Below are 71547 nucleotides of genomic sequence, written 5' to 3'. Positions count from 1 at the left end.
CCCCATCATCACCCTCATCCTGAAGACATGGAGCCACTGTGCCAGCAAGACCAGCCAGCCTACAGACATTCCCTACCCCATTGCCCCACTGATGGCCTCATGGTAATGGGCTCCCTGATGTCCCCGTGTCTCTTTGCCGTGAGAGGAGCAAGAGCCATGCCACCCACAGGCTCCCAGCTGGGGTCTGACCACTTAGTGTAGCTGCCCAAGGAACATGTTACCATTGTTCTGCTCTCTTTCATGTGGCCCCTGTTGTCCCCACAGATGAAGGGCAAGTGAATCTCCCACCCTTCAGGATGTATTTCACCTCCACAGATGCCCCTCCTGCTGACAGAGTTCAGAGTCTCCATTGCCAGTTCCAGTGCTGGAAGGTGATGTTTGGAGTGATGCCATTGGTCTGCTCAGGAACTGTTACACATGACTGAGCCCTGTTTTCCAGGGAGGCCTGAGCACATTCCTGCCCATGGGACGTGGTCACTGACTGAGTTCCTGGTTTGCTTTTCTTGTGATCATGGCTTTTGCTTTCCCTATTAAACTGTCTTTAACTCGTGGTGTGATTTTGTGTGGCAAGGTTCTGCTGGAGCGGGATGCTGCAGTTTTCCCCTCTGCAGGAAGCTGCTAGAGGCTTCCCCTTAGTCTGACAGAGTAAATACCATCTTGGGCTCAGGGATGGACCCACCTCTGACCAAGGCTGAGCCAATCAGCGATGGTGGTAGCACCTCTGTGGCAACATAATTAACAAGAAGAAAACCCCAAACACAAGTGGTGGCTTTTTGCAGCCAGAGGAGGGAGGGAGAAGACGTAAGAATATTTGCAGACAAATATGTCCATGAAAAAGAAGGGGTGAAGGTGCTCCAGGAGCCAGAGATTTTGTCTCTAAAGTGGAGTCAATTCCTGCTGTGCAATACACACACAGAGCAGAGGTGTTTGATGCTTCTGGTACAATCCTTCCCCAGCTTTTTCTAAAGCTGCCTTCCATTCCTCATAGGTTTGCAAATATTCCAAAAGGGCTCATATGTCTGTTCAGTTAGGATACTGATTCATCATAGAATCATAGAATCATAGAATGATCTGGGTTGGAAGAGACCCCAAGGATCATAGAGCTCCAACCCCCCTGACACAGGCAGGGACACCAACCTCCAGGCCTGGAGCTACACAAGGCTGTCCAGGGCCCCATCCAACGTGGCCTTGAACACCTCCAGGGATGGGGAATCCACCCCCTCTCTGGGCTGCCTGTTCCAGCACCTCACCAATCTTTCTGTAAAAAAATTAACCCTAATATCTAATCTAAACCTTCCTTCCTTTAGCTTCATTGCAGTCTTGATAGTGCTTTGCTATTAACATTATTAATCTGGATGATTCTGGTAAACCCTGTGGGCCTGTTTCCAGTGCAGTTAGTCAGAAGTTGTGAAGGGTACTTGAACATACACTGTTGAATCCCACAGCCTGTCTCAGGGGAGCCTGCAGCACAGCTCTCTGTCTCTGCCTCTTAGTTCTTCCAGAAACAGCACCAGGAAATTCCTTTTCCTCCTCAATGGTGGAATCTGACTCCACTTGTTTCAGGGATGCTACCAATAGCTGAACACCTTCCTCCGTGCCTTCTGACCCAGGTTTTCTCATCTTAATGTCAGCACAACAAACACACTTGTTTATCATCTCAGAATTGTTACAACACTCCTTTCTCGCCTTATGCTCAGTACTGCACCAACACTCTTGTTCCTTCTTTTCCTTATATTTCTTAGCATCAGGTAAAGAATATATTCCTTTCTGGCATTCTAAATCCATCAAACCACATCGCTTTCTGACATTCAAATCACTTCTTAATTAAAAAGAAGAAAACTGCACATGATCCCCCATCCCATTTCTTGACAAAACAACATGAGTTGAAATATCGTAGGATATTTCAAGATCCCATTTTCAGGCCATTTTCCACCATTATCCAACTGATATTGCAGCCACCATTCATTACAAAACCAATTTGATTGATCCCTAGTCAGAGGTGTCCCTTCAAATTTACTCCAATTCTGTAACATGCATCCTAAGGGAGAACAGAGAGGAACTTTCTTGAAATCAGTGGAACTCATTTCAGTGCCAAAAGGAACCTAATCCAACCTTTCATACACCAAATTCCAAATACAGAACAGGGCATCTCTTCCCTGTGTTACTAATACTAATGTGTAGAAAAAACCCCACCCTGCTCCTGTGTATCCCTCTGATACATCTTATGCAGAGCTTAAACAAAACCAGACTCACACAGCTTCTCCCCCTTTTCCTTTACAATGCTTCTTTCAAACAGCATTGCACCATTGTGTCACTTACTGCCCGATGCAGGAGAGGGGCCAACGAGTCCCCAGTCGACAGGTCAGTGCGCACTGGAGTCCAGTCGCTCTGCTTCTCCTCATGGGGTCTGGCAAGAAGATCCAGGCAAGGCTGTCAGCCCTGTCCCATCTGGGTTACCCAAGCTGTTGTCCCAAAAGGAGGGTCGTTGCCCAGTGTACAGTACACCAATATACACACAGAGCAGATTTCTTTCATGTCTGCGCAGGGATGGGTGCTAGGTGGTGATCCCACAAAGCCAGCACTCCTCACACAGAATTTACTCCACCTCCCTGGGCAACCTGTTCCAGTGGCTCACCACCCTCATAGTGAAGATTTTCTCCCTAATATCCAATCTAAATCTCCCCCCTTCCAATTTAAACCCATTTCCCCTCACCTTATCACTACATGCCCTTCTAACTAGTCCCTCCCCAGCTTTCTTCTAAGGCCCCCTTCAAGTACTGGAAGGCCTCTATAAGATCTCCCTAGAGCCCCCTCTACTCCAGGCTTAAAAACTCTTACTCTTGCAGCCTGTCTTCATAGGAGAGATGCTCCACCCCTCTAATCATCTTCATGGCCCTCCTCTGGACCTATTCCAACAATTCAACATCCTTCTCATGTTGGGGATTCCAGAACTGTTGGGATCTCACAAGGGCAGAGTAGAGGGGCAGAATCACCTCCCTCGACCTGTTGGCCACACTCCTTTTGATGTAGCCCAGGATACACTTGGCATTCTCTGCTGTGAGCATGAATTGTCAGCTCATGTCTAGCTTCTCATCCACCAGCACCCTTAAATCCTCCTCTGCAGGGCTCTTCTCTATCACATCGTCTTCCAGACTATATTGATGACAAGGATTGCCCTGACCCATGTGCAGGACTTTGTACTTGTCCTTGTTGAACGTCATGAGGTTCACATGGTCGCACTTCTCCGGGTTATCCGGGTCCCTCTGGATGACATCCCATCCTTCCAGCATGTCAACTGCACCACTCAGATTGGTGTCATCTGCAGACTTCCTGAGGGTGCAATCAAACTCATCGTCAATGTCACTGCTGAAGACACTAAATAATATCAGTCCCATTAGGGAACCCTGAGGGACACCACTGTAAACAGATCTCAATCTGGACGTTGAGCCACTGGTGACTACTCTCTCATTCTCTGCATGTGACCATCCAATCAATACCTTATCCACTGAACAGCCCCCTCCTCAAATCTGTATCTCTCCAGTTTAGAGAGGAGAATGTTGGTGGGGACTGTATAAAAGGCTCTACAGAAGTCCAAATAGATTGCATTCATGGCATGGCTTCTGGGAGGATCTGTTCCATGATCTCCCCAGGCACAGAGGTGAGGCTGACAGGACGGTACTTCCCCAAGTTATCCTATTTACCTCAATTCCCTGGCCTCTCAATATAGGTATTTTCTCCCCTGTCCTACTGAAAAGGGGAGTGAAAGAGCAACTTTGGTGGGCATCTGGTCTCCAGCCAAGGTTAAACCACCACACTAAAGGATTATATGAGTAGCCACTTAGCAGAGTCAACATTTGCCCATCAGAGCCCCCTAAAGGACTTTCACTGAGACTGTTCTGCAAAGTTCAACAAGTTAGCTAATTAAGGAAATAGCTATCAAAATCTAAGAACTGCCACTGATAAAAGCTCTCACAGCTAAAGCACAAATACATGGTGATAGAACCTGCAGAGTGCTATCCCAGGGATTCCTCACCAATAGGTGAATTCACAGTGCTTACCAACAAGGCTCCCCTGTCTCAGGTGCAGGACAAGGAGCATGGCCCACTGACTGCCACTGCAAGATTTCAATCTCTTATCTGCCTTCAGGGCTATTTTTCTCAATATTCTTTATACCCTAAACCTAGCTGATCCCCTCCTGGGGTGACAATAACATGAGTTGGTTGGAGAGTCAAGGACTCCTGTCATATGTGTATAGCATGGTGTCCTTTAAGCTCATTGTCATAGACAGGCATTTCAGCTGTGATATTCATGTCAAGGACAATGAAGAAAAAGGCCTCACTCTACCACATCTGGCCTGCAGGATTCTGGGTTGAAACCATTTCTCTGTTTCTTTCACATTCTTTAGGCAGAACAGGACCATCTCCTGGCTGGTTTGACTCTCTATTTCACATTCTTCTTATACTGAACTTGAAGATCTCCATCCACACATTGCACACAAGAGATGAGCAGACACCAGCATTTTTTACCTATTATGGTCAATTCTCAGAGGGGGAGATGAAAACACTCTTTGTGCTGCGGTGTCTGAGTGTCCGGAAATGAAAGCGGGGGCTCTGCAGGGGCAGCATCCGCAGTGGGGGCTGAAGAACTGCACCCGCTCATCACAGCCTCTGGCTGTGTGACAGGCACTGCCAGCCACAGCAAGGCAACAGGACCAGCCCCATGTGTGCTGAAAGCCACGGGCCAGGGAGCTCTTGATCTGCTGTCCCCAGCTCAGAGGAGAGCAGACACTTCGAGACAGAGGTTGTTCCTGCAGCACCCCCAAAGATGCTGGGGCGCATGGGATGTGCCTGGTGGTCTCCTCCTTTTTCTGCCTTCCTCCTGCTGCTGCTGTTCGGTGAGTTGGGGGATTTCTTTGCCTTGGGGCTCAGGTGTGGAGGGCTGTGAGTGGGACAGGACAGGGCAGTTCCTAAGCACAGAGAAGGATAGTAAAAGTGTATAGGGGAGCTGAGCAGCTTTCAGGGGCAGATCTGCTTTGATGAGGGGAGGGAGATAATTGCTTCCTCCAGCTATGATGAGTCTCTGAGCCAAAGGTGGTTTTTCCCAACACCTCTAAGAGCGTTCGTGTAGTAGCATGAAACTGGGCAACTGCTCGAGTGTTTTAGGGAGAAAGGGAAATCTTTCAGCTGTAATAAATGAACCAGAAACAAGCTTGGGTAGTTGTCACTTTTAGAGACCAAAGAAAGGCAGGATGGAGACACATGGGTGCTTGCCCACAAAGGACTCAGCAGCAGGGAGCTGGCCAGGGGCACTTGGGTGAGCCAGCTCTCTGCTCTCTAACATGCACCTTCTCTGTCCCATGACGCAGGTGCTGGTGTGACAGTCCAGGACATCTGCAGCTCCCCAGGTGATGGTGAGCACAGGATGGGCTGCACAAGGGAGGTGTATGCAGGCATGAAGATGGGGTGGGAAGAACAGTTTGAACCTCAAGTGTGGCACTGATATCTACCATCCTTGTGCCATCTCTCCAGGTCAGCTCCCTGCTCCTAAATTCTTCGTGAGTGTCTCCAGTGCTCAGGAGGGAGATTGGGTTCATTTTCGCTGTTCCATTGACCGTCAGGCTCCTGCTACTGAAATCATCTTCTGCAAGGATGGGGTGGAGAAGCAAAGACTGAAAGCACAAAAAGGGGAGCAAAATTATTTTATGTGGCTGAATGTCACTGCAGAGAGTGCAGGGAACTACACCTGTGGGTACCAGCACCAGGTGAAGAAAAACGAGGTGAGAAGCTCTGCCCTCAGTGCTCCCCGACACCTGACTGTCAGAGGTAAGACATGACACTGGGGCATGGGAAAGCACATGTATGGGTCCACACAGAACCCAACTGAGGGTGGGGATGCCATTTTGCCCATGACAGACTCCTGGGTGTTTCAGAGGCTCAAACCAGCCTTTCCCAGTCATGGGAGGGAGAGACTGCAAGACGCTGACAAATCTAGTGTCTTTCTACAGTGGAGTAGAAACTGTCCACAGTTTGTACAGCAGAATGCTTCTACAAATGCATCAACAGATTAGTAACAAGCTGGGGTGTCATCCATCTGAATATCTGCATGGCCTTTGACACAGTCCCCCGTAACGTCCTTCTCTCTAAGTTGGAGAGATCCAGATTTGATGGGTGCACAGTTCAGTGGATAAAGATGGTAACATCCGAATGGTGGTCTTCAATGGCTTGATGTAAACAAGCACTGCTCCTCAAGGGTCCATACTGGGAGCAGTACTGCTGAATATCTTTATTGATGATATTAACAGTGGGATTGAGTGCACCCTCAATAAATTTAATGATGACACCAAGTTGGGTGTTGCACTTGACATGCCAGAGGGATGGGATGCCATCCAAAGCGACATGGAAAAGTGGGAGAAGACGGCCCAGGAGAATCTCCTGAGGTTCAACAAAGCCAAGTGCAGGGTCCTGACCTGGACTGAGAAAATCATCTCTGTCTATATAGGTGAGGAGATGATGTGCTGGAAAGCAGCCCTGAGGAAAAGGATCACGAGTACTCATGGTTGAAAAGCTGAACATGAGCAAGCAATGCTCATCTGCAACCCAGAAGGCCAAGTGTATGTACAAGGGCATGTAGCAATAGGCCAAGGGGTGATTGTTTTGCATGAGACAAGGGTAGATTCAGGTTGACTATTAGGAAAGACTTCCTCAATATGAGCATGGTAGATCACTGGAACAGGTTCCCAAGATGTAGTGGAGGCCCAGTCCTTGGAGATATTCCAGGTTAGGCTTGATGGGGCTCTGAGCAACTTGATCTAGTAAAGATGTCCCTTCTTACTGCTGGGGGTTGTACTAGATGACCTTTAAAGGTCCTTTCCAACCCAATACACTCTATGATTTTGTGCTTCTACAGCCCATCTCCTGCTCCAGAAGAAGAGACAATGAGAGGGCTGGTGCCAGGTGTAACCCAGAGCCACTGCTGTGCGGTTCATTGATTTATTCATCACGACACTTGGTACAAGGTGGATCAGGGGCCCCTCAGCTGCTTAGCCTGTGCAGTACAAGCAAGAGCTGGTCACTGTCAACCTCTCCCTTTCTCCTCCCAGGCACAGAGTCCAGCTCCCAGGAAGGGCCATCAACCACCAGTGAGTGACTCCCTCCCTGTACTCCCAGTGCCCCCCACATCGCAATGGATGAGGTTAATTAACTGGAATCCAGGTTGTCTCTAAGGGCATCTCCTACTCTCTCCTTCTCTCCATCACAGCAACATCTTCTGTCCTGCAAACTCCTGGGCCCCAGCTCCTTGACACCCTCACCACAGGCATCGTGGTGGGAGTGTCAGCTGCCTCCCTCCTCCTACTCACTGTAGCCAGCTACTGTGCTGTGAAGAGAGGTGAGTGGTTTGGGGCAATGGAGGGTAAAGTGCACTCTGCTGTGGGGCTGCTGCTGTGTGACCCCAGATGGACTAGTGTTGCCAGCTCCTTCTCCCTGTGTCAGGGAAAGCTGAACCTCTCAGCCCTTTCTCACCAGAGAGGAGTCAGGGTGCTGACAGGGGGAAGGTTCTTCCTCCAGGGTATTGCACAAAGAGATTCCAATGCAAGGAGGGAGAGCCCAAATGCATCCCTGCCCCAGGCACAGCAGATCTTTGCTCCCAGTCCTCTGGGAACAAGAATGGAGTCTGTGTGTTGGCCTGAGCATAGCAAGCACAGCTAAAGCACACTTGCACTGCCTAAAGCTTCCAGTCTGGGAAACAGAACACGTGTTTGCCTAGGGTGGGCCCTACTACTGCTCCTGTGAGGGAGCTGTGGAGGTTCAGACCCTCATCTTCATTGTACAGCCCAGAGCATGGAAAGCCAGGACTGTGCAGTAACTCTGCCTTCCTATCTCTCCCTTTCCTTCCCTTGCAGGGGTCTGCAGAGAGAGATGCCAAAGGTGAGTAGCAATCCCTCCTGGCTGCTGGGCTGGCCAAGGCTCAGTGGTAGTCCATGGCCTGGGACAACATGGACAATATCCATGGATGGCTTCCCTGAAATGAAGGCCAGAAGCATCAGGGCTTCTCCTGGGCCCATCACACCGTGACACAGGCCCTCAGATCCCTTTCTCCCTTTGTCTCCAGGCAGCAGCACATTCCCAACCAGGAGACCTATGAACACAGTGAAATACAATGTGAGTACCACCTCCTGCCTAACCAATCGCCATTGGACCCTCTGTGTGGCTGGCTGACCTCCAGCACCACCAGCACCCCTGTAACCATCAATCAGCCATGACAAACTGTCAGTAGAAGAAGACTTGCAGGACAATGAACTTAAAAACACGTTCTATCCTCTTCATCTCCTTCCATCACTGTATGGCCATGCAGGACATTCCCCAATTCCACATGAAGTCCCAGATTTTAATTTTCCTGAACAAGCGCAGTTTTCTCCCAGCTGTGTTGCCCCCGTATTTCCTGGCATGCACAGCCCAGCTTCTGCCTGCAGAAGACAGGCTACAGCATCACAAACCTCATAGAGACCAACCCCTTTGGCTCTCAGGGTCTTTTCCTACACACTCTGAATCCAGGCTGCAATCCAGCCCCACTGGGATTGGCAGGGTTCCCCCTGTACATTTCCACTTCACCGTGATTTCTGCTTCAAAGAAGAGAGACATGGGTCCATTTAGTGATGCTGGATTGGAGAACAGCTCCTTTCTAACTGTGAAGCTACAGGCTGCAGCAATGGGGGTGGGTGGAGTGGGGATTTTGTCTGTGAATCTGGGTAAGGGGAAATCTCCCCACTGTCCATGTGCCTCAATCTTTTAGCTGGTGTAGTACACAGACACAGAGCAGCCAGTGAATGTCTGTTGGTAGGGTGAAGACAGAAAATGATGCTACAAGGTGGGAAAATGCAGCCAAACCCCAGCAACCCAACTCCACACCCACAGGTCCCATGGCAGCTCACCCTGCTGCCAAGAGTGGACTGTATTTATGGGTAGCTGCAGCAGAGCATTCAGTCTCAGCCCAGGGGATCTGCTCTCCAAAGGCAGCCTGGGGCTGTTCCTTACCACAGCAGGAAGCAAGTACTAACGTTTTGCCTTTTGCCCCTCAACAGATGCCACCATTGCCCACGCTGGACATAACAGGGTGAGTTGTGGATCAGCTACGGTGCCAAATCAGGCAGCAGGGCCAGCAGGGGTGGGATGTGTTGGATTTGGTGTGCAGTGGTGTCTTGGGCTGGGGAGGCCCAAGGGACTGTTGCCACCAGGAACACAATGGATGTTCTCAGAGAAGAAGACATTTCTTTCTGTGTCCACCTGTCTTTGGCTCTTCTCATCTCATCCCCAATTCTGATTTTCAAGGGTGACACTTTAACAACAAAAATAACCAGATACTTTTCCCCACCCATTCCTCTTTGTCTTTTTGGTTTTTTTTCTTTGTCATAAAGAATTGCAGCCCAACTGTCAACGTTGCCACGTTCACTATGACAAGTTATGAAAATGACTCACACCTCAATGCCTAGTGTAGCATTTGGGAATGAGATAAAGCCTTGGGGAAACAACAACAAAGAACAAATAAGGGGCTCAGAGACTGCAGATGATATAACGTGGTTTCATTCTCCCTCTGTAGCCTCACGTGCCAGAGATGAACACCACAACGTATGCAACGCTGAGCCACTCTCACAGCCAGCCCAGGTAACGCTCCAGCATGGCAAGTGCACAGGGAGACTTGCCCACCTTGGCCTTTGGTCTCAGGCAGACAGATCCCATGCTGGTCAAATGGGGCTGGTGTCTCCAGTATGAGCACACTTGGGATTGGCTGTTACAGGCAAGGGCCGTGTGCGGGGAGCCTTGGACATGTTTCCCCAGCTCCTCAGCCAACAACATTCTCCACCTGTCTCCACATTCTCCACTTTTCCCTTCCCAACCCCATTTCTACTCCCCAGGCAGATCAGGTTTTACAGGATTCCTTTCAGGCTCATCACCCTGATCCTGCCATGTGCCATCCCCATCACTTGTCTTCACCAATTCATGCCAGGGAATTGCCAGTGCTCAGCTTGCAAGGGAAACACCTACCCACAATCCTTGTCCATGACAGCATGTCCACGCCCAACCCATCCACCATGCCCAGATCTTTCCACACACATCATAAATGTATTCTGGATGACCTTCACCAGAAGTCTATCTGTGACTGGCAGGTGTGTTTACAATCTATGATGTAGAAATATATTCTGTGTATTGTAAATCTAGATGTGAGCACGTGAAGCAGAGACATCTCCATCCCACTGTGTAAAGCCCAGGATGTCTCATGTCACATGCTCACATGTCTCTACTAATAGCTCTCTGTAATAATATTGTGCTACTTCTGAAAACAACAGCTAAAACCATCAATAAATCTGTATCCCCAATGGCACCTCTGTCTTATACTCTCAGCTAAGGAATGGGATTGAGCCAGAGAAACACAACACGATGGCGGTTGAAGAGAGCATAGTGATATGCAGGGATAGAATGGGGAGCTGTCTCTTGTCTGAGCCCAGCTGAGATGTCTACTGGACCCTAAAAGATACACATGCACACTCTGCTGCTTCTTCTCCCTTCTCACCCTGGCCCTCCTTTTCTTACACTGTTAAAGCCCAATCCAACACTCCCTTGTTGCCCTCATTGTACCCAAAGTAGTTCATGCCACTACAGCATTAAAATGCCAGGAAGGGTGTGATGCAGATCATGGTCTTGTATCTAAATTTTCATTACTTGAGGGATACAGGTTTCCATTAATGCTGAGACTTGAGCTGGGAAGAGTTTTTCAGGTTCACAAGCTGGTTGGGTTTTGATGTCCCCATGTGAGCCCTGTGTACCCAGTGTAACAGCAACAGGGTTTCTGTTCCCAGCCTGGAGACAGACAACTGCTCACTGGGGGAATTTTACCCAACACTTCTCCTGGGATAAGGCCAAAGCAGCTCTTCTCCTTGGGATGTCACTTCTTGCTTTTATTTACAGCTCAAAGATCATTTCACTCTCTTCCTCTCTCAAAGAACTTGTGTGGATCTTCACAGACATCTGTATAAAGTGTTTTAGTGGAGATATGAAGGTTTTTTAGGTCTTTTGCAGTCTTTTGAAAGCCATATCATGGTCATGGGAAAATCCTTGCTCCATAGAGTTTTGGAACTCAGGATCCTTCCCCAAAATACAATCACCATGGATGGGAGGGAGAGCCATCAAGGTCCCTGTGAATTCCCTGTCTTAACTCAGAAGCTGAGTTAAGAAGCTGCTTCACGTCTTGCTTTCTCCTAAATAGGCATATGCTGAAGTTTTGGAGAATGTTCTGGATACCTTCAAAAACAAAATAACAGCATTACTCTCTTAGAGACCATCAGTCACAGACCTTTCAGCTGGGCTGGCACCATGGAAGGAGGACAAGGACAGCCCCAGACAAGGTAAAAGGAGGTATCATAACTGAGAAGAGCTTGAACTGCCTGAAAGCCTCTGTCAGAGCTGATCTCAACTCTGCCCAGTACATCAGTGTGTATATCTGGAGGGAGAACCTGAGTTAATGTCAAGCATCAGCAGGATGACATCCCAAACCAGGTTTGGAAGGGATGAGCCTCATGTTTCCAGAGTAGATTTCAGAATGGGATTAGGACTATTTATCCAGAGTAAAAATAATAAATAAATAAATTGGAAGAGAAATTCTGAAGTAGCCTTTCAGCTCTGTTCATCCAAAAGCCCAAGATGTGGATAAAGCAAGGCGAGACCCCTTCAACACATCACAGGGACCCTCAGTCTGGGTGGTGATATTGTGTGTATAGCTCCATAAAACACCCCAGATGCAGGTGAAAGGTAAAGAGGTCTGAATGCAGAACAAATCCTGCTGAGGCATCCCTCACCAGCAGAGAAACCCAAGGGCATGGTACAGGTGAGACATGCAGCCATTTTCACCCGCATCTCATCCACTCAGGGTGTCCACAGGAGCAGGTGACTGAGATGTGCTAATTTGGGTGCTCAACACCCAAAGCCTCCTATGCTTTGCTGGAAATGCTTTCCTAAATGGGGTGGAAAAGAGTAAGCCTGTCCCCTTCATCATCCAGTGGAGAACGCAGCCAGCTCTGGTCACAGCCATGCAAGGAGCTGCTCCGGTGTCACACCTTCCAGGCCCTCTGCCCTCCCACACCCGTTTCCAGCCCTGGCTTGGGGATTTGCAGCCAAGACGTCAGTTAGAACTTTGCCACTGCTGGTGCTGCTGTTTTCAACTCTGCTCCAAGCCCAGCTCACGCCCTGCAAAGCCTCATGGGGACACACATCCCTGTGAGAGCGGTTGGGTTGGTGCTGGTGACCAGCGAGGAAACCTCATTTCTAAACAGAAGAGCTACAACCGCCTGCACAAAGCAGTGGGCTGGACAGGTGTTGCATGGGCGACTTCTGTGCATGCAGAGCGAGCAGGAGGGGAACACATTGCTGCTGAGAGAGCAGGGGTGCAAAAGGAAGGGCTTTTTATAGAGCAAGGTCACAGGTCAGCAAGCAGCTGCAGCGAGGAGCAGTGACTGGGCTGTGCTCAGATGGTGCTCAGCCTGGCTGAGCGTTTCCTTCATGGTGAGATCCACTGTTCTCTAAGGGGAAGTCCCAAGAGCCCAGGACCTGAAGACCTCTTGAGATGCCAGGAGTGTCTCCCACACTCACCTCTCTGCCTATCATTTCTTCCCTGACCCCTCTCCTTTGCAGAGGAGCTCCCACATTTCCATCTGTCCTCTCCTGGGCAGTCACACGTGCCCAGGTGCAATGCAGTCAAGAGACGGGTACATCACAAGCCCACTGTGACTGAACATATTGCCCTCTGCACATCCAGCATTGCTCCTTCTCCTCTGCACAGACAGGTGTGACCCACGGACCAATTCCCTCTGGGTAACTCCATCCTTATTGGATGCAGAGAGGCTGCTCCCATAGTCATACTCCACCAACTGGACTTGGCCACCATGCCATACAAAAGCTCCCCGTCCAATAAACACTCCTGTGGTGACACACAATGCAGTTTCTCACTGAGCAGCACAACTCAGACCGTACAGCTCAGAGCTGTCCTGAGTCCAGACTGACCCCAAAACCCGTGAGTCCTGGAGCTGAGTGCTCCTCCTTCCCTCCATCAGCCCCCATTTATGCTGATCATGATGTCATTAGCATGGAATACCATCTTTGGCCAGTTTGGGTCACCTGTCCGGGATGGGTCCCCTCCCAGCTTCCTGGGTGCCCCCCACCTTCTCCTGAGCAGGACAGTATGAACAACTGGAAAGTCCTTGACTGCTTTGCAGCAGCTAAACCGTCCCTGTGTTATCAGCTCTGCTCTCATCCAAACTCCCAAACACAGCATTCCACATGCTGCTAGAAAGAAAATTAACTGTGTCCTGGCCAAAACCAGGACAGCATGGCACATCTGTGGACACTGATGGGGCTGCCCATCTTGGTGCATGAACATGGCAGCTTCATTTTGTGGAGAACTGGGTTAAATAACAAGAGATGTTTCAAATTCCATGTGTTGCATCCTGTTCCAGGAAGATCTGTGCACAGGCCTATCTAAATTTCATCTTTATGGACAGCAGCTGTGCATTAAATGACTTTTGGGGTTGATAACCAGCTTGATCAGACCACCAGTTCCTTATTCCCTTTGAACAGTCCCAAATCCCATAATCATACCCCCCACATGGCAAAAGAAGAAGGGGATGTGCAGGTGATTTGTTTCTGGTTTATTTTTACTGACTTATCCCTCACCAAGCCACCTGGAATCCTTTAGCATCAGACCTGGACAACCAAGAAGTCCCTGCTGACTGGAGATTAGGCACTGTGCTGCTCATCTCCACTGAGTGATGGAACGAGGATCTGTAGAGCTACAGGCCTGCCAGTCTGACATCTGTGCCCTGGGAGATTTTGAATCTTGAGTGCCACCATGCGGCAAGTGCAGAACAACCAGGTGATCAGGCCAGACAGCAGGGGGTTATGAGAGGCAGGTCCTACATGACTACCTTCATCCTCTCCTCTTGTGGCAAGATGACCTGTTTATCAGATGAGGGGAAGGTGCTCGCCCAGCAAGGACTCAGTGATGTTGAACTGGGCTGTTGCTGCTGTTTTCAATCCTGCTCTCTGCCCATGGTATCTGTCTGAGCTGCAGCTCCTAAGGTGTTGGAGGAGAGACTGTCCCCTCCCTGATCAAGGACTTTGCATCCCTGCCCTCGTGAACACTGTCCTTTATTATCCTGCATCACTACCTTCTCCAGGTGACCTCCTGACTCCTCATCTGAGCCTTGACTTACCATCTGATCAGACTGACAACATTTCTAGACAGTTGTGTCATCATGATGGGGTCAGCAGCTACCCAAGTCATCCTCTGCAGGGGTGGGGTCGAGCTACACAGCCTGAAAGCTCAGCAGAGGCAGCTGAGTGACTTGGTGCTGCTGTTCATCTCCCTGGGGAGTGCAAGAACATACACATGTAGGGACCAGGGCAGGGACAAGAGCAACTGGGTGAGGAGCCCTGCCCTCAGTGTTCCCAGCACTTGGCTGTCAGAGGTGAGACATGGCACAGCAGTGAGAGCAGAACACACAGGGCACTTGCCAACGTGTGGCCCTGTTGAGGACTCATTTGTGTGCAGGCAGGCATGACATTGTTCTGGTGTCCTTCCCCCAGTTGAGATTCCCTCAGAGACTCTGTGCACCCCAAATTCCCCATCTGTGGGGTAGAGGGACTGGGCTGAAAGCATCACCCAAGAGACAGGGGTGTCATTGCAGCTGTAGAACAAATGGGGATGTGGTCTCAGCCTCAGCAGCCCCCAACATGGACCCCAGCTTCTACAACAGCCTTGTGGAGACTCAGGCCTCCCACACAAAAGCTTCCTGTCATTCACCTGAGTTCCACAGTTTGTTTCTGGGTGGAGGGGTGTTGCTTGCTACCCCCTTGGGGAACTGGGGACGTGCATCTATGGGCGACAGCACATGCAATAAAAAGATGGGGTAGGTCTGGCCCCAAAGATGGTTTGTGGGTCCTTGTGGGACAAGGGGCAGGAGGGCTTTGCAGGAAGGATTCTGAACAGGAGGGACAAGCCAGCACAGCCTGTGCTGTGCTGTCTGAGCGTCCGGAAAGGAGAGTGGGGGCTCTGACGGAGCAGTGTCCGCAGTGGGGGCTGAGTCAGGCCCCCCACTCGTCACAGCCTCTCGCTGTGGAGAGGCTCTGCTAGCCACAGAAATACAACAGGAGCAGCCCAAGGGGCACTGTAAGCCCCGGGCTCTTGAACCATATCCCCTGCTCAGAACAAAGCTGATACTTCCAGAAGAGAGGTTGCTCCTGCAGCACCCCAAAAAATGCTGGGGCAGATGGGATGGGCCATGCTGCCTCCTCTTCCCCCTGCCTTCCTCCTGCTGCTGCTGCTGCTCAGTGAGTTGGGGGATTTCTTTGCCTTGGGGTTCAGGCCTGGAGGGCACAGGGGAGCATGGGGAAAGGTGTGTGGAGCAGCCCTGCAGCAATGAGGGGCAGATCTGCTTTGAGAAGTGGACAGAGATGGTTGCTTCCTCCAGCTAGCGTGTGGCTCTGCACATCAGGCATGCTTTTAGAATACCTATAAGGGGGTCAGCTCAGGAATGAAACTCTGTAGAGGTGGCAAATGGGCCTTTGGGGATTCAGGGACATCCATCAGGAGAAACAAACCCACCCATAACAGGCTTGTGGTGTCACACAAGGAGACTGAGGATATGCAGGATGGAGATGCATGGGTGGGAAGGTGCGAACCCAGATGGGCTTCAGCAGCGGGGACCCAGCAGAGGCTCCTGGGTGAGCTGGGTTGCTGCAACTCTAACCAAAACCCTGCCTGCCCCTTGACACAGGTGCCATTGTGACCACCCAGGACATCTGCAACTCCACGGGTGATGGTGAGCACAGGATGGGCTGGACAAGACAGATGTGCCGGGGTGGAGATGGGGTGGGGGAAGAAGTTTATTCTCATGTTTGAGTTTTGCATCCCAAATAAAAGCAATATTGTCCTGGGGAATACATCTGCCATCTCTGCAGGTGACCTCCCAGTTCCTGAACTCTTCTTGGAAACCTCCAGTGCTCAGGAGGGGGAACAGGTTTAGTTTTGCTGCTCCATCAGCAACCTGCATCCTGCTACCCGAATTGTCACCTTCTGCAAGGATGGGCTGGAGGAGTTAAGCTTGAAAGCCCAACAGGGTCAGCTGAGCTACTCCATAGTGGTGAATGTCACCCTGAGGAGTGCAGGGGCGTACACATGTGGCTACCAGCACAGGAATGAGAGCAACTGGGTGAGGAGCTCTGCCCTCAGTGCTCCCCAGCACCTGACTGTGTCAGGTGAAACGTGGCATTGGAACACAGGCAAGTACCTTTCCCAGACCCCCAATACAGTGTGAGGACCCTACTGTGCTCCTTGGGTGCTTGGGATGCTCATGGTCAGGGTATAGTTCAGCCCAGCCTTTGTCCCTGGGGAAATACCTCCCAGTCATGGAAGAGCATTGTGCCCCTCTCCTGCCCCTGCATCATGAAAAGGGAGAGTGGTGGTGCCAGATGTAATCCAGAGCCACCACTGTGCAGTGCACTGATTTATTTATCATGACACTGGTACATGGTGGATCCTCAATTGCTTAGTCTGTGCAGTACCTGCCAGAGTTGGTCACTCTCACCCTGTCCCTTTCTTCCCCCAGGCACAGAGTCCAGCTCCCAGGCAGGGCCATCTACCGCAGGTGAGTGATTGCCCTGTGTCCCCCAGCATCCAGTCAAGCTCACCAAAATGGGCTTGGTGTTGTGTCAAGGGTGGAGACAGTGATGCTCAATGGAGAAAAACAGGTGGGAAGGTGCTAGTTCAGGAATGACCCAAAGGACAGATCTGGGCATGGGAATGAGGGTTAGATGGGTCACTGCACTTCCTATACAATACCCTCTCAGCATTAATACCCAGGACATCAGAAACTCCCCAGCTGTTGGTGAGCACAGGATGGGAGGTGTGTGCAGATGGAATGGGATGAGGGAGCTGTTCTATTCCCTACTGGTGAGCCCCTGCAGAGGAGACTCTTCCCCTCTCAGATCAAGGGTGTTTTCCAGCCCCATTATCACTAACACTGGCTTTTGCCATCATTGTGCCACCCCTCCAGGTGACATCCCAGCTCCTGTCATCTTCCATGCTCTAGAGGTGGAACAGGTTTTCTTTCTCACCTGCTATCTCCTGCCACCCAAATCATCTTCTGCAAGGACTGGGTGGAGGACCCCTGGCATCCTTCCATTAGTTGAGGGTCCCATCTCCAACAAGGAATGCTCTAGTGAGCGATACCCTCCCAAAGGGTCCCACCCTCCCTCCAAACCTTACCACTCATACAGATATGGGTATCATCTGTGCCCAGGATCAGCAAGGCTGGGTGGGGCTTGTGCAGGGATGCTGCATGGTCATGCCTCTACATTTCTGAGAAAACATCAGGGAATGTGGAGAGCTTTGCAAGAGATGGATGGTTCCATGAGAGTCCAATGAAGCAAGATGTGATCTGAAGTTGTGCTTGGTAACTGGGATTGTCCCAGTACCAGGCAGTGAGACTCACAATGTCTACATTTCATTCTTACCCAAGACAGTCCTCCTAGCAAGGAGAGGAGTGGTTGCTGATGAGCTCTTCCCACCATCTCCTTCCTTTTAGTGATGTCTTGTAAGTGTTGTGACTTTTCACTTTTCCAGGGCCAACCACACCCTTCTGGGTCTCCATCCTGCGCCCTGTCCTCACCCTGCTCCTCCTGGTCTCTGCACCCATCACCACCTTCATCCTGAAGAGATGGAGCCACTGGGCCAGAAAAGCCAGCCAGCCTACAGACATCCACGTCCATGATAATCTCTGATGCCTCATGGCTCTGGGCTCCCTGATGTCCCCATGTCTCTTTGCCATGAGTGGAGCATGAGCCATTGTGGGTCCCACCTGGGGTCTGACCACTTAGCATAGCTGCCCAGGGGATGTGCTGCCATTACTCTGCTCTCTTTCACGCACACCCTGCTCTCCCCACAGATGAAGGGCATGTGAATCTCCCAATTTTCGTGGTACATTTCACCTCCACAGACGCCCCTCCTGCACACAGAAAGCAGCGTCTCTATTGTCAGGTCCAACACTGCAACCCAGGAGGATACAGGGGGTGGTTGGACACTTCCAGCCACAGCCAACCATGCCAGCAGCACACCCACAGTGCACATGATGTTGGGAGGAGACACAGACAGGACAGAGCACCCCAGATGACAAAAGGGATATCCCATTCCTTATGACATCATGCTCAGCATATGAAGATGGGGAAAGAAGAGCAGACAGGGGTGATGTTCAGAGTGATGGCATTTGTCTTCCCAAGGAACCGTTACACACGATGCAGCCCTGCTTACCTGGGGATGTCTCAGCACCTTATTGCCCATGGGACACAGTGAATGGATTCCTTGGTTTGCTTTTCTTGTATGCACAGCTTTTGCTTGACTTATTAAACTGCCTCTAACACAACACACAAGTTTTCTCAATTTCACTCTTCAGTTCTCACCTCCATCCCAGTTTTAAAGTGCTTGTTATACTCTGAAACCAAAGGCTGCAGAAAAGGGGACGAGCTGTGGTTGTGGTTTGAGACTTCCCCACCGCCCGTGAGCCAGACACAAGTTGCTCAGTGCTAGTTGGCCACATGGGAACAGAGCAGCCAGGGCAGGTCAGCAGGTTGGGCAAGGGGAGAAAATGATTCTACAAGTTGGGTGTAATTCAGTCAAACCCCAGCATCCCTGCTCTGCAACCACAGATGCAATAGATGCAACCACAGATGCAGCCACTGCTACCAAGAGTGGAGTGAAATTAGGGGCAAACAGGTCATTAACTTCCAGCTCCACGGGATCTGCTCTCCAAAGGCAGCCTGGGAATCATCTCTCTCATACACAGTGGCAATCAGGGGCTAACAGCTTTGGGTTTTGCCCCCAACAGGCTCCACCATTGCCCATGCTGGACATAAAAAGGTGAGTTGTGGCACAGAGTTGGTGCCTTAAAATGGAGCGAGGTCCCCAGGGGCAGGATGTTCTGGGTCAGGTAAGTACTCGTGACTTGGCTTGAGGAGTCCCTACCAAGAACATACCTGATGCACTCAGAGGAATTGGCTGATTTGTTCCCAGCTTCTTATGCAAAGCACACAGCTCTCTTCCATGCTCCTGTAGCCCTGGGCCTGATGCTTGTGCAGGGCTCAGTGACCACAGATTAAATAACATGGTTTACTCTTCTCTCTGCAGCCTCACGTGCCAGAGATGAACACCACAACGTATGCCACGCTGAGCCACTCACGCAGCCAGCCCAGATAACGCTCCAGCATGGCCAGTGCACAGGGAGGATTATCTACCTTGGCCTTCTCTCTCCTGAGCTGACCCAGCTCTTCAGTGGACCATGCTCTCCACCTTTCCCTTCCCAACCCCATTTCCACTCCCCAGGCAGATTGGGTTTTACAGGACCCCTTGTAGGCCATAAACACGTTTCTCCCCATCACCATGAACCTGCCATGTGCCATTCCCATCGCTTGACTTCACCAGTTCTTGCTGGGAATTGTCATCTCTCAGCCTGGGGTAGCAACGCCTACCCACATGCCTTGTGCATGACAGCATGTCCACACCCAACCTGTCCACTGTGTCCAGCTTTCCACAGGCATCATAAATGTATTCTGGATGACTTCCAACCAAAATATATCTCGGTATCTGTACACATCAGCTGCATGACACAACTCTGGATGTGCTCTTCTATCTACAGGCACCAATGCACATTTTCTAGATACTGGTACACTCACACCTATGCACAGATGTGCTCACCTGTCTCTGCCAATAGCTATGTGTACTGATGATGGGGTTTTGCTCAAATGAATATTAAACAGCCATGAATTTGTACCACCTCTCTCTCATACTCTCACTTCAGGAGTGGGATTGACCTGACCAAAGACAGCTGTAGAGGTACAAAAAGGATGTGTGTGTGAGACACAAAGGAACAGTAGATATACAGAATTTTTTTACAGAGAGAGTGGTGAGGTGCTGGAACAGGCTGACCAGAGAGGGGGTGGATGCCCTGTCCATGGAGGTGTTCAGGGCCAGGTTGGATGGGGCCCTCGGCAACCTTGTGTAGATTCAGGCTGGAGGTTGGTGTCCTTGCCTGTGGCAGGGGGGTCGGAGCTCTATGATCCTTGGGGTCCCTTCCAACCTATGCCATTCTATGATTCTGTGATATATGGGGAGCAAGACAGAGGAGCTGTCTCCTGAGCTCAGCTAAAACATCTCCCAGATCCTAAAAGATACATATCGACACTTGGCTTCTGCCTCTCCCTTCTCATCTTGGTTCTGCTTTCCTTCCCAAGCCAAAATCCCACCAAAAGGCAATTTGTTGCCTTTCTTGTACCCAGAATGGGCCATGTCATTGCAGTGTTAAAATACCAGGAAAGGTCGTGGGGTCACCAGTGTCTTTTGGCAGCTGTGTCATGGTGTAGTGTTTCAAACACCATCTCTCTGGGGCAGGAATGAGTGGCTTGTCTCAATCTGTCTTGGAAGAGAACAGAACCTGCAGAGGCAGTGTAATGGTTTTGGACTGGCTCTCATCTCACAAGGAGCTTGATCCTGCAAGCATCTGTGGGGAGCTGGACAAGGGCATCCATCCTCCAAAGGCTGCAAGAGCCTGTAAAGTCTTGATCTCAAAGCAGGAAGAGGGAAAAGCAGGCAGGGCCCTGCAGAGACGGAGCCTTCTTGCTAAAATCCTGCGTGAGGCCACTGAACAGGGTCATTGCTCTATCACCCCAGTTGTAGGGGTTCAAATGACCACTTGGGACCCCCATTGCCCACAGACTAATTTCCAGAACACTCTGCAACTCAACACTGAGTCTGTGCAAGATATGCTAGGCCTCCCTGAAGGGTGGGGCCAGGAGCATCCAAGATACAGATACGGGACCTCTAGAGCGTGCCTGCCATCCAAGGACTACAACTTCATGACAGTCTACCCTGGATCCCTGGGTGGTGATATCTTCTTATTTATGGAGAATTTATTTATTTGGAATATCAATTCTGAAATGTGAATTTCAGCACTGCCCATCAAAAACAAAGCCAGAGGTGGAGAAGAACAAGAGGAGAGGTCTTCCACAGCTCCAAAGACCCAAGGAACATCAGGCCTTGGATACGGGGCTTAAGCTAATGTCCTGGGTTGCAGGTGAAGGGAAAGAGGTCTCCAGGCAAAAAACTCCTGCTGAGGCATCCCTCATGAGCAGGGAAGGCCAAGGATATGTTACAGGTGAGACATGCAGCCAACTTCACCTGCATCTCATCCACACAGGATGTCCACAGAGGCGTGGGGATTGAGATGTGCTAATGTGGGTGCTGACAATCCAAAGCCTCCTATGTGGTGCTGAAAATACCATCCTGAATAGGGTGGAAAGTTTCAGCATTTCAACTTCCAGAGCACACCCAACTATAGTCAACCGTGCAAAGAGCTGTTCTGGTTTGGAGCTGGCCAGCCCTCTGCATGCCCACACCTGTTCTTGGCTGCTGCTGCTCTTTTCAGTTGTGAGACCTGTTTTCAATCCTGCTCCAAGCCCAGCTCAAGCCCTGCAAAGCATCGTGGGGACAGAGGTCTGTTTGAAAGAGCAGTTGGGCTGATGTTGAGGACGGGCAAGAAAACCTCATTTCTAAAGATATGAACCACAGCTGTCTGCACACAGCAGTGGGCTGGACAAGTGTGGCGTGGTTGACTTCTGTGCATGCAGAGCGAGCAGGAGGTGAATACATTGCTGCTGAGAGAGCAGGGGTGGAAAAGGGAGGGCTTTTTATAGAGCAAGGCCAGTGGTGGCACAGCAGCTGCAGCAAGGAGCAGCTGTTGGGCTGAAATGAGATGCTGCAGAGCCTGACTGCAAGTATGTCCCTCACTGTGATATCCATTGTCCTCTAAGGAGAATTCCCAAGAGACTGTGCTGCTGAAAACCCCTTGAAAAACTGTAAGAACCCCCCTGCACTCATCTTTCTGCTTGACATTTCTTTCCTGACCCCTCACTGGGTGGGATTGAGCCATGGGGAATCTGGGTCCATGACACGGGTCTTGCCAAAGTGTGGAGGGCAGAAGAGGCAGCTTGCTGTGAGTCACCACGGAAAAGGTGACCTGAGGGTTCCCAGGCACAGACCATCAAAGGGAATGAGTCATGACAGACACCAGGAAAGGCCCGAGATGATGATCGGGGTCAGCAGAGGACCACCAATAGACTTCCAGGTTCAACTTTGCAGACAGGCTCCTCTGGCCACACATGGGCTGTTTCCAGGCAAAGCAAATCCTGCAGACAACACCTCTTCTGCTGCTCCTTCAGCTGCACAGAAAGATGAGCCTGTCCAGCCAGGGATGGGATTGGGAAGGTGCTGTAGGGTAGGGCTTGATGTAGCCCAGGGCGTGGTTGTCTTTGGTGTCTGCACTCACTGATGACTCATGCTGAGCTTTTCATTAATCAACACTCCCAAGTCCTTCTCCTCAGGACACCTCTCAATCCATTCCCCACCCAGCCTGTAGTTGTGCTGTGACTGAAATGCAAATACCTTTCCTAGTGGTAAGGGAACTGCTGCAATTGTCTCAGAGAAGGTTTTTGCCTGTGTTGCTCTGCAAGTGGTGCAGACTGAGAGGTGGCACTAGGGATGCTGAATGGCTTTTCATGGAAGGGTTTAAGGGCAGCTTGGATGATGCTTTGGGCCCCTGGTCTAGTGGAGGGCGTCCCTGCCCATGGCAGTGGTGTGGGAATTAGATAATCTAGAATGTCACTTCTGACCCAGACCTGCTTGATTCTGTGATACATTGAGGGCCCTTCATTGCTGGCATGCAGAGCTCTGAAATGGGTAAGGAGGGGCAGAGGCTAGAGAGTGGTGTGGGACCAAGGTGATACGGAATGGAGGTGTCTGGGTGAGAAGGGGCTTGCCCAGCAAGGACTCAGCAGTGGGCAGCTGCTCAGGGGCATCTGGATGAAGCAGGTTGCTGCTCCTCTAATAAAACCCATTCTGCCATTTGTAACTCTGACCCGTAACATCCCTGCCTTGCCACCTTCTCCATCCAACCTCCTTCATTCCTCCCATGACTTTACATTTTGCACACAAAATGTGACATAATTCTGGCTGGGAATTTCACTCTGCTGAGATCTATCAGCTACCTGTGACATCTTTGGCAAGGATGGGCTGAGGGAGCACATCCTGAAAGTGCAATGGAGGCTTTTGAGCTACATGGTGCTTCTGAACATCTCCCTGGGACTCATGTGTGTGGGTACCAGCACAGGGAGAAGAGCAACTGAGTGAGGAGCTCTGCTCTCCATGCTCCTTATCCTCAGTACCTGTCTGTCACCGGTGAGATTTTGCATGGTGGTGTGGGCAGAAGGGCCACCATTTGATCAGCTGAGGTTGGAGTTTTGTGTGAGCAGGTATGGCATGGTGCTGGTGTCCTTCTCCTGCTTGAGTGTCCTGTGTTGCCTGAGAGTGCCTCTGCACCCCATGGTGACCTACCTATGGGGCAGGGAGACTGAGCTAAAATCCTCACTCAGGACATAGAGGTGGGCGTCCAGCTGTGGGACAGATGGGGATGGAATCCTGGAATTAGTTGCCCCCAACATGCACCCCAGTCTCTACCTTCAATCCAAAGAGTCCTAAACCTCTGACAACAAACCCTCCCATCACTGTCCAGGGACCCCAAAGCATTCTTGAGAGGCAAAAGCTGTTTGCTGACCCCATGGGGACATCCAGCCACAGGGCACAGGCCAGGGCATGAGCGGATGGGGTAGGTCTGCCCCTACAATGCCAAGCAGGGTGGGGGACAAGGGGCTTTGAAGGGAAGATGCTGAACATGTGCAACCAGAAAAGAGAGCTTGTGCTACGGTGTCTGAGTGTCCGGAAATGAAAGCAGGGGCTCTGCAGATAGAGCATCCGCAGCGGGGCCTGAGGCCAGGGCTCCAACCGCTCAGAGCCTCTCGCTGTGGGACAGGCACTGCTGGCCACAGCAAGGCAACAGGACCAGCCCCATGTGTGCTGAAAGCCACAGGCCAGGGAGCTCTTGATCTGCTGTCCCCAGCTCAGAGGAGAGCAGACATTTCAAGACAGAGGTTGTTCCTGCAGGGTCCCAAAAATGCTGGGGCAGGTGGGATGTGCCAGACTGTCCCCTCCTCACCATGTCTGCCTCCTGCTGCTGCAGCTTGGTGAGTTGGGGGATTTCTTTGCCTTGGGGCTCAGACCTGGAGGGTTGCAAGGGGGTTGGACAGGTTTTGTCCTGAGTACAGGGGAGGATTGAGGAAGGTGAATGGAGAATCCATGCAGCAATGAGGGGCAGATCTGCTTTGATGAGGGGAGGGAGATGATGCTTCCTCCAGCCATGGTGCGGCTCTGAGCAATGGGTGCATTTTTCCAACACTTCTAAGAGAGTTCATATAGTAGCATGAGACTGGGCGGCTGCTCAAGTGCTTTAGGGAGCCAGAGGCATCCATCTAAAACAACATTCCCACACAATGTGGGCTTTAGGAGGTTTCAGTTTCAGAGACCAAGGAGATGTAGGGTGGAGACACAAGGGTGGGAAAGTGCTGGGCCAGCAAGGACTCAGCAGTGGGCCATGGTGAGGGGCATTTGAATCAGCCTCATCCAACCAAAATCCTTTCTGCCCCATGGTGCAGGTGCTGTTATGACTACCCAGGACTTCTGCAGCTCTCCAAGGGATGGTGAGCGTGGGATGGGCTGGACAAAGGAGTGGGAGAGGGTTTTTTGTGGGGATCACCTAGAGAGGACACTCTTGCCCTCCAAGATCCAGGCTGTTAGAGGTCTCACAAGAACTACAGTGTTGTGGGAATCCCTGTGCCATCTCTCCAGGTGACCTCTTGGCTCCTGAGCTCTTCCTGAACACCTTCAGCACTCAGGAGGGGGAAGAGGTTTTGTTTCGCTGCCTCATTGACCGGCAGGCTCCTGCTACTCGAATCATCTTCTGCAAGGATGGGGTGGAGGAGTACAGCCTGAAAGCCCAGCATGACCAGTTGATCTACATTCTACAGCTGAATGTCACCCTGCACAGCACAGGGACCTACACATGTGGGTACCAGCACAGGAATCAGAGTAACTGGATGAGGAGCTCTGCCCTCAGTGCTCCCCACCACCTGACTGTCAGAGGTGAGACGTGCATCTGGGGCAGAACTGGGAAACCCTCTGTGGCCCAACAGTTCCCAATTGAGGGTGGGCACCCTGCTGTGCTCCATGGTGTGTCCCAAGGCAGTTGGGATGCTGGAGATCATGGTGCAGTATAGCCCAGCCTTTGCTCCTGGGCAGCTCCTCCCAGTCACAGCAGAGCATCCTGCTCCTCTGCTGCCCCTGCATCATGTAAAGGGACTGAGAGGAGTGGTGGTGCCAGATCCAATCCAGAGCCACCACTGTGAAGGCAATTGCTTTATTTTTCATGACACTTGGATAGGGGTGGACCAGGGGAGCCTCCTCAGCTGCTTGGTCTGTGCAGTACCTGCCAGAGTTGGTCACTCTCACCCTGTCTCTTTCTCTTCCCAGGCACAGAATCCAGCTCCCAGGCAGGGCCATCAACCACGGGTGAGTGATTGACCTGTGTCCCCCAGTATCCAGTTAACTCCATCAAAAAGGGCTCGCTTTTGTATCAGGAGAGGACACTAAAGAGACCATGAATTGAGTCACACAGGTTGGAAAGTGCTTGTCCAGCAGGGACTCAAATGTGCAGATCTGGGCCTGGGAGTGACGTCCCAGCTCTTGTCATCTTCATAAACACCTTCCACACTAAGGAGGAGGAACAGGGTTTCTTTCCCTGAAGCATTGACCTGCTGTCCCCTGCTACCCAAATCATCTCCTGCAAGGACAGGGTGGAGGAGCGATGCCTGAAAGCACAACGGGGCAGCTGGGATACTTCTCACTTCTGAATGTCATCTTGTATAGTGCAAGGAGACGTGTGTGTGTGTTCCAGCACAGGAACAGGAATAACTGGAAGACACAGCACACCTGAGTGGGCAGAAGGGACAGGACACTTGTCAACATGTGGCTCTGCTGAGGTCTGAGCTGTGTGCTGGGGCTGGCAGGGCATATCACCAGTATCGTTCTGCTGGTTGAGGGTCCCATCTCCCAGAAGGAATGCTCTAGTGAGAGATGCCCTCCCAGGGCGTTTCCCTCTCCCTCCAAAAGTTACCTCCCATCCAAATATGGGGCTCAGCTGTTCCCAGCATCATTCCTTGGGGTGTGGACCTGATGATCTCTAGAGGTCCCTTCCAACCCCTATGATTCTATGATTCTATGGCAGGGTGGGGCTGAAAAGGGAGCATGGGCTTCTACAGAGATGCCCCAAAGTCACCCCTCTACCTTCACGAGCAGACCAGAGGGAAACTGAGGAACTCTGCATGAGATGGATCGTTTCCTGTGAGTCCAAGCAAGATGTGACCTGGCGTTTTGCTTGGTGTCTGGGATGGTCCATGTGAAAGGCAGTGAGACTCACGAGGTCTACATTTCATTCTTACCCAAGACAGTGCTCCCACCTGAGGGAGGAGTAGTTGCTGAAGAGTTCTTCCCACCATCTCCTTCCCCCTGCACTTACCTTTTCCATGTTGTGATCCCTCTCTCTTCCAGGGCCAACCATGCCCCTCTGGGTCTCCATCCTGTGCTCTGTCCTCACCTTGCTCCTCCTGGTCTCTGCACCCATCATCACCTTCATCCTGAAGAGACATGCCAGCAAGGCCAGCCAGACTACAGACATCCATGTCCCCAAAACCCTCTGATGACCTCATGGTTCTGGACTCCCTGATGTCCCCATGTCTCTTTGCCATGAGAGGACATGAACCATGCCACCTTGTTTCTCTCAGTTGGGGTCTGACCACTTAGCATAGCATCCCAAGGGATGTTCTGCCATTTCCCTGCTCTCTTTTATATGCAGCCCCTGTTGTCCCCACAGATGAAGGGCATGTGAATCTCCCACCCTTTGGGGTGCATTTCACCTCCACAGACACCCCTCCTGCTCACAGAAAATAGCTTCTCCTTTGCCAGGTTCAACACTGCAACCCAGGGGAGCACAGGGGGTGGCTGGACAGCTCCAGCCACAGCCAGCCATGCCAGCAGCACACCCACAGTGCACATGATGTTGGGAGGGGACACAGACAGGACAGAGGACCCCAAATGACCAAAGGGATATCCCATTCCTTATGACATCATGCTCAGTTTATAAAGATGGAGAAAGAAGAGCAGACAGGGGTGATGTTCAGAGTGATGGCATTTGTCTTCCCAAGGAACCGTTACACACGATGCAGCCCTGCTTACCTGGGGATGTCTCAGCACCTTATTGCCCATGGGACACAGTGAATGGATTCCTTGGTTTGCTTTTCTTGTGTGCACGGCTTTTGCTTGACCTATTAAACTGCCTCTAACACAACACACAAGTTTTCTCAATTTCACTCTTCAGTTCTCACCTCCATCCCAGTTTTAAAGTGCTTGTTCTACTCTGAAACCAAAGGCTGCAGAAAAGGGGACGAGCTGTGGTTGTGGTTTGAGACTTCCCCACCGCCCATGAGCCAGACACAAGTTGCTCAGTGCTAGTTGGCCACATGGGAACAGAGCAGCCAGGGCAGGTCAGCAGGTTGGGCAAGGGGAGAAAATGTTTCTATTCAGCGTGGGTGAAATTCAGCCAAAACCTATCATCCCTGCTCTGCAACCACAGATGGAAGGGCAGAGCACTGCTACCAAGAGTAGGGTGAAGTGAGGTTGAAAGGTGAAATCAGGGCAGGGCATTAGCCGTGACCATGGGATTTGCTGTTCAAAGGCAGCCTGAATCCTGCCCCGCCCTACAACGGCAAGACATGGCTATAGTGTGTGGGTGTCTTCCCCCCTATAGGCTCCACCACTGCCCACGTTGGACATAACAGCATGAGTTGTGGAACAGCTTTGGTGCTATATCGAGGAGTGGGGTCTCCAGGGATGAGATGTGACAGGGCCAAGGGACAGGAGGGCTTTGCAGGGAGGATGCTGCCCAAAAGGCTGTCACGTAAAAGGCTGTGGGTCTGATGTGTGGCTGAGGGAGGCCTGGCTGTCATGCTCAGGCATCTGAACAACAATTTTCATGTCAATGATAATGAAGAAAAAGGTCTCACCCCAGGACCCATGGCCTTCAGGATTCTGTGTTGAGACCATTTCTCTGTTCATTCTGCACTCTTTAGACAAAACAGGACCTGTTAGACTCCGTACTTCAGCTGCTTCGTATTCTGACCTTTCAGATCTCCGTGCACATAGTTCACAGAAGCCTTGAGCGGACACCAGCACTTTCTACCTATTATGGTCACATCTCACAGAGGGAGATGAAAGCACAGACTGTGGTGTCTGAGTGTCCGGAAATGAAAGGGGGAGTTCTGCAGGGGCAGCATCCGCAGTGGGGGCTGAAGCAGGGACCCTGCTCGTCACAGTCTCTCACTGTGGGAAAGGCTCTGGTAGCCTAGAGCAGTGCAACAGGACCAGCATGATGTGTGCTGAAAGCCACAGGCCAGGGAGCTCTTGAACCGCTGTCCCCAGCTCAGAGGAGAACAGACACTTCAAGGAGAAGGTGTTCCTGCAGCACCCCAGAAAATGCTGGGGCAGGTGGGATGTGCCAGACTGTCTCCTCCTCACCCTGTCTTCCTCCTGCTGCTGCTGCTTGGTGAGTTTGGGGATTTCCTTGCCTTGGGGCTCAGACCTGGAGGGCTGTGAGGGGACCCAGAGAGGGCAGGCCCTGGGTTCAAAATGGGGAAAGGTGTGTGGAGCAGCCATGCAGCAATGAGGGACAGATCTGCTTTGATGAGGGGAGGGAGATGATGCTTCCTCTAACTATGGTACAGCTGTGAGCAAAAGGTGCATTTTTCCAACACCTCTAAGTGCCTTCATGTAGTAGCAAGAGACATAAGTGCTCTAGAGAGCCAGGAGAATGCATCTGGAACATCATTCCCACCCAGAACATCCTTGGGGAGTGTTAGTTTCAGAGACCGAGGAGATATGGGATGGAGACATAGCAGTGGGAAGGTGCTTGCATAACAAGGACTCAGCAGTGGGGAGCTGGCACATGGATGATCCAGGTCACTGCCCATCTCATTAAAACCCTCTCTGCCCCTCAATGCAGGTGCCAAAGTGACTGCCCAGGACATCTGCAGCTCCCCAGGTAATGGTGAGAACAGGGAAAAAGTAGTTGTGCAGCGGGTGGAGATGAGAAAAGAGAGGACCTTAGTTCCCTGAGACTCTTCCATCCCTGGTCCAGAACACTGTGCACCCCCATCATTGTGTATGTTCACTTGTGTTGTCACTACATCACAACCTTCCCTCCAGGTCACCTCCCAGCTCCTCAGCTGAACCTCAACTTACTTTCTGCTCAGCCTGGTGACACAGTTCAGGTCTGGTGCTCTATACTCATGGGGTCACTTGCTACCCGAGTTGTCTTCTGCAAGGATGGGGTGGAGGAGTACAGCCTGAAAGCCCAGCATGACCAGTTGATCTACATTCTACAGCTGAATGTCACCCTGCACAGCACAGGGACCTACACATGTGGGTACCAGCACAGGAATCAGAGTAACTGGGTGAGGAGCTCTGCCCTCAGTGCTCCCCAGCACCTGACTGTCAGAGGTGAGACGTGCATCTGGGGCAGAACTGGGAAACCTTCTGGGAACCAACAGCTCCCAATAGGGGGTGGGGACCCTGCTGTGCTCCATGGTGTGTCCCAAGGCAGTTGGGATGCTCGGGATCATGGTGCAGTACAGCCCAGCCTTTGCTCCTGGGCAGCTCCTCCCAGTCACAGCAGAGCATCCTGCTCCTCTGCTGCCCCTGAATCATGGGAAGGGACTGAGAGGAGTGGTGGTGCCAGATCCAATCCAGAGCCACCACTGTGAAGGCAATTGCTTTATTTTTCATGACACTCGGATGGTGGTGGATCAGGGGAGCCTCCTCAGCTGCTTGGTCTGTGCAGTACCTGCCAGAGCTGGTCACTCTCACCCTGTCTCTTTCTCTTCCCAGGCACAGAATCCAGCTCCCAGGCAGGACCATCAACCACGGGTGAGTGATTGACCTGTGTCCCCCAGTATCCAGTTAACTCCATCAAAAAGGGCTCGCTTTTGTATCAGGAGAGGACACTAAAGAGACCATGAATCAAGTCACACAGGTTGGAAAGTGCTTGTCCAGCAGGGACTCAAATGTGCAGATCTGGGCCTGGGAGTGACGTCCCAGCTCTTGTCATCTTCATAAACACCTTCCACACTAAGGAGGAGGAACAGGGTTTCTTTCCCTGAAGCATTGACCTGCTGTCCCCTGCTACCCAAATCATCTCCTGCAAGGACAGGGTGGAGGAGCGATGCCTGAAAGCACAACGGGGCAGCTGGGATACTTCTCACTTCTGAATGTCATCTTGTATAGTGCAAGGAGACGTGTGTGTGTGTTCCAGCACAGGAACAGGAATAACTGGAAGACACAGCACACCTGAGTGGGCAGAAGGGACAGGACACTTGTCAACATGTGGCTCTGCTGAGGTCTGAGCTGTGTGCTGGGGCTGGCAGGGCATATCACCAGTATCACTGGTTAAGGGTCCCATCTCCAACAAGGAATGCTCTAGTGAGAGATGCCCTCCCAGGGCGTTTCCCTCTCCCTCCAAAAGTTACCTCCCATCCAAATATGGGGCTCAGGTGTTCCCAGGATCATTCCTTGGGGTGTGGACCTGATGATCTCTCAAGGTCCCTTCCAACCCCTATGATTCTATGATTCTATGGCAGGGTGGGGCTGAAAAGGGAGCATGGGCTTCTACAGAGATGCCCCAAAGTCACCCCTCTACCTTCACGAGCAGACCAGAGGGAAACTGAGGAACTCTGCATGAGATGGATCTTTTCCTGAGTCCAAGCAAGATGTGACCTGGCGTTTTGCTTGGTGTCTGGGATGGTCCATGTGAAAGGCAGTGAGACTCACGAGGTCTACATTTCATTCTTACCCAAGACAGTGCTCCCACCTGAGGGAGGAGTGGTTGCTGAAGAGTTCTTCCCACCATCTCCTTCCCCCTGCACTTACCTTTTCCATGTTGTGATCCCTCTCTCTTCCAGGGCCAACCATGCCCCTCTGGGTCTCCATCCTGTGCTCTGTCCTCACCTTGCTCCTCCTGGTCTCTGCACCCATCATCACCTTCATCCTGAAGAGACATGCCAGCAAGGCCAGCCAGACTACAGACATCCATGTCCCCAAAACCCTCTGATGACCTCATGGTTCTGGACTCCAAGATTTCCCCATGTCTCTTTGCCATGAGAGGACATGAGCCATGCCACCTTGTTTCTCTCAGTTGGGGTCTGACCACTTAGCATAGCATCCCAAGGGATGTTCTGCCATTTCCCTGCTCTCTTTTATATGCAGCCCCTGTTGTCCCCACAGATGAAGGGCATGTGAATCTCCCACCCTTTGGGGTGCATTTCACCTCCACAGACGCCCCTCCTGCTCACAGAAAGTAGCTTCTCCTTTGCCAGGTTCAACACTGCAACCCAGGGGAGCACAGGGGGTGGCTGGACAGCTCCAGCCACAGCCAGCCATGCCAGCAGCACACCAACAGTGCACATGATGTTGGGAGGGGACACAGACAGGACAGAGGACCCCAAATGACCAAAGGGATATCCCATTCCTTATGACATCATGCTCAGCATATGAAGATGGGGAAAGAAGAGCAGACAGGGGTGGTGTTCAGAGCGATGGCATTTGTCTTCCCAAGGAACCGTTACACACGATGCAGCCCTGCTTACCTGGGGATGTCTCAGCACCTTATTGCCCATGGGACACAGTGAATGGATTCCTTGGTTTGCTTTTCTTGTGTGCACGGCTTTTGCTTGACCTATTAAACTGCCTCTAACACAACACACAAGTTTTCTCAATTTCACTCTTCAGTTCTCACCTCCATCCCAGTTTTAAAGTGCTTGTTATACTCTGAAACCAAAGGCTGCAGAAAAGGGGACGAGCTGTGGTTGTGGTTTGAGACTTCCCCACCACCCGTGAGCCAGACACAAGTTGCTCAGTGCTAGTTGGCCACATGGGAACAGAGCAGCCAATAAAGGTCAGCCAGGTTGGGCAAGGGAAGAAAATGATTCTACAAGTTGGGTGTAATTCAGTCAAACCCCAGCATCCCTGCTCTGCAACCACAGATGCAATAGATGCAACCACAGATGCAGCCACTGCTACCAGAAGTGGGGTGAAATTTGGGGCAAACAGGTCATTAACTTCCAGCTCCACAGGATCTACAGCCTGGGAATCATCTCTCTCATACACAGTGGCAAGCAGGGGCTAACAGCTTTGGGTGTTGACCCCAACAGGCTCCACCATTGCCCATGCTGGACGTAAAAAGGTGAGTTGTGGCACAGAGTTGGTGCCTTAAAGTGGAGCGAGGTCCCCAGGGGTAGTATGTTCTGGGTCAGGTAAGTACTCGTGACTTGGCTTGGGCTGGGAGTCCCTACCAAGAACATACCTGATGCACTCAGAGGAATTGGCTGATTTGTTCCCAGCTTCTTATGCAAAGCACACAGCTCCCTTCCATGCTCCTGTAGCCCTGGGCCTGCTGCTTGTGCAGGGCTCAGTGACCACAGATTAAATAATGTAGTTTACTCTTCTCTCTGCAGCCTCACGTGCCAGAGATGAACACCACAACATACGCCACGTTGAGCCACTCACGCAGCCAGCCCAGATAACGCTCCAGCATGGCCAGTGCACAGGGAGGATTATCTACCTTGGCCTTCTCTCTCCTGAGCTGACCCAGCTCTTCAGTGGACCATGCTCTCCACCTTTCCCTTCCCAACCCCATTTCCACTCCCCAGGCAGATTGGGTTTTACAGGACCCCTTGTAGGCCATTAACACGTTTCTCCCCATCACCATGAACCTGCCATGTGCCATTCCCATCGCTTGACTTCACCAGTTCTTGCTGGGAATTGTCATCTCTCAGCCTGGGGTAGCAACGCCTACCCACATGCCTTGTGCATGACAGCATGTCCACACCCAACCTGTCCACTGTGTCCAGCTTTCCACAGGCATCATAAATGTATTCTGGATGACTTCCAACCAAAATATATCTCGGTATCTGTACACATCAGCTGCATGACACAGCTCTGGGTGTGCTCTTCTATCTACAGGCACCAATGCACATTTTCTAGATACAGGTACACTCACACCTATGCACAGATGTGCTCACCTGTCTCTGCCAATGGCTATGTGTACTGATGATGTGGTTTTGCTCAAATGAACATTAAACAGCCATGAATTTGTACCACCTCTCTCTCATACTCTCACTTCAGGAGTGGGATTGACCTGACCAAAGACAGCTGTAGAGGTACAAAAAGGATGTGTGTGTGAGACACAAAAGAACAGTAGATATACAGAATTTTTTTACAGAGAGAGTGGTGAGGTGCTGGAACAGGCTGACCAGAGAGGGGGTGGATGCCCTGTCCATGGAGGTGTTCAGGGCCAGGTTGGATGGGGCCCTGGGCAACCTTGTGTAGATCCAGGCTGGAGGTTGGTGTCCCTGCCTGTGGCAGGGGGGTCGGAGCTCTATGATCCTTGGGGTCCCTTCCAACCCATGCCATTCTATGATTCTGTGATATATGGGGAGCAAGACAGAGGAGCTGTCTCCTGAGCTCAGCTAAAACATCTCCCAGATCCTAAAAGATACATGTCGACACTTGGCTTCTGCCTCTCCCTTCTCATCTTGGTTCTGCTTTCCTTCCCAAGCCAAAATCCCACCAAAAGGCAATTTGTTGCCTTTCTTGTACCCAGAATGGGCCATGTCATTGCAGTGTTAAAATACCAGGAAAGGTCGTGGGGTCACCAGTGTCTTTTGGCAGCTGTGTCATGGTGTAGTGTTTCAAACACCATCTCTCTGGGGCAGGAATGAGTGGCTTCTCTTAATCTGTCTTGCAAGAGAACAGAACCTGCAGAGGCAGTGTAATGGTTTTGGACTGGCTCTCATCTCACAAGGGGCTTGATCCTACAATCATCTGTGGGGAGCTGGACAAGGGCATCCATCCTCCAAAGGCTGCAAGAGCCTGTAAAGTCTTGATCTCAAAGCAGGAAGAGGGAAAAGCAGGCAGGGCCCTGCAGAGACGGAGCCTTCTTGCTAAAATCCTGTGTGAGGCCACTGAACAGGGTCATTGCTCCATCACCCCAGTTGTAGGGGTTCAAATGACCACTTGGGACCCCCATTGCCCACAGACTAATTTCCAGAACACTCTGCAACTCAACACTGAGTCTGTGCAAGATATGCTAGGCCTCCCTGAAGGGTGGGGCCAGGAGCATCCAAAATACAGATACGGGACATCTAGAGCGTGCCTGCCATCCAAGGACTACAACTTCATGACAGTCTCCCCTGGATCCCTGGGTGGTGATATCTTCTTATTTATGGAGAATTTATTTATTTGGAATATCAATTCTGAAATGTGAATTTCAGCACTGCCCATCAAAAATAAAGCCAGAGGTGGAGAAGAACAAGAGGAGAGGTCTTCCACAGCTCCAAAGACCCAAGGAACATCAGGCCTTGCATACAGGGCTTAAGCTAATGTCCTGGGCTGCAGGTGAAGGGGAAAGAGGTCTCCAGACAAAAAACTCCTGCTGAGGCATCCCTCATGAGCAGAGAAGGCCAAGGGCATGGTACAGGTGAGACATGCAGCCAACTTCACCTGCATCTCATCCACACAGGATGTCCACAGAGGCTTGGGGATTGAGATGTGCTAATGTGGGTGTTGACAATCCAAAACCTCCTATGTGATGCTGAAAATACCATCCTGAATGGGGTGGAAAGTTTCAGCCTTTCATCTTCCAGAGCACACCCAACTATAGTCAGCCATGCAAAGAGCTGTTCTGGTTTGGAGCTGGCCAGCCCTCTGCATGCCCACACCTGTTCTTGGCTGCTGCTGCTCTTTTCAGTTGTGAGATTTGTTTTCAATCCTGCTCCAAGCCCAGCTCAAGCCCTGCAAAGCATCGTGGGGACACAGGTCTGTTTGAAAGAGCAGTTGGGCTGATGTTGAGGACGGGCAAGCAAACCTCATTTCTCAAGATATGAGCTCCAGCTGTCTGCACACAGCAGTGGGCTGGACAAGTGTGGCGTGGTCGACTTCTGTGCATGCAGAGCGAGCAGGAGGTGAATACATTGCTGCTGAGAGAGCAGGGGTGGAAAAGGGAGGGCTTTTTATAGAACAAGGTCCCTGGTCAGCAAGCAGCTGCAGCAAGGAGCAGCTGTTGGGCTGAAATGAGATGCTGCAGAGCCTGACTGCAAGTGTGTCCCTCACTGTGGGGTCCAGTGTCCTCTAAGGGGAATTCCCAAGAGACTGTGCTGCTGAAAACCCCTTGAAAAACTGTGAGCATCCCCCTGCACTCATCTTTCTGCTTGACATTTCTTTCCTGACCCCTCACTGGGTGGGACTGAGCCATGGGGAATCTGGGTCTATGGATTGGTGACTTGGTCTATGGCACGGTTGGCTTTGGGGCCTGCACGCATTGGTGGCTCATGTTGAGCTTTTCATTAATCAACACCCCCAAGTCTTTCTCCTCAGGACACCTCTCAATCCATTCCTCACCCAGCCTGTAGTTGTGCTGTGACTGAAATGCAAATACCTTTCCTTGTGGTAAGGGAACTGCTGCAATTGTCTCAGAGAAGATTTTTGCCTGTGTTGCTCTGCAAGTGGTGCAGACTGAGAGGTGGCACTAGGGATGCTGAATGGCTTTTCATGGAAGGGTTTAAGGGCAGCTTGGATGATGCTTTGGGCCCCTGGTCTAGTGGAGGGCATCCCTGCCCATGGCAGTGGTGTGGGAATTAGATAATCTAGAATGTCACTTCTGACCCAGACCTGCTTGATTCTGTGATACATTGAGGGCCCTTCATTGCTGGCATGCAGAGCTCTGAAATGGGTAAGGAGGGGCAGAGGCTAGAGAGTGGTGTGGGACCAAGGTGATATGGAATGGAGGTGTCTGGGTGGGAAGGGGCTTGCCCAGCAAGGACTCAGCAGTGGGCAGCTGCTCAGGGGCATCTGGATGAGGCAGGTTGCTGCTCCTCTAATAAAATCCATTCTGCCATTTGTAACTCTGACCCGTAACATCCCTGCCTTGCCACCTTCTCCATCCAACCTCCTTCATTCCTCCCATGACTTTACATTTTGCACACAATGGTGACATAGTTCTGGCTGGGAATTTCACTCTGCTGAGATCTATCAGCTACCTGTGACATCTTGGGCAAGGATGGGCTGAGGGAGCACATCCCGAAATTGCAATGGAGGCTTTTGAGCTACATGGTGCTTCTGAACATCTCCCTGGGACTCATGTGTGTGGGTACCAGCACAGGGAGAAGAGCAACTGAGTGAGGAGCTCTGCCCTCCATGCTCCTTATCCTCAGTACCTGGCTGTCACCGGTGAGATTTTGCATGGTGGTGTGGGCAGAAGGGCCACCATTTGATCAGCTGAGGTTGGAGTTTTGTGTGAGCAGGTATGGCATGGTGCTGGTGTCCTTCTCCTGCTTGAGTGTCCTGTGTTGCCTGAGAGTGCCTCTGCACCCCATGGTGACCTACCTATGGGGCAGGGAGACTGGGCTAAAATCCTCACTCAGGACATAGAGGTGGGGGTGTGCAGCTGTGGGACAGATGGGGATGGAATCCTGGAATTAGTTGCCCCCAACATGCACCCCAGTCCCTACCTTCAATCCAAAGAGTCCTAAACCTCTGACAACAAACCTCCCGTCACTGTCCAGGGACCCCAAAGCATTCTTGAGAGGCAAAAGCTGTTTGCTGACCCCATGGGGACATCCAGCCACAGGGCACAGGCCAGGGCATGAGCGGATGGGGTAGGTCTGCCCCTACAATGCCAAGCAGGGTGGGGGACAAGGGGCTTTGAAGGGAAGATGCTGAACATGTGCAACCAGAAAAGAGAGCTTGTGCTACGGTGTCTGAGTGTCCGGAAATGAAAGCAGGGGCTCTGCAGATAGAGCATCCGCAGCGGGGCCTGAGGCAGGGCTCCAACCGCTCAGAGCCTCTCGCTGTGGGACAGGCACTGCTGGCCACAGCAAGGCAACAGGACCAGCCCCATGTGTGCTGAAAGCCACGGGGCAGGGAGCTCTTGATCTGCTGTCCCCAGCTCAGAGGAGAGCAGACACTTCGAGACAGAGGTTGTTCCTGCAGGGTCCCAAAAATGCTGGGGCAGGTGGGATGTGCCAGGCTGTCTCCTCCTCACCATGTCTGCCTCCTGCTGCTGCTGTTCGGTGAGTTGGGGGATTTCTTTGCCTTGGGGCTCAGGCCTGGAGGGCTGCAAGGGGACTGGACAGGTTGTGTCCTGGGTACAGGGGAGGATTGAGGAAGGTGAATGGAGAATCCATGCAGCAATGAGGGGCAAAGCTGCTTTGATGAGGGGAAGGAGATGATGCTTCCTCCAGCCATGGTGCGGCTCTGAGCAATGGGTGCATTTTTCCAACACTTCTAAGAGAGTTCATATAGTAGCATGAGACTGGGCAGCTGCTCAAGTGCTTTAGGGAGCCAGAGGCATCCATCTAAAACAACATTCCCACACATTGTGGGCTTTAGGAGGTTTCAGTTTCAGAGACCAAGGAGATGTAGGGTGGAGACACAGGGGTGGGAAAGTGCTGGGCCAGCAAGGACTCAGCAGTGGGCCACGGTGAGGGGCATTTGAATCAGCCTCATCCAACCAAAATCCTTTCTGCCCCATGGTGCAGGTGCTGTCATGACTACCCAGGACTTCTGCAGCTCTCCAAGGGATGGTGAGCGTGGGATGGGCTGGACAAAGGAGTGGGAGAGGGTTTTTTGTGGGGATCACCTAGAGAGGACACTCTTGCCCTCCAAGATCCAGGCTGTTAGGGGTCTCACAAGAACTACAGTGTTGCTGGGAATCCCTGTGCCATCTCTCCAGGTGACCTCTTGGCTCCTGAGCTCTTCCTGAACACCTTCAGCACTCAGGAGGGGGAAGAGGTTTTGTTTCGCTGCCTCATTGACCGGCAGGCTCCTGCTACTCGAATCATCTTCTGCAAGGATGGGGTGGAGGAGTACAGCCTGAAAGCCCAGCATGACCAGTTGATCTACATTCTACAGCTGAATGTCACCCTGCACAGCACAGGGACCTACACATGTGGGTACCAGCACAGGAATCAGAGTAACTGGGTGAGGAGCTCTGCCCTCAGTGCTCCCCAGCACCTGACTGTCAGAGGTGAGACGTGCATCTGGGGCAGAACTGGGAAACCTTCTGGGAACCAACAGCTCCCAATAGGGGGTGGGGACCCTGCTGTGCTCCATGGTGTGTCCCAAGGCAGTTGGGATGCTCGGGATCATGGTGCAGTACAGCCCAGCCTTTGCTCCTGGGCAGCTCCTCCCAGTCACAGCAGAGCATCCTGCTCCTCTGCTGCCCCTGAATCATGGGAAGGGACTGAGAGGAGTGGCGGTGCCAGATCCAATCCAGAGCCACCACTGTACAGTGCATTGGTTTCTTTATCATGACGCTTGGATGGTGGTGGATCAGGGGAGCCTCCTCAGCTGCTTGGTCTGTGCAGAACCTGCCAGAGCTGGTCACTCTCACCCTGTCCCTTTCTCTTCCCAGGCACAGAATCCAGCTCCCAAACAGGGCCATCAAACACCGGTGAGTGATTGCTCCATGCACTCCCAATATCTCCAAGTCACCATTTCAAGGGATGCCAGGACACAGTTGTGTTCATCAACTGGGATCTAGCTGGCTAGAGGCCAGGTCCTGTTCTCTTCTTCTCCCCAAGATCCTCTCTGCTTCTCTATTTCCCAACACCTCCTACCCCTCCTAGGTCTCAATCGACAGAACCCTGACTTCCAAACTAGCGTTGGGCTGGGAGTGGCAGCTGTCTCCATCCTCCTCCTCATTGCAGTCAGCTTCTGTGCTGTGAAGAAAGGTGAGAAATCTGGAGAAACTGAGGGTCAAACAGACACGAAACCCAAAAGCAAGTTGAAATGGCACACCCTTATTTCAGATAGCCATATATTTTCCCACTGTTACAAAGGACCTGAGTCTCTCAGGCATTTCCTTTATCATCTGGGCAGTCAAAAGGCGCTGACATGGAGAATACTATGCTAGCAGTGATTGTGTGATGAGATGCTGAGAGCTTGGGAGAAGCCAGTCTGGGAAACAGGACTCACAATTGCCTAGGCTGTGTTCTGTAACTGCTCCTCTGAGGGAGCTGTGGAGGTTCAGCCCATCATCTTCATGCTGCAGCCCAGAGCATGGGAAGCTAGGGGTGTACAGTAACTCTGCCTCCATACCTTTCCCTTTCTTTCCCTTGCAGGGGTCTGCAGAGAGAGATGCCAAAGGTGAGCAGCAATCCCTCCTGGGTGGTTGGACGGCATGGGGTGGTTCAGTGGCAGCTTGTCTTCTTTTAGTGGCTTTCCCTTGTTGGAGGCATGGAGCATCAGGGCTTGCCCTGGGCTTGACTCAAACCATGGACATGATACAAGAAAACTGGAAGGAATCCACTGGAAGGACCCAAATGGTCCCATTACACATGACACAGACCACAATACCTTTTCCCCTCTTGTCTCCAGGCAGCAGGATGTCCCCAGCCACGAGACCAATGAATATGATGAAATACAGTGTGAGTACCACCTCCTACCTTAACAATAGCCATGGCACCCTCTGTCTGTGGGGACCCCCTTTGTGTGGGAAGGCTGGCCTCCAGCACCATCGACAAGCTTAGAATGATCGAATGTGTTAGGTTGGAAGGAAGGGACCTTTAAAAGCCATATAGTCCAACCCCCTGCAGTGAGCAGGACGTCTTCACTAGGTCAGGATGTTCAGAGCCCCAACAAGCCTGACCTGGAATATCTCCAGGAATGGGGCCTCCACGACCTCTCTGGGCAACCTGTTCCAGTGATCCACCTATTTGTGAGAATCAGTCGATCTTGACACACTCTCAGTGTGCAGGGGCTTTCCAGGACATACCACAAACCCACTTTCATCATCCACATCTCCTCTCCTACTTGTGCTGCTACTCAGGACTTTTTCAGATCCCTATGGAGTCCAAGCTATTCATTTCCCAGTGGGATATGCAAAACAACTGCCCATCCAACAAGGAGTCAGATCTCACCTGGCTCTGTTTCAGCCCACATTTCCTTGTATGCACAGCCCAGCTTCTGCCCTCAGAAGAAAGGTGGCAGCTTCTCAACACTCATGGTGTCAAAACCCCATTTGCTGGCAGGGTCTTTCCCTACACACTCTGGCCCCAGGCTGCAATCCAGCCCCACTGGGATTGGCATCCTTCCTCTGTTCATTTCCACTTCACCATCTATTCTGCTTCAAAGTCAAGTGCAGGATGTGGAGAAGACACGAGTCCATTTATGGGCAGTAGGGGGAAACCTCCCAACTGAAACCACGGGATGCAGCAACTGGGATGGTGCTGTGGGTGGGGTAGAGGGAGATCTCCTCACTGTCTGTGTGCCTTGATGTATTTGCAGGGTGACTTCAGTTTCCCAGGCAGGCACAGAGCAGCCAGGGAAGGTCAGCAGGTTGGGCAAGGGGAGAAAATGTTTCTACTTGATGTGGGGGAAACGCAGCCAAACCCCAGCATCCCTGCTCTGCAACCGCAGATGGAAGGGCAGCTCACTGCTACCAAGAGTGGGGTGAAATTAGGGGCAAACAGGCCAGGGCATTAAATCCCAGCTCCATGGGATCTGTTCTCCTAAGGCAGCCTGGGGCTCAGCTCTCTCGTCCACAGTGGGAATCAGGGGCTAACAGCTTTGGTTTTGCCCCCTACAGACTCCACCATTGCCCATGCTGGTTGTAAAAAGGTGAGTTGTGGCACAGCTGTGGGGTCAAATCATGGAGCAGAGCCCTCAGAGATGTGATGCACTGGGTGTAGTGTGCACTGGTGGCTTGGGCTGGGAGTCCCTACCAAGAACATATCTGATGCTCTCAGAGGAATTGGCTGATTTGTTCCCAGCTTCTCATGCAGAGCACATAGCTCCCTTCCATGCTCCTGTAGCCCTGGGCCTGCTGCTTGTGCAGGGCTCAGTGCCCACAGATGAAGTAACATTGTTTACTCTTCTCTCTGCAGCCTCACGTGCCAGAGATGAACACCACAACGTATGCCACGCTGAGCCACTCACGCAGCCAGCCCCGATAACGCTCCAGCATGGCCAGTGCACAGGGAGGATTATCCACCTTGGCCTTTTCTCCCAGGCAGACAGCTCCTGTACTGGTCAAATGGGGCTGGTGTCTCCAGCTTAGGCTTATTTGAGCTTGGCTGTCACAGACAAGGGCAGTGTGTGGGAAACACTGGGTCTGTTGCCCCAGCTCCTCAGCCAACCATGTTCTTCAATTTCCTTTCCCATCCTCATTTCCACTCACCAGGTAGACCATGTTTTACAGATCCCTTTGCAGTCTGACACCCCAACACCTATGAGGGGACTCACTGCACAGGACCTCCCAGTTGCCTGGATAGTTCTCCAAATCCTTGCTGTAACTAGGGCTCCCCAGCATCTGTAGTAATGATTAGATGCATCACCCTGGTTATTCTCTCTGCTATTTAAACTAGAGTATAACGAGCTTATCTTCTTTTTGACTAAATGCATATCATTTTTGTAACTCTTTGAAACTGAAAGTAAAATTTGCCTCCTTTGTCATTCTTTCTGTCAACTCTGTTGATTGGCAAAATGTGGGAAATGAGGACCAGCCCTGGAAAAGAGACACAGTTGTGCTTTTTGGAGGGAAGCCTTGATTGCAAGGAAAAAAGCAGTAAAGCATGAGATGGACACTCTTGTAGAGATGTAAATTTGTGTGTGGTTTAGCAGGGAGGTGTCATTGTGTGCTTTGTAATGTTGAGGATGGTGAAGAAAGAAAGACCCCTGCCCAGCTGGGACAACCTTTTCTATAAGACAACTTTATATCTCGTGTTAATTAAAAAGTACTGAAACCTGACTCCAGGCTGCTGCATCAGCCATCAAGAGGGGTAAGAGTTTGCTCAGCTGTTATTGAAGTTCTCTTCCATCCAGCCTGATCAGACACTGCGAATTTCAATACACATCATCAGGCCAGAAATGTCTTTCAGTCCTCAAACCTTTGGTTTGGGAGCTACTGCTGGATGTTTAGCATGATTTTAACTGAATGTGTGTGGAGCTGAGAAATGGCCATAGAGAAGTATTAGGAGGGTTCCCTGGCAAAGGAAAGGCCTGAGCTCCAGGGTCTGAGGGGCTGCTTGTGGGCTCCCTGGGGAGGTTTCAGACCAGGTATGTCTATCAGTCCTGGCTCCTTTGGTTGGGGAGGTATCATTGTACCTTGAGCATTTCTGGTATTAGATGCTGGCAGAACTTTCTGAGACTTCACTCCAATGTGATGGAGTTTTTACGGTGTCACTCTCTGTGGGACCAGGAGCTGAGGCTTTGTGCCCCAGGGCACTTTGCTCTCTACCTGTCTGGTTATAAAAACTGTCCCCCTGCAAAAAGTGACCCTTTGGCTTTTGTTCTGTGATGTTTTTGTTCCAGCTGGTTCCTCACTGAAAACCATCTGCTGGAACCAGTGACCTGTTACTTGGTTCCGTGCCGCTTGGGTTCCTGCCCCTCCTGTCCTGTCACCAGGCCTGTCACTGGTAACAGACCAGCAGTGACTGCCTGACTCTTTTTCTGGTCACTTTGGTTCCCATCTGTCCATCATGAAAAATGGTGCCCCTGTGTTATAAACGGAGGTGCACTCGATTTAAAATGTCCCAGTAGAATTTATTTGAGCAAGCTATGAGCATGCATTATAGTGCTGGGCGGCCTGGAGAACTCTTGCTCTGCCAAGGGCAAGTGCCTCACCCCCTCCAGAATCTCTTTTTATAGATCAGTAGTCCAGGGGTTTCGTGGCAAATCCTGGTAACTTCTGTGGCTGACGTACCATCACTAGGGGGTCGTCCTGGTCCCTCAGGTGGTCGCGAGGATGAAGATCGTAGCCTCCCTCTGCGTTGTGGGTCAGTTCTTTTCCTTATTTGGCCATTCTGGCCCAGCATGAGACAGGAAAGGTTTGTGCTTGGTCACTCAGCAAGAGGTGGCAACTCTTTCAAAGGGGAGAGCTAACAATTTGCCAACATGTCTGGGAGTAGCTTATCACTATTTTACACAACAATGAGTTTCACAAGGACATAAGAGGGAGGGGGGGAAGTGCTCCCCTTTCATCCTGATCTGTTTGAGAACAAATTCCTTATGAATTTATTTATTACAATTCCCCCATCTAGTTTTTATCATTTTGTTTCTTTCTTTGGTTTCATCATCCTCCAGGTGTTCAAATTGTCTTTTTAACTACTTTAAATGGGCAGTTTCTAATCTACCTTTTACTAATTCAATCACTCTATTCAAGACACAAGGCCCAAAGGTTAAAAAGAGCACTAACAATATTAAAGGTGTCGACAACAGTGTAGTTAACAAGGGAGAACGATTAAACCACGATTCACACCATCCTTGTTGGGCCTCCCTTTCCTTTTTGCATTTCTTGACACCTTCCCGTAGCTTAGCCATCGTATCTCATACCACCCCTGTGTGGTCAGCATAGAAGCAACATTCTCCTCCTAGAGCAGCACAGAGCCCCCCTTGCTGCAGAAAAAGAATATCCATTCCCCTTCTATTTTGTTATACTACCTCTGATAGTGAAGTCAGAGACTTTTCTAATGTGGTGAGTAACTGTTCTATTCATTCTAAATCCTCGTCTACTGCTGCTCTCAGGGAATTGAAACCCTGTTGTTGTTGGATAAGAGACGTTATTCCTGTCCCTGCCCTCACTGCTCCAGTACCCAACAGTGTGGCTATTGTAATTGCAGTTATGTGTTCCCTTTTTATGATATGGGGTGTTCCCATATCCCAGTGACAGGGTTTGTGATGTTCATTTGCTAAGATCCTCAAGGGACAGCATATCCAAAGTACTATTATCCTTTTTTTAGAAGAATTGGTGGGTTAATAGTGGCCATTTTAGAGTGGTAGTAGCTATTCTAGTTTGGGAGGTTTGGGTTCAAGTGTATTGTGCCATCCCGGACCTGGATTTAGGGGGCTTTCTCGCAATCGAGTTGGAGGTTTTAGTTCCCCGCAGTTTCCTTACGTCTCTGCCTCCTTTGCCTACTCTGTTGCTTGGAGCAGCAAAGTGTTCCATCTTCTCAGCAGCAGCCGCAGTCTCCAGGGCTTCTCCCTTCTCTCCTTTCGTGAGTGTTATATGCCTCCCAACTTTTATCCTTTATTTCTGGGGCTAAACACACCAGGTGTTTTACCTGTTTTCAGCACACCACTTTAATTATTTCCGGATTAGCCTCTCTATATTCTTTAGAATGCATACAGCCAGATTCTGGATTTATGCCTTTTGTGTATACTTCCCACCACTCTTTAGATTGCCAGATGATTTGTCCTGTTTTACGGCGTATTTAAGGGTTAATTCTGTTAATTTTCTTTCAACCAGGTAACACTACTCACAAATATCTGGAGTAAAATCTCCCTCTCTACAATAAACCCACCAATTTTCCTTACACACTTTACATTTAAAACAAACAAAAGGATAACATATACAACCAGGAACTGGGCAGAATGCAGTTCCATTCATTAAGTCTTTCACACGGTGGCTTCACTCATCATTCATCATTCCTTCTCCGGAAGGTGATCTTCAGGTCGTCAGGATTCCCTGTTGCCTCCCAATGGGATTCCTGAACAGGTCCTTTTATTCTGGTAGCATGAGTCCAACCTCGTTTGGCCGTTCAAACCGCAGTATCTGGGGTAAGCAACACAAGAAAGGGTCCCTCCACCCCTCAGTACCTTTTCTCTGAGTTGTTGTTTATTGACCTTCTGGCATGTCAGGCACTCTCCCACCATCCTTTTGGCAATTTCATAAATTCCAATACACATATACTTGGTTCCAAAGTGGTCCACAAGTGCCTGTACTCCCCAGTGGGTCTGTCTGTGGAATTCTTCCATTATCCTCCAGGCTATACCCTTGGGGATAACTTCCCTCCCATCTGGGAGTGTCCACTTTCCTTCTTTTTCAACTATTCCTATTTGTTGTATTTTTTCTGTTTCTCAGGCAGTAAAGTCCTTACTACTTCCCTTTGCTTTCCTGGGGTTTTCTGTTGCTTTTAGTGTTAGCAATGCAGTCCATTTTGCTTCTCTATCGGCCATATTATTTTCCCTTATCTGATGCCCATGCACATGGAGGATTGCAATTTCTCTGGGTAGGCGTAAATCCTTCAAAACCTGTTTCACCAGTTCCCCATGTACCAATTCCTTTCCTTTACTGTTGATTAAACCCCTTTCATCCCATATGTTTCTAAATGTTTCAACTACCCCAAAAGCATACTTTGAATCTGTATAAATTGTCCCTTCTATCCCATTTAATAATTGTAATGCTTGATTTAAAGCATATAATTCGCATGTCTGAGCAGACCAGTTGTTAAGTAATCTTCCCAATTCTTTCATATTTTGATTCTCCCCATCAATAATTCCATAACCATTATGCCTTTTTCCTTGTATGATTCTGGAGGATCCATCAATAAATAAACGGAGACCTGTTGGCAAGGGTATGTCCCTCAAGTCAGGTCGCACTTTAGTATGATATTCTATTATATCTAAGCAGTTATGCTCAAGTTCTTGGTTATTAGTCTCCCCTTTTGATAAAAAGGTGGCAGGATTGAGGCATGATTCAGCAGTTAGAACTAAATTATCTTTTTCCATTAAAATTGCCTCATACTTCAAAATCCTAGAATCGGTGAGCCAGAGTCTTTTTTTATAGATCAGTAGTCCAGGGGTTTCGTGGCAAATCCTGGTAACTTCTGTGGCTGACGTACCATCGCTAGGGGGTCGTCCTGGTCCCTCAGGTGGTCACAAGGATGAAGATCGTAGCCCCCCTCTGCGTTGTGGGTCAGTTCTTTTCCTTATTTGGCCATGCTGGCCCAGCATGAGACAGGAAAGGTTTGTGCTTGGTCACTCAGCAAGGGGTTGCAACTCTTTCAAAGGGGAGGGCTAACAATTTGCCAACATGTCTGGGAGTGGCTTATCACTATTTTACATAACAATGAGTTTCAACGAGGAGACAAGGAAGGCGGGGGGGGGGGGGACTACTCCCCTTTCATCCTTATCTGTCTGTTTGAGAACAAATTCCTTATGGATTCATTTATTACATGGAGTCAATCACCTGACTCCCTTCCTTTCAGTGGAGAAAAGATTCCCCTTCCTTTCCCTGCCTTGAGGTCCTGTCCCATGTAAGACAAGGAAAGGTGATTCACCTGCCCAGCTCTGGTTTGATCAGGAGAAACAACTTGGCAGGACAGAAGGATTTCTCCCCATTCAAGGGAGGGAATGTCAGGGAGGACATTCCAAGTAGGTTCTCTGGAGCTCCAGGGACACCTCGAAGGAGCCCATAGGGGATGGAGTATGTGATGCCTTCACCTGCTCGTCTGCTGTGAGCTGGGCTGGGCTCCTGGGACAGTGGGAGATCATGAAACATTACAGTGCTGCAGACAGACAGCTCTGGCCAGGAGCAGCTCCTCTGCCAAGCACACAGGGCTGGGGACACTGCCTGGAGGCACCGAGGGGAGACCTGTGAGGCTGAGAGAGCTGATGGATGCTGAGAGCTCATTGGAGGAGAAGCTTGGTCTTGTGTGACCCACACTCTACGTAATGACCAGCTGTGCTCTTTGTGCATCACATCTGCCTGCAAACAGCCACAATTATTAATTATTTTTGTCCCTTTGAAATTATAAAAAAGCACATCTTTTTTATAATTGTACTGTAATTTTTTATAATTGAACTGTATCGGTGGCAGGAGAAGAAATACTCACCTTGCCCTGTACCTGCATTAGCATTAGTGTGTCTCTTTCACCTCCCTTGTAATTCAGGTGTTTCCACCTCTCCTGATGCAGTGGCCATGCCTAAGCACATTTTTTCAGCAGAATAGATAGATGTTTGGACTTCACTTTGCTCAGAGGTTTCCATATCTGCTTGCTCTTGGTCATTCAGATGCCTTTCAACTCTCTGGTTTCTACTTTCAGCTTCAGAGGGTTAGAAAATATCCCATCCCTCAGAAGTCTAATGAACTGATCTGTCAGAAGTGCAGTGTGTTGACAACCTTTCTACCTATCTGATTAAAAGCAATGTTCTGGGGGAGAATCTCCTCTGAAAGCTGACCCCCTTCACACGCTGCTTGGCTGTAGCAGGCAGCTGAGGAGAGAGATTTCATGGTTATTAAACTGTGTCATGTTTAACTGCTGTTTGTTGTCAGAGAAATCTGTCTGTGCCTGTGAGCACAGATGATGTGAGGAAAAGTGTTGGGAGTCCCAGGAGCCCAGTGAGGGAACTGCTGGGCTTAGGGAAGAGCAAGGTTCTCCATGCAGGGTTGGATCTCAAGAGACTGCTTTTCCTGCCTGTCCAGATCTCCTTAGCAGACCCATATCCATCCCTGAATGCTGCTGTCACTTCTTCTATCAACTGAGCCATGGCAGAAAATACCCATGACTGAAAAAAGGTCCTCCATGGGAAATTCCTTTGAAATCTTCATCACTGAGGACCTAAATGAAATCCAAGTAGTTGTAAAAGTCTTGAGTTTTTCAATGAAAGTGACTTGAAGAGATGCTTGTAAGGGCTTTCTGGATGCTAATGAGCCCCATGGTGTCTTTTCTTCTGAGTCCACACACCTCAGATATCAAGAGGAGAATGATAAAACCTCTCAAGAAGTTAAGTCAGGAATAATGCCCAAAGCACCTTGAAGCATTAATAGGTCCCACTGGCAGCCATTCCTGACAAAGCCTCCCCATGGGCTCGTTAGAGCAGACAACTGGAGGCCATGAGGACAAACACAGGCAAAGCACAGGCAGCTCTGATGCTGAGGACACCCTGGCTTGGTATGATGAAGCAGAAATGCCAAGCACTGACCCCCAGCCCCTGGGCACAGTGATCCTGACCCTCACCTGTGTCTCAGGGCTCCTCCTTGGGATGTGAGGAGTATGTCACCAAGGGAAGGACAGGGGTAATACAGATGGTGGCCTACCCGTTGGTGTGTTCAAGGATGCACCAATGCTCTATGTCTGTGAAGACAATGTGTCTTTGTGGCAGGGACATCAGCCACAGCCAAGGGGGAAAAGACCTCATTTCTATCAGGCCTTTTCAGCCTGGATAGCACCCTTAGCCATCTGCCCCAAAGCCCATCCCGCACTGCCCCATACCTTTGCCTGTTTCACTGCAGGCACCCAATGCACTTCCCCACTTTGGTCTCAACCCATGATGTCTCTGCCTGTACTGCTGTCTCTCCCTCCTCACCAGCTGTTCCCACAAACACAAAGCCACCAGCTCATCCACACTTCCTCAGAGTGAATTTAAGCACCACATCACTGTCCTCAAAATGACATTACTTTATCCTCATGCCCACTCTGACCTTCAAAGCTGCAGTTTCACCTTGACTTCCTTTCTTATGTTCTTTCCCTGTAGCACAGAAAGGGCTTCCCTCAGCCTCCCCTTCCCCAGGCTAAAGAAGCCCAGGTGTCTCAGCCTCTCCACACAAGACCCCTAACTGTATCTTGGCAGACTTTATTGGACCACATTACAGTTCCTCCCCATTCCTCCAGACTGGAGAGCCCACACTGGGACTGACTGCTCCAGAGGTGGCCTCACTGGGGCTGAGTCCAGATGGACAAGAAGGGCACTTGTCTGTGTGGCCACCTTCCTTCCATTGCAGCCCAATGTGCTCATGGCCTGTTGAGCACCTCTGACTGCTACAGCATCCCTTGGAATGCCCAAATTCTACTCCTTGTGACCGGTTCCCCATCTAGTCGTGTCTGAGCTGCCTTGATGTGCGGGTGTTGTGGTGGAAACTTTTGTCATCTCCCTTGAAGTTTTAAGATTTGAGAGAGAGAGAGTGCAGCAGGGGAAGGAGGTGTGGATTTCCACCCCCCCCAGCTAAGAAGGAAAACAACTCCAGAGGAACTGACTGAAACCCCCTTCCCTCAGTCCTTGCCCCGCCCTGTGCCACTGTGGGGGGGACGATGGGAGAGAAATCATGACTAAAGTGAAGTCTGCTAAGAAGGGAAGGGTGAGGGAAGGTGCTTTAAGACCTGGCAACTCTTCTCATTACCTGACTCTGGCATCACTGGGTGTGTAGCTCTAGTGTAATAAATTAGTTTTCTTTCCTATATTCTGTGTTGAGTCTGTTTTGCCTGTGACACTAATTGCAGGGTGATTGCTCTCTGTCCTTATCTCAAATCCTTAGCCTCCCAATATCTATGTTCTCCCCTTTCTGGATGAAAAGGGGAGTGATAGGGGGATTTTGATGGGCATTTGGCCTCTAGCCAGGGCCAAACCACTGCAGCCCTCAACAGACCGTGGAGAGGCATAAAGTCCCTGTATTACACATGAAAAACCTGTTGGGGAAGACACTCTGGGTTGTTCCTTCTCCAGACAAAGGCAAACCCATTGATGGGATTGCTTTTGCTCAGGGACCTGGGTGCACTTGGTGGGGGATGCGAAAGGATGGGGAAGTCCATTGTGTACCCCAAGGGGGTTTAGTTCTAGGAAAGGACAGCCAGTAATTTTTTGGTGTATAAATAAATCTGTCCATGGCAGATGTTCAACATAATAGATCAATGATGTTATGAATGTCCCCAGTCCTCTGAAAATGTAAGATCCGGCCATGATGTAGATGGTGTGGAAAAAGGGGTGGATAATGTCCTGGTTCTGGCCAGGTGAGAGTTAACCTCCCCAAGCAGCCAGCACAGGTGATCTGAGTTCACCTGGGCTGTTTTCCACACCACCTGGCACCACTTCTACATAAAAGAAGCTGGTTGGGGAAGGGTATAGGCTTGGTGCCTCCAGAAGAGTCAGTCAGTCTGTGTGACTTTCCTTTCAGGCAGTACTCTATGATTGTCAGGTAAACAAGGTACCCTGTGTTAGCACTGGGTGTAACTGGCCATTATTGTTCTACATTCATGGTGAATTTTGTCAGTAAACTGTCCTTATCTGGTCCTGTCACGGTGGGAAAGCATTGCCATTAGAGACAAGTACTCCAGTTGCTCAGCTGATGAAAATGTTCTTGTAAAATTTTTATTAATAAAAGGGTGAAAAAAAGAGGAAAATTATGGCTCTGTGGAAGCAGACATGATGCAAAGAGAGCACAGCTCATCCTTAAACGGAAGAGCAGGTGATACTGCATTAGGAAGGGGATGAACATTGACCATGTTACTATAGCTTAGAAAAACAAGAGGGAAACCAATAACTACCAACTAAAACCCCTATTAAATATGAGCTGATCATAACAGGAGTTACATTGTCAGTGGTATTCAGAAGACAAGCAGTTTATTGCTGCATAGAAACGTCCAGTCATCAGTTTCCACATGGCATTCTTGAGCTCCTGGTTCCTCATGCTGTAGATGAGGGGGTTCACTGCTGGTGGAAACACTGTGTAAAGAAATGCCAATACCAGGTCCAATGACAGGGAGGAGATGGAGGGGGGCTTCAGGTGGGCAAACACACCAGTGATAATAAACAGGGAGACCACGGCCAGGTGAGGGAGGCAGGTGGAAAAGGCTTTGTGCCGTCCCTGCTGCGAGGGGATCCTCAGCACAGCCCTGAAGATCTGCACATAGGACACCACAATGAACACAAAACACCCAAAAGCTAGAACAGCACAGACCACAACGAAGCCAGTTTCCCTGAGGTAGGCATCAGAGCAGGAGAGCTTGAGGATCGGGGGGATTTCACAGAAGAACTGGTCAACAGCATTGCCATGGCAGAGGGGCACTGAAAATGTACTGGATGTATGCAGAACAGAATTGAGAAACCCACTGGCCCAGGCAGCTGCTGCCATGTGGACACAAGCTCTGCTGCCCAGGAGGGTCGCGTAGTGCAGGGGGTGGCAGATGGCAACGTAGCGGTCATAGGCCATGACAGTGAGGAGACAGAGCTCTGTTGAGATCAAAAATATAAAGAAAAAGAGTTGAGCCCCACATCCTGTGTAGGAAATGGCCCTGGTGTCCCACAAGGAATTGGCCATGGATTTGGGAACAGTGGTAGTGATGCAGCCAAGGTCAAGAACAGAGAGGTTGAGGAGGAAGAAGTACATGGGGGTGTGGAGGTGGTGGTCACAGGCTATGGTGATGATGATGAGGCCATTGCCCAGGAGAGCAGCCAGGTAGATGCCCATGAAGAGCCAGAAGTGCAGGATCTGCAGCTCCCGTGTGTCTGCAACGGGCAGGAGGAGGAACTGGCTGATGGAGCTGCTGTTGGACATCTGCTGCCATCAACTGTAGAGACCTGTCAGAGGTGGAAAAGGGAAAGAGAATTTAGGGAATCTTTCTTTAAGGAAAATCCCTTCCACTACTTATGGAATGCCCTCAGGTTGACTCTGTATTTAGGGAGAATTTTGGCAGGTCCCTTTTGGGAGGTCTGCTTTGTGCTGGCTTGAGTCTACCACTGCTGCAAAGAGGGAAGTCCTACAGATTGGGGTCCTGAAGAGAGGGACATCTCAAGGTCATCCTCACCAATGGATGTGCCCAGAGCCCCAGGTAACCAGGGGACAAAGGCAGCAAGGACAGGAGAGAAAACAGGGAGAAATGCTCCAGCCATGGCTGGAAGTACAGGGACAGACAGACAGACAGGCTCTCAGGAGTTTTTCCTCTCTGTGCGTTGGGCTGCCAAGGAGAAGACTCAGCCTGAAACCCTGGAACTCTGTGTGCAGAGTCTGTGCTGGGTGACAGAAACCATGGGGTCGGTGAGAGAAAGGGCCTGCACTGTGGGGGATGTCAGGGAGGTACCAAATCCCCACTGTCAAGGCATTGCTGGGAGCAGCTCCTTCTCCCTCCCTGTAATGTCTCTGCTGCCTGGAGCTGTCCCTGCAGCTGCTTCTCTTTGCACATGTCACCTCCTGCTCTGTGCTCACAGACCTCATCCAACGTGCCCTGTACTCTGCTCCGCTTTGCAGACCCCTCCTGGCATCAGGGCACTGCCCTGGGAACCTCTGTGTGTGCAGGGCTCAGGAGATGCTCTGACAAGTCCTAATGACCAACGAGTTTGCACTGCCTGCTGCAAAGTTATCAAGAAAAGCTCAGCTCCCGCTTCCCACCCAGTCACCAAGAGCAGAAAACTCAAAGCAAAGTCTCTTTACCTTTCTTCTCCAGTGAGCTCTCAGCATCCATCAGCTCTCTCAGCCTCACAGGTCTCCCCTCGGTGCCTACAGGCAGTGTCCCCAGCCCTGTGTGCTTGGCAGAGGAGCTGCTCCTGGGTAGAGCTGTCTCTCTGCAGCGCTGCTGGGCTGCCACGAGCTTTTTCCATCCCAGGAGCCCAGCCCAGCTCAGCAGAGGACCAGTTCTTGTAGGCTCCCTCCTGGTGTCTCAGGCCTCATGGGGATCATTCTATGACCTCATCTCTGAGATCAATCTGCCTGGGAGCAGAATGATCAGGACAGGGAGAAATCATGCAGGGAGAAAGCTCAGGGGGAGGTCATGCAGCTGTTACTCTCATTGGCAATACAGACTTGACAACAACAATAAAATCAATCTAATTCATTACTCAATCCAAAGAGAGCTGAGAAATGAGAACAAAACCTAAAGAAATGAAATGTTAAACACCCACCTATGACCTTCCCTTCATATCCCAGGGTCCACTTCACACTTTAACTCTCTACTGTCTCTGACTGAGGGGCACTGGGGGACAGGGAATGGGGGTTGGGGTCTGTTCATCACACATCATCCCAGCTGCTCCTTCCTGGTCAGGGGGAGGACTCCTCACAGTCTCCCCTTGCTCCAGCATTGGGTCCCACCCGCAGGAGACAGTCCTCCATGAACCCCTCCAACGTGAGTCCTTCCCACATGGCTTCAGATCATCACCAGCTGCTCCAGGGTGGGTCACTTTAATGGGCTGCCCTCCTTCAGCAACAGACTGCTCCAGCCTGGGTCCTCCACAGCCCTGCCAGCAAACCTGCTCCAGCACAGGCTTCCTATGAGGTCACAGCCTCCTTCAGTGTCCTCACATGCTCAACACTGGGGACTTCTACAGGCTGCAGGTAGAATCGTTGTTCCACACCATCCAGCATGGGCTGCGGGGTACAGCCTCATTCACCATGGTCTTCTCCATGGGCTGTAGGGGAATCTCTGCAATGAGGCTTGGAGGACCTTCTCCCCCTATATCACTGACCTCGTTCTCTGCAAAGTCCCTTACACTTTCTCACTCCTTTCTCTGGTAGCAAAAAGCAGCTGCTGGTTTTTATTTCCCTTTTTAAAAATACTGTCACAGTGTTGCTTTTCATAATGCTCTGCTCCCCATGGCCAATACATTGTCACTGCCCCTCTGCAAGGGCAATGCCTGTGACTAGTTCTTCTGAGAAATCTCCCAGATCCTCAAGCTCTCTCACTCATGGTCCTACCTCAGTTAAATTGTAATTAGGGCATATCTAGCTTTTGGGTGTTTTGTGTTCATCGTGGTGTCCTATGTGCAGATCTTCAGGGCTGTGCTGAGGATCCCCTCGCAGCAGGGACGGCACAAAGCCTTTTCCACCTGCCTCCCTCACCTGGCCGTGGTCTCCCTGTTCCTCATCACTGCTGTGTTCACCCACCTGAAGTTCCCCTCCATCGTTTGCACCTGGTAGTGACAATTTTTAGTCAGTGGTTCCTCCAGAAGTGAAATTCCTCATCTACAGCCTGAGGAACCAGGAGCCCAATGATGCTGTTTGGAAAGTGATGACTGGATGTCTCTAAGCAGCAATAAACTGCTCACTCTGCGTATCACTGGCCATGTAACTCACGTTAGGACCAGTCTGTATTTAGTAGGGTTTTTAACTGTTGGGTTTGGTGGGGTTTTTTTTCCCCTTCTAGTTTGTCTAAGCTTTAATAACACGGACCACCTTCATCCCATTGCTAATGCAGTATCTCCTGGTCTTGTGTGACCCAGACACTGAGTAATGATGTGCTGGGCTCTCTTTCCATCCTGTCTGCCTGGAAAGGTGCACAACTTTTTCTTCCTTTTTTTCCCCCCTGACATTTATAAAATTTTACAAGCACACTTGCATCACCTGAACCACTCAACTATGTTTCTGAAATGGCAATGTTTTCCCACCATGACAGAAGGGGAATTTCCTGGAATTGTGCAGTAGAATCATAGAATCACTTAAGTTGGAAGTGGCCTTTATGATCATTGAGTCCAACCAAAGCCTAACCCTGCCTAGTCCACCTCTAGGCCATGTCCTCAAGCACAACATCTATAGGAACCTTTTAAATCCCTCCAGGGATGGTGACTCCACCACTTTCCTGGGAAGCCTGTTCCAATACTTGACTAATGTTTCAGTAATGAAATTCTTCCTGATATCCAACCTAAATCTCCCTGGTGCAATTTGAAACCATTCCCTCTCATCTTATCATGTTACCTGAGAGAAGGCACTGGCTCTCACCTCTCTACATTCCTCCTTGCAGGTAGTTGTAGAGAGCGGCAAGGTCTCCCCCTCAGCCTCCTTTTCTCAAGGCTAAAATGCCCCAGTTGCCTCAGCTGCTCCTCACAGGACTTGTGCTTCAAATCCTTCATCCACTTTCTTGCCCTTCTCTGGACACGCTACAGCATCTCAGTGTCCTTCTTGTAGTGAGGGGCCCAAACCGGACACAGTACTTGAGGTTCAGCCTCACCACAGCTGAGGATAATGGAATAATCACTTCCCTACTCTAGCTGGTCACACTATTCCTGATCCAGGCCAGGATGCTGTTGGCTGCCTTGGCCACCTGGGCACAGTGCTGGCTCATGTCCAGCCAAGGTATATCCACGGACACCCCCAGATCCTTTTGCTCCAGGGAGCTCTCCAACCACTCTGACCCAGGCCTGTAGCATTGCCTGGGGTTATTCTGATCAAAATGCAGGACCTGGCACTTGGCCACAATAACCCAAGAACCTCATACAATTGGCCTCTGCCCATCGATCCAGCCTGTCCAGATCACTCTTCACAGCCTACATGTCATCCAGAAATTAATACTCCCACACAATTTGGTGTCATCTGCAAACTTACTGAGGGTGCATTCGATCCCCTTGTCCAGATCATGAATAAAGATGTTAAAGAGGACAGGCCCCAGCACTGAGTCCTGGAGAATATACCTTGTGACTTGCTGCCAGCTGGATTTAACTCAGTTCACTACAAGTCTTTGGGCCTGGCTGCCCAGCCAGTTTCTAACCCAGCACAGAGTGTACACATCGAATCCATGAGCGGGTAGTTTCTCCAGTGGGGGAAATGCTTTGGGAGACAGTGATGAAGGCTTCACTGAAATCTGGGTAGACCACATCCACAGCCTTCCCCTCATCCACTGAGCATGTCACCTTGTCATAGAAGGAGATCAGGTTGGTCCATCACAATCTGCCTTTCCTAAACCCATGCTGACTGGGCCTGATCACCTGAGTGTCCTGCATGTGCTGCATGATGGGACTCAAGATGACCTGTTCCATTACCTTCCACAGAACTGAGGTCAGGCTGACAGGCCTGCAGTTCCCTGGGACTCCCTCTGGCCTCTCTTCAGGATGGGCGTTGCAGCTGCTTGTGTTTTTTTTCTCCTATGTGTGATTCCCAGAGGCTCTGTGACCATCGCAGATTCACTCGGCCCTGGTCAGTAGCACCTATGGACTTGAACTGGCCGATGTTTACTCTTCAGGACCTGCAGAGAGCTCTAGCTGTTCCTTACACCAGACATTTTCTGCAGCCCCAGTTCTCTCCCAGCACCCAGCTACACAAAACTGCGACAGTCACAAAATCCTTACCTCACAATCCAATTAACTCACAATCTAACTGTCAAATTCCTTACCTCACAAAGTATCTATCAATCTCCTGACCTCACAATCTATTTCTCAGTCAATCTCTTTACCTGACAGTCTATCTATGAATCAATCTCCTTACCTCACAAACTCCTTACCTCAAAATCCCCTTTCCTCACAATCCCCTTACCTCATAATCTATGTATCAGTCTCTTTACCTCACAACCAATATATCAGTCAATCTACTTACCTTATATCTCTCTATCAGTCAATCCCCTTACATCAAAATCCCTTTACCTCACAATCCCCTTACCTCACAATCCCTTTACATCACAATCCCTTTACCTCACAATCTATTAGTTACTCTCCTTACCACACATTCTATCTCAGTCCATCCCGATACCTCACAATCTATCTGTCGATCAATCCTGTGACTTCTTAATCCCCTTACCTCACAATCATTTTACCTCAAAATCCCCTTACCTCAAAATCCCCTTACCTCATAATCTATCAATCTCCTTACCTCACAATCTGTTTATCGGTCTATCAGCTTACCTCAGTATCTATATGTCATTCAATCTCTCTACTTTACAGTCTATCTATCAGTCAATCCCCTTCCCTCATCTTTCAATATATCAGTCAATCCCCTTGCCTCACAATCTATCAGTCACAGAGTCACAGAATCATAGGGGTTGGAGGGACCACAAGAGATCATCGGGTCCAGCCCCCTGCCCAAGTAGGTTCCCTAGGACAGGTCGCGCAGGTCAGTGTCCAGAGGGGTCTTGAATATCTCCAGAGAGGGACACTTCACAACCCCCCTGGGCAGCCTGTCCCAGGGCTCTGTCACCCTCACTGTGGAAAAGTCTTTCCGCATGTTGGAGCACTTCCTGTGCTCCAAATTGAAAACATCACCACTTGTCCTGTCTCCACAGACCATTGAAAAGACGCTGGCCATTTCCCCCTGTGTCCCACACTTCAGATACTTATAAACATTAATAAGATCCTCTCTTAACCTTCTTTTCTCAAGGCTGAACAGTCCCAGTTCTTTCAGCCTATCCCCATAGGGGAGATGCTACAGTCCTCTAATCATCTTCATAGCCCTCTGCTGGATTCTCTCCAGGAGATCCCTGTCTATTTTATTCCAGGGAGCCCAGAAGTGGACACAATACTCGAGGTGGGTCCTGACAAGGGAAGAGTAGAGGGGGAGGATCACCTCTTTTGTCTGTCTTGCCCCCTAGGATCCTATTGGCTCTCTCAGCCACAAGAGCACACTGCTGGCTCATGGCCAACCTGTCACTGACCAGGACACTCAGATCCTTCTCCACTGAGCTCTTCTCCAGCAAGTCACCCCCAGCCTGTACTGAAATGAACAGATGTTCCTTCCCAGATGCCAGACTTCACACTTGCTTTTGTTGAACCTCGTCTGGTTTCTCCCTGCCCAGCTCTCCAGCCTGTCCAGGTCTCCCTGGATGGCAGCGCAGTGTTCCTGCGTATCAGCCACTCCTACCAGCTTTGTACCATCTGGTACTTGCTGAGGGTGGATGCTGTTCCCTCATCAAGGTCGTCAATGAAGATATTAAACAGGACTGGACCCAACACCGAGCTCTGGGGAACACCGCTAGTCCAGTCAGACTCTGCTCCACTTATCACCACCCTCTGGGCTCGGTCCGACAGCCAGTTCTCAACCCACCTCACTGTCCACTCATCTATCCCATGCTCTCTCAGCTTTGCTATCAGGATGTCATGGGAGACAGTATCAAAAGCCTTGCTGAAGTCAAGCATCCACTGCTCTCCCTCCAACTACCCAGCCTGTCATGAGATCGTAGAAGGCTATGAGATTGATCAAGCATGATTTCCCCTTGGTGAATCCCTGCTGACTGCTCCTCATGACCTTCTTCTCTTCCAATCTTGGAGATGGCATCCAGAACAAGCTGTTCCATTACCTTTCCTGGGACAGAGGTGAGGCTGACTGGCCTATAGTTGCCAGGATCCTCTTCCTTGCCCTTTTTAAAGACTGGAGTGACATTGGCTATCCTCCAGTCTTCAGGCACTTCTCCTGTCCTCCAAAACCTGTTGAAGATGATAGAGAGCAGCTCAGCAATCACCTCCGCCAGCTCCCTCAGCACACGTGGATATAACCCATCTGGGCCCATGGTTTTGTGTGCATTAATCCCTTTGAGCCACTCCTGGACCTCCCCCACCTCAACCAGAGGGAAATTCTTCATTTCCCAAACACTCCAACTTTCATCCAGTGTCTGTGGGTCCCGAGGGGCCTTTGAAGTGAAGACCGAAGCAAAGGCAGCATTCAGTATCTCCACCTTCTCAGCATCCCCCGTTACCAGGACACCTGCCTTTTTCAGCAGGGGCCCTATGTTATCCCTGGTCATCCTCTTACTATTCACATATGTGAAAAAACCCTTTTTATTATCCTTTATGTCCGTTGCCAGCTTCACTCCCAAGAGGGCTTTAGCCTTCCTAGTTGCATCCTTACAGGCCCTGACAACTTTCCTGTATTCTTCCCAGGTGCTCAGACCCTTTTTCCAGAGCTCATAGACCTTCTGCCTCTCTTTGAGTTTACCCAATAGCTCTGTGTTCATCCATGCAGGTCTTCTGCCTCTCTTTCCTGATTTCTTGCTGAAAGGGATGCATCGTTCCTGTGCTTTGAAGAAGCACTGTTTGAATAATAGCCAGCTCTCTCAGGCTCCCATTCCTTCTAACAGCGTAGCCCATGGGACAGCTCCTATTAGATTTCAGAGGAGATCCAAGTTAGCTCTTCCAAAATTCAGGGTAGCAACTCCTCCACCTTGCTTCTCTAGCCTGTCTTTCCTAAAAAGCACACAGCCATCCATGACAGCGTGCCAGTCACCCAGGCTGCCTCACCACGTCTCTATGATTGCAATGGGATCGTGGCCCTGTGACTGCACAATGATCTCTGACTCTTCCTGTTTATGACCCGTGCTACGCGCATTCATATAGAGGCACTTTAGGGGGGCAGCAGATGCAGGTATCCTCAACAGGTCACAGGGATATTTCCAATAGGGGACGGGCAATGGTGGCTCCACTGAGGAGTCCTCAGGGCAATCCACAGAATTTTCCCTACTATCACCAAGAACAACATGATTTTCTTAATCATTGCTGTTCTCCAGAAGCCTTCTGGATGGGTTCAGCCCTCCTATGTTGACCCTCAGGCAGCTACCAGAGTGGTTCTGTTTCAAGATGAGGAGCAGCAGGCTGTGAGGAAATAAGGCGTCTTCCAGTGTTCCACTCCAACATAACTTAGAAAGTATTTCTTCTTTTTATTTCTTATTTAGCACGTGCTTTAACAACTATTGCTGTCATTTTGTTAGAAGCACCTCAAGTTAGGAGATCTATGTGCAAAAACATGTGAACCATTAATAAAATGGAGCTTCCCCTAAAACAGACCTTGAGAAACTCTGGGATTTGATGAACAGAAAGATCAGGAAGGTTTTCAATCAGAAGAGATCTTCTCCTCCTGACCTTATTTTGGATGGGGTGGAATTAATTTTACTGTCGGTGTCCCCTACAATTCTGAGGTTTGGATTTGTAAGCAAAAAAGTCTAACTAAACATGTTTGTTCCTTGCTGAGAATTTCTTGCACAGCATCAAGGCCTTTTGTCTAACTCTGCCCCAGAAATGATTGAACTGTGAGTGCACAAGTAGCTGGAAGGGGACAGAACAGGCCCAGCTGACCATAACTGACCTACAGGATTACCCATATTGTATAACTACAGGAGTGAGCCCACTGTTGTGTTGCACTTGTTGTCTGCAAAGGTGGCCTAGTTTCAGCCAGGATAGAGTGAATTTTATTTTCTGGCTCTACCAGCAGCCACCTTCAAAAATGCTAAACATCCAGCAATATATTCCCAATAAAAGCTGTGAGGGATGCAAGATGTTCCTGGCCTGAAACCTCCACAGAAAAAGGTGGCAGCCCCATTTCTTCCAAGGAAACGGTCCTGATTGTACCACAGATAATTTTCCAGATCTAAAAGCATCCAACTTTGAAAATGCTAAATGTCCAGTAACAGCTCTGAACCAAACATGTAAGGGCTGAAAACCATTCCTGGCCTGAAACCTACCCAGGTAGGACACTAACAACCCCAATGACACTGGAAGCTCAGGGCTTCCACACTTAAGGGTGCTGTCTTAATTGTGCCTGCCTTCCTTTTCAGACTCTACCAGAGTCCATCTTCAAAACTGAAAAATGCCCAGATATAGCTCCCCCAAACCAAAGCTGTGAGGGCCAAAAGATGTTCCTGGACTTAAACCTCCCCAGGCATCCCACAAAACAGCCCAAAACAAAACAGGTAAATACAAGAAGCCAAATCTCCCTTAAGTAGGCATCTGAGCATGCAAGGCTGAGTATCTAGGGGATTGCAGAGAAGAACTGGTCAACAGTGTTGCCCTTGCAGAGGGGTAGGGAACATGTATTGGCTGTGTGCAGCACAGCACTGAGAAACCCGCTGCAGCTCCCATGTGTCTGCAAAGGGCAGGAGGAGGAAGTGGGGAATGAAGCTGCCCTTGGACGTTCTCTGCCTCTTTGGATGAAGCCCTGCGCAAGGAGAACAAGGCAGTGAGAACTTGGGGCACTCTTCCCTGAGCAAAATGTTCTCATTAGAGACCCAAAGACTGCCTATCCAGGTGTCAGTTTGTCCTTGCAGCAGAAGGTCTATTTTTTTTTGATCTATATGACCTTTTCTGGATTGTGGTTTCCACTTCGCCCAACTGCAGAGCAGAGATTTGTAGATTTGTTTTTCCTGATTTTGTTCTGGAGAAACACCAAAAAGTTCCCAAATGCTCACTTGAATCCCCTCTTTTCAGAGGGACAGAGAAGGCTCCCTTCACCTGCCTGGGGGTCCTGTCTCATGGGGAGACAAGGAAAGGTGACTCTCCTGCCCAGCTCTGGTTTGATCAGGAGAAAGGACGCTGCTGGACAGAAGGATTTCTCCTCAGCTGATGAAGGGAACGTCAGAGATGAGATCATAGAGTGATCCCCATGAGGCCTGAGACACCAGGAGGGAGCTTAGAAGAACTGGTCTTCTCCTGCTGAGCTGAGTCAGGCTGCTGGGATGGAGGGAGCTCACTGCAACATAGCAGCCCTGACAAGAGACAGCTCTGCCCAGGAGCAGCTCCTCTGCCAAGCACACAGGGCTAGGGACACTGCCTGGAGGCACCAAGGGGAGACCTGTGAGGCTGAGAGAGCTGATGGATGCTGAGAGTTCACTGGAGGAGAAATCTCCACAGCCTCTCCCTGGTATGTCTGTGGGTGCAGGGCAGTGCAGGTTCTGTTCCTGGAGGGATCTCCTAAAGTTGGGACATGGGGCAGTGTCTGGGGTCTGTCAGGAGGACAGGTTCTCTATAGGACCCGAAAGTGCTGCCTGGAAGGGATGCCCTTCTGCCCCATCAGAGGCACAGGTCAGGACAGCTGTCTTCTCCTGGGCATGGCTGCAGAGGTGTGAAGCAGCGTGTGCACCCAGGGGTGCCCAGGGCTGTCCTTGTGAGCAGGGTCCCTGCGCCCCTTGGCTGTGTAGTGGGGCAAGGACTCTGCTGCTGCCAGGGTCAAAACTCCCAACTCCAGCCGATCCTTGGAACTTCCCAAGGAGATTTCAAGAAAACCAGTCCAGGGAAAAAGACTTTGCTTTGAATTTTCTGCTCTTTTGCACAGGGTGGAAAGTGGGAGCTGAGCTTTTCTTGATAACTTTGAGGGCAGTGCAAACTCATTTGTCTTTAGGACTTGTCAGAGCTTCTCCTGAGCCCTGCACACATAGAGGTCCTCTGGGGCAGTGCCCTGATGCCAGGAGGGGTCTGCAGAGCAGAGCTGAGCACAGGGCAGGTTGGATGAGGTCTGTAAGCACAGAGCGGGAGGTGACATGGGCAAAGAGAAAAAGCTGCAGGGACAGCTCCAGGCAGCAGAGACATTGGCAGGGAGGGAAAGGAGCTGCTATCAGACATGCCCTGGCAGTGGGGATTTGGTACCTCCCTGACATCCCCTGCCGTACAGACACTGATGTACTAAAGGGAACAGCAGGGTGTGGTCACAGAGCGTCCAGCACAGGGCAGCTGAGAGCAGGGCTGATGGACACAGCAGCTCTCCCCACTCTGCACTCAGGGGAAGGTTTCACTGGCACTGCAGCAGCAATGTCAGAGAGTTCTGACAGAAGAAACACTCCTCAGGTGCAGTCAGGAGAAAAACAAAGCTCCAAAGCTCTGCTCTGCTGTCAGGTGAAACTGGAGTGACAGTGCTGAAAAGCTCCTTCCTATCGACAGGGAATTTATTCTGAGATCACACCATCCTTCTATTTACTGACTGCTGCCAGGCAGGACTGAGTTCTCAAGAGCCCACAGCTGACCCTCCTCGCAGCAGTGGCACGTTCAAGGGAAGACAAAAAACAGACCTCCCAAAATTGACCAGCCAAAACTCTTCCTGAATCCAGAGAGTCAATCTGAGGGTATTTCCTAAGAACTGGAAAAGGTTTTCCTCAAAGAAGAGTTCCCTCACTTCTCACTGCCTTTTCCTCCTTGGACAGGTCTCCACACTTGACAGCAGCAGATGTCCAACAGCAGCTCCATCAGCCAGTTCCTCCTCCTGGCCTTTGCACACACACGGGAGCTGCAGCTCCTGCACTTCTGCCTCTTCCTGGGCATCTACCTGGCTGCTCTCCTGGGCAATGGCCTCATCATCATCACCATAGCCTGTGATCACCACCTCCACACCCCCATGTACTTCTTCCTCCTCAACCTCTCTCTTACTGACCTTGGCTGTATCTCCACCACTGTTCCCAAATCCATGGCCAATTCCTTGTGGGACACCAGGGCCATTTCCTACACAGGATGTGTGGCTCAACTCTTCTTCTTTTTATTTTTGATCTCCACAGAGTACTTTCTCCTCACTGTCATGGCCTATGACCGCTACGTTGCCATCTGCCACCCCCTGCACTACGGGACCCTCCTGAGCAGCAGAGCTTGTGTCCACATGGCAGCAGCTGCCTGGGGTGGTGGGTTTCTCTATTCCATGTTTCACACAATCAATACATTTTCACTGCCCCTCTGCCATGGCAATGCCCTTGACCAGTTCTTCTGTGAAATCCCCCAGATCCTCAAGCTCTCCTGCTCAGATGCCTACCTCAGGGAAACTGGACTCATTGTGGTCAGTGCCTGTTTAGTTTTTGGCTGTTTTGTGTTCATTGTGGTGTCCTATGTGCAGATCTTCAGGGCTGTGCTGAGGATCCCCTCGCAGCAGGGACAGCACAAAGCCTTTTCCACCTGCCTCCCTCACCTGGCCGTGGTCTCCCTGTTTGTCAGCAGTGTCCTGTTTGCCTACATGAAGCCCCCCTTCATCTCCTCCTTTTTTCTTGACCTGTTTGCATCATTTCTTTACTCTGTGGTTCCACCAGCAGTGAACCCCCTCATCTACAGCATAAGGAACCAGGAGCTCAAGGATGCCATGTGGAAACTGAAGACTGGATATATCTAAGTTCCAAGAAACTCCTCATCTTCTTCTAGGGCCCGGTGGCAACGGAACTCACGTTATAACCAGTCTGTGTTTAGTAGGTTTTTAGTTTTAGGGGTTATTTTCTTCTAGCTGTAAATGTTCAAGCCATTCCTGACACTGTATCCTCCTGTCTTCTGTGACTCAGACACTGCATAATGATGAGCTGTGCACTCTTTGCACTATGTCTGCCTGCAAATGGCCACAACTTTTCATTCTTTCATTTTGTTTTTTTTTTTCTTACATCTATAAAAAGAAATTACAAATCATCAGCTGAATCACTTGACTACTTGTCTGGAATGTCAATGCTTTCCCACCATGACAGAATGGGAATTTCTAGGATTTGTACCCACAGCAGCAGAAGAAATATTCAACTTTCCCTGTACCGGCATTACCACCAGTCTGACTCTTTCATCTCCATAGTCTTTCAGGTGTTTCCACGTCTCCTGATTATGTGGCTATGCCTAAGGGCATCTTTTCTGGATAATTAATCTGATGTATCCTCACTGGATTCCATCTCTGCTTGCTCTTTTGTCATTCAGATGCCACTCACCTCTCTAACTTCTTTCAGTTTCAGAGAACTGGAAAATGTCCCATCTTTCAGATGTCCAATGAGATGTTCTGTCAGAAAATCAGTGTGTTGATAAGTGACCTTTCTATATACCTGATGAAATCTGTTCTGGGAGAGAATCTCCTCTGAAAGCTGACCCCCTTCACATGCTGCTTGGCCGTAGCAGGCAGCTGAGGAGAGAGATTTCATGGGTATTAAACTGTGTCATGTGTAACTGCTGTTTGTTGTCAGAGAAATGTGTCCGTGCCTGTGAGCACAGATGATGTGAGGAATGGTGTTGCAAAATGCAGGAGGCCAGTGTGGGAACTCCCTTAATCCATTGGTGCTGGGGTTGTGCAGGAGGTGCTCAGTCTGTATAGGGGGGAGATTTTAGATGGAAGGTGGGTTTGAAGAGGATATGGTGAGGTGCTGGGACACCACCAGGGGTGCTGGTTGGGGTTAAGGGTGGGCTGCTGGGGCTAAGACATTGAAGGCCACCCATTATTTTTAAAGGGGGGCATAGGAGAGTGCTTGGATGAGATTTGGGGGGATTTGTATAGGGAAAGAAGGTTTTGGGAAAGGTAATACGGTGCTGAGGTGTATAAAAGGTAGGCTAGGGGTGTTAAAGGGACTGGGGAGGGAGGGCACCCATGGGTGCTGGGAGGGACTGTGGAAGGGGGCTAGGGTGTTTCTGGGGGATTTGGGGACATTTGGAGGTGAAAAAGGGGGGTTGGGGGCAATGGGGGCCCACCAAGTGTTCTGGGAAGGTTATGGGTGGGCTGGGGAAGGGTTTAAGGGGTGGAGGAGCATTCATAGGTGCTTGGTGGGCACGTGGGGATATTTTAGGGGCATGCTGGGGGTGAATATCATAAAATTCCAGAGTTTGTCAAGGTCTGTTTGAAGGGCAGCTCCATCTTTTTAATGGTCCATTTGTGCTTGGAGATGGCTCTCCAACTTGTGGTGCCTCTAGCAAAATGACAGTAATAGGTCCTAAAAGAACCTGGCACTCTAGACTGGACATTCAGCATGTTCGACGGTGGATGAAGGCAGAGGCTGAAAATGACATCAGGCACTGTTAGGACCATTCTTGTGGCTAGGAATGCCCTGAGCTGCAAACTTACTGGTGCTCCTAGTGAAGTACCTGGGGAGGCTTCAGGCCAGGAATGTCTTTCATCCCTCAAAGCTTTTGTTAAGGATTTATTGCTGTTCATTTAGCAGTATGAAAGTGTATGCTGGCAGAGCCCAAAAGTGACATCAGGCATTGTTAGGATCATTCCATAACTAAGGAAAGCCTTGATCCCCAAGATTACTGGAGCTGCTGGTGAGATACCTGGGCAGGTTTCAGAACAGGAAAATCTTTCACTTCTTGACCTTTTTGTTCGGGATCTATAGCTGGATGTTCAGCACTTTTGAAGGTGGATGCTGGCAAATCCGGAAAAAGACATCAGGCAATTTTTGGACCATTCCATTGTCTATGAAAGCCCTGAGCCTGAGGGTTACTGGGGCTTCTAGTGCGCTACCTCGACAGTCTTCAGGCAAAGAAGGTCATTAGGCCCTTACACATTAAGTTGGGGGCTACTGCTGTAAATTAAGCAAGTTTGAAGGCAGACACTGCTAGAACCACAAAATGATGTCAGTCAATGTTAGGACTGCCCTGATCCCAAGGTTACTGAGGCTGCTTTCAGTCTTCCTGGGGTGGTTTCAGGGCAGGAATATCTTGTCACACCACTTGCTTGGCTTTTTGTTGGGAGACATTTCTGGAGGATTATCAGTTTGAACATTGAGGCTGATAGAGCCCAAAAATGATGTCAGGCACTGCTCGGACCATTCCTTTAATTAGGAAAGCCCTGAGACCCAAGGTTACTGGGGTTGCTTGAAAGCTGCCTGGGGAGTTTTCATGACAGGGAGCTATTGCTGGATGTTTAGCATTTTTGAAGATGGACAGTGGTAGACCCCAAAAATGATGTCAGGTTCTATTAGCACACTACTAATTGCCTTGGCAAGGAACTCCCTGATCTCAAAATTAATGGTGCTGCTAGTGCATTACCTGGGGAGATTTTAGTCCAGAAACATCTTTCATCCCTAGCAATTTTTGTTTTGGAGCTATTACTGTATGCTTAGAATGTTTGAAGGTGGACTCTGGTAGAGTCCTAAAATGGCATCAGGCTATTTTAGAACTGTTCCCTTGATAAGGAGAGCCCTGAGCCCTAAGGGCACTGGGTCTTCTAATGGGCTACCTAGGCAGGTCTAAGGCCAGGAACCTCTTTAAGCCCTCACACCTTATTTTTTGATCTATTGATGGATGATTAGCAGGTTCTAAGCTGGACACTAGTAGATGCGAAAATGATATCAGACAATGTTAAGACCATTCCCGTGCCTAGGAAATGCCCTGAGTTTCAAGGTTCCTGGTGGTTATTAGGCTACCAGGGGAGATTACAGACCAGGAACATCTTTCTACCCTCGCTCCTTTTGCTTGGGATCTGTTACTGGACGCTTAGCAGGTTTGAAGGTGGATGCTGGTAGAGCCTGAAAATGACATCAGGAACTCTTAGGATCATTCTCTAGCTAGGAAACCTCAGACCCCAAAGGTTACTGAGGCTGCTGGTAATCTACGTAGGAAGGTTTAAAAACAGTAACATCTTTCCCCTCTTGCACCTTTTTTGGGGGAGCTATTGATGGGTGTTTTTGCCATTTTGAAGATGGATGCTGGTGGACCTGCAAATTGACTTCAGGCAATTTGCCATTTTCAAAGGTGGACACAGGTAGAACCACAAATATGATGTCAGGCACTGATAGGACCGTTCTCTTGGCTATGAAAACCCTGAGCTTCAAGGTTACTGGCTTGGCTAGTGGCCTTCCATGGAAGGTTTGATGCAAGGAACCTTATTCAGCCCTCAACTTTTGTTTGCAACCTACAGTAAGGGTGGGTAATTCTCCCCGTTCCTCCTTTTGGTACTAGTTTTATAAATATGTTCATGACAAAAGGAGAACCAGGGAGAATCTCCCACCTTTACTTTTGAAGGTGGATGCCGGTAAAGCCGGAAAAAGATGTCAGGCAATTTCTGCACCATTCCATTGTCCAGGGAAGCCCTGTGACCCAAAGCTGAGGAACTTAACACTGGTTTTTGCCTCAGTCTTTAATAGTGATAACAGTTGACTCCTAACAATCAGGCCGCTGAGTGGAAAGGCGGGGACAGGAAGTAGACTGAAGCCCATAATAATCCCAGGGGAATTGGTAAGTGACCTGCTCAGCTGCTTTGATCTGATTCCGAGGGTACTGAGGGAGATAGCGGAAGTTCTTGACAAGCCACTTTCCCTTGGCTGACAGGGGTGATTCCACCTGACTGGAAGCTGGCACATGTGACATCCATCTAGAAGAAGGGCCAGAAGGAGGACCCAGGGAACTACAGGCCTGTCAGCCTGACCTCAGTGCTGGGGAATGTGATGGAGCAAATCATCTTTAGACACATAATGCAACATATGCAGGGCACTGGTGAGATAAGGCACAGTCAGCATGGGTTTAGGAAAGGCAGATCATGCTTATTCAACCTGATCTCCTTCTATGACAAGGTGACCTGCTCAGTGGATGAGGGGAAAGCTGTGGATATGGTGTACCTGGACTTCAATGATCCCAGCCCAGCTCACAGCAGAGGAGCAGACAAATACGTCACATACTCCATCCCCCATAGTCTCCTGTGAGGTGTCCCTGGAGCTTCAAGGAAACTACTTGGAAAAACACTAAGTCTTTACTGCCTTTCCATCCCTTGGCTGGGGAGAAATCCTTCAGTCCAGCAGAGTCGTTTCTCCTGATCAAACCAGAGCTGGGCAGGAGAATCAACTTTCCTTGTCCTGCCCTGGGCTGGAAGGAGAAGCAGCTGCAACCTATGGCTGCCACAAATCCATTGGAGCTGGGATTCCTCTTGCCTCAGTTCTGGTGGCACAAATAGCCATCTTCTGTCTGGGAGCTGCTGATCCCATGAGTCCTTCCCACATAGCTTCAGATCATCACCAACTGCTCCAGGGTGGGTCACTTGAATGGGGTGCCGTCCTTCAGCAACAGGCCACACTGGCCCCATTATTGTTTAAGAATTCGATCCCTCTGTTGGGCTTTTCCCCAAAACAAGTCATGTTTGTTCACCTCTCACGGAAACCTCTGCCTCTTTCTGTGAGGGGCAAAAGGTCAGACCCTTGCATCCCCATCCCAAAGGAACCAGGACTGCCTTGAGAAGCTGCCTGAGGCTTTCCAGCAGCCCACAGCAGCTCACAACTTGCTCGCCTGAGGTGTCCTCACAACAAAGCCCCAGTCACCCCGCTCAGCTGCAAAACCTGGCATTGAGAGGTGGTCACCTCTTGGCATGCTCTGGGCTTGCACATCCCTGCCTGGGAGCCAAGGGAGAAGTTTGGAAGAGCTGTGCCTCCAGAACACCTCCTCTGGGCTTCTGGGGCTGGATGCCCAGCCCGTTGGGCAGCTGAGCTGCTCTGGCCTTCTCCAGCAGCAGCAGCAGTCCCCTGCCCCCCTGCCACATTTTCCTCACCAGTGCAACAGCACTGGCCACAGCCCAGCTCCAGCTCTTACCCCAGCCATCCAGGCTGGGACGTGGGATGGGATCCCAACAACCCCAGGGGTGTCACCAGGGTGGAGAACATCTCAGGGCTTCGGGATGGTGAGTTATGGGGGCGGACAAGCAGTTGTGGAGGAGCCAGGAGTCTGGGTTGAGCTGGGTTGAGGACCCTGAGGGACGTGGAATGGGGTCCCAGCAACCCAGGGGAAGATCTCAGGGTGCTTTGGGGCTATTGCACACCCTTCAGTCTGCAGGCAGGGACACACCAATCACTTCTGAACCCAGGGTATCAATGTCTCTATCTGGACACAGATGCCTTGGTGCTCCAAGCCCCTGCTTGGGGAGCATGCAGGATGCTGGTCCTGCTTAACAGCAGCCCCATGCTGAGCAGTGAGGATGCACACTGTGTTTTTCCACGTGTCCCACGCAGTGCCCCATCCTTGTCCATCTTGGAAAGTCCCACCTTGAAACAACAGAGCCAACTGGCAGCGTCCTTACTGCCCAGGGCTGAGAAGGTCAAGAAAGTTCTCCTACTGGAAGACCACCAGAGACCCCATAGAAGCCCCTGCGCTTCTATCTTAGAGTATAACTTAAAAATAATAATTAAAAAAAGATTTCACAACAGTGCAAACCTCTGGGACACGACAGCGTGATGGAGTGAGCTCAGTGTAGGAAACTGGGGGGGGGGGCACCCTGGGATGTGAGATGTCTGACTGCAAACAAGGCCCAACACCTCTCTCCTGCTGCCCTCCCCGGGGAAAGCTATTCCAGGAGTTTGGCAAATCTTCAAGGGCCCAGCTGGAGGTAACACCACCTGCAAAAGCCTGGGAAGTTGGCATTGATGTCCTCCACAAGGCTTCTGGATGGGTGGGGTCCTGCTATATCTCCCCTTAGGCAGACCCCAAGGTGGTTCTTTCCAAGACCAGGAGGAGCAGGGGGTGAGAACATGAGGCTCAGCATATACAGACATGCACTACAAGGTAGCCCAGGTTGGCCTGCTTGGCTAATCCTGACCCACAAGCTCACAGGCTCAACAGAAAACCTAAGGCAGAGATCCAGGCTTCAGCATTTCATTAAATTAGTGTCTGCTCTTGTTATTATCTGTCACGTCCTTGAACCCCTATTGCTGTGATCTTGATAGAGGAACCACAAGTCAGCTGAGCCATCTGCACGAACCCCTGACACATCAGAGTTTCACTGCAAAGAGACTTTGAGAAAACCTGGAGTGGGACAAACACAAACCTCAAGATGCTTTGCAATGAGAAGGGATCTTCACCTTCTGATCTTGTGATGTTCTGCCCCAGGGGCAGAACCACCCCATTATCCTGGTTTGGGCTGGGGTGGGATTAATTTTCATCATAACATCCCGTATGGGTCTGTGGTTTGGATTTGTGACCAAACCAGGACTGGTAACACACTGGTTGGGTATTGCTTAGCAGTGCTTGCACAGCATGAGGGCCTGATTGCTAATTCTGCCTCACCAGCAAGTAGCCTGGGCGAGCAGGAGCTGTTCTGAGGGGACTCTACCACGAGAGCTCAACCACACTGCAACTGCTCAAAGGCATCTTCCATACTCTGTGACTTCATGAGGGAGTGAGCACTGTGTGGCACTGAGCTGTCTGGCAGATAAAATCACAATAGGCACAAATCAAGGCAGGCTCAGGCGTGGCTGGTTGAGGAGCAGCCTCAAGGAAAAGGCATTGGGTGTTAGGAGGGATCCCAAAGCAGCCCATGGTGCTGAACAGGAATCTGGCCATGAGCACACTGGGCTGCATGGGGAGGAGCATGGCCACTCAGACAAGGACGCTTCTTGTCCATCTTGACTCAGCACTGGTGTGGACATCTCTGGAGCAGTGAGTCCCAGTGTGGGGCTCCCCAGCCTGGAGGAATGTGGAGGACTTCTCACATGGGAAGAGAACCTCTGCTGGGGAAGTCTTAGGGGGAAAAATCCACCTGGGCGATGTCCTGTACGGTCTGCTCTGGATGACCCTGCTCAGGCAGGGGCTTGAACAACATAATCTCCAGAGGTCCCTTCCAATCCTGATCACTTTGTGATTCCAGGATTCCATGACTGGATGTGGAAAGGCTTAGACTTGAGTTTCTTTAGCCTGGAGAAATGGAGGCTGAGGAATCCACAGGAGTAGCTCCAAAGAGTTTAAATATTCATTTCAGTGATGAAGGCATTCTTTGAGGTATGAGAAAAGAGCATGAGAAAAGAAATCCATCATAAACTACAGCTTTGGAAGACACAGTGGATGTGAGGATAAAGAAATGTGACTTTGTCCTCAGTGCTGTGGGTCAAAAAGTCACTTGGAGTAAGTGTGGATGAGCTGGTGGGTTTGTGTTTGTGGGAACAGCTGGTGAGGAGGGAGACACAGCAGAACAGGCAGGGACATCGTGGGGTGGGAACGAGGTGGAGAATAGTGTTGGGTACCTGCAGCCTACAAGAAAACTGGCACAGGCATGAGGAAGTGTGGGATGGGCTGTGGTGCAGATGGCTAAGGGTGCCAGCCAGGATGAAAGAGCCTGATAGTAACAAGGTTTTGCCCCCTTGGCTATTGCTGATGGCTCTGTCACAAAGGCCTCAGAGGAGACACATTGTCCCCATGGCCATGGAGCATGGTTGCCCCCTTGCACCAACCCCAGGGGAGGCCACCATGTGTCATACCCCTGTTCTTCCCCTTGTGTTTTCTCCTCACATTCCAAGGAAGAGCCCTGAGACACAGGTGAGGGTCAGGATCTCCCTGCCCAGGGCTGGGGGTCAGCACTGGCATTTCTGCTTCATCAGACCAAGCCAGGGTGTCCTCAGCACCAGAGCTGCCTGTGCTTTGCCTGTGTTTGTCCTCTTGGCCTCCAGTTGTCTCCTCTAACGAGCCCATGGGGAGGCTTTGTCAGTAATGGCTCCCAGTGGGGCCTGTTGGTGCTTCAAGGTACTTTGGGCATTACTCCTGACTTTGACTTCTTGAGAGGTTTCTTCACTCTCATCTTGGTATCTGAGTTCTGTTGACTCACCAGAGACACCATGGGGCTCATTAACATCCAGAAAGCTCTTACAAGCATGGCTTTTCAAGTCACTTTCATTCAAAAACCTCAAAACTTCTACAACTAATTGGATTTCAGTTAGGTCATTACTGATGAGGATTTAAAAGGAATTTCCCATGGAGGACCTTTTTCCAGTCACAGGTATTTTCTGCCATGGCTCAGTTGGTAGAAGAAGTGACAGCAGCATTCTGTGATGGATATGGGTCTGC

General features: G+C 50.4%; 2 protein-coding genes across 2 annotated transcripts; one reads left to right on the top strand and one right to left on the bottom strand.

The window, feature by feature from the left end:
* Positions 1 to 49162: 49162 nt before the first annotated feature.
* Positions 49163 to 51190, bottom strand: LOC311197492 (olfactory receptor 14A16-like; the record flags this gene model as incomplete). Its single annotated transcript, XM_084271255.1, has 2 exons — positions 49163 to 49201; positions 50381 to 51190. 2 exons carry the CDS (start codon positions 51188 to 51190, stop codon positions 49163 to 49165), a joined length of 849 nt encoding a protein of 282 aa, XP_084127381.1.
* Positions 51191 to 62245: 11055 nt separating this feature from the next.
* Positions 62246 to 63169, top strand: LOC311197491 (olfactory receptor 14A16-like; the record flags this gene model as incomplete). Its single annotated transcript, XM_084271254.1, has 1 exon — positions 62246 to 63169. One exon carries the CDS (start codon positions 62246 to 62248, stop codon positions 63167 to 63169), a length of 924 nt encoding a protein of 307 aa, XP_084127380.1.
* Positions 63170 to 71547: the final 8378 nt, after the last annotated feature.

This window comes from Gallinula chloropus, assembly GCF_964237585.1.
Source record: "Gallinula chloropus genome assembly, chromosome: 15".
Taxonomy (NCBI): Eukaryota; Metazoa; Chordata; class Aves; order Gruiformes; family Rallidae; genus Gallinula; species Gallinula chloropus.
The sequence above is the reverse complement of the archived record's forward strand: the minus strand, read 5'-3'. Positions and strand labels throughout refer to the sequence as shown.